This window comes from Pelophylax lessonae (genome assembly GCF_965119305.1).
Source record: "Pelophylax lessonae genome assembly, chromosome: 6".
NCBI lineage: Eukaryota > Metazoa > Chordata > Amphibia > Anura > Ranidae > Pelophylax > Pelophylax lessonae.
In genome coordinates this window covers 3,977,070-4,049,158 of record NC_138773.1, presented here as the reverse complement: position 1 = coordinate 4,049,158, position 72,089 = coordinate 3,977,070, and the positions used below count along the sequence as shown (strand labels likewise).

Here is a 72,089-nt window from a genome sequence, read left to right as displayed (position 1 = left end):
AAGAGGGGGGGGAAGCAAACACACGTATGCATTTCCGGATCATCACTGCATTTACAATTTGTTTTAAACATTACAATTCATAGAGCTTTTTATTATACATAAAAAGAAAGCGGACAAGGGGAAGACAAGACAATGTACTACAGGATGCTTTCTCAATCATTGTCAAAACCTCCTCCATTGTCATTATTTGTAACATTTTTACAATACCCAGCAAAAAATCTTAATTAATTATAAACTTGGTAAACCAGAAGGATCTCTCAGGGGAAAGGATAACAAAAGAAAAAGGAGAGAAGGGGAAGGGAACTTATGTAACAAACAGGTGGTATTGTTGTGATCAAACTATTTTCTGCCTGAGAAGCTGGGTTTCCCCTTGCGTTTGTTGCCTAAATGTTGTGTAATCTGTTTTTCCCAAGGAGAAAATGGTGTGGCCCCCTCCCCCCCCACCCCCCACCAAGACTATACAAGGCCCTTATAAAGGAACCCCACGCCAAAGTTGAAAAAAAAATTGGCGTGAGGTCCCCCCCCCAAAATCCATTCCAGACCCTTATCCGAGAATTTAGCTTGGCAGGTCATAAAAGGGAGGGGGGGCCCTCCTCCTTAATAATACCAGGCCACATGCCCTCAACATCCCCAAAGCACCCCAAAGCACATTGTCCCCATGTTCATAAAGACAAGGGTCTCTTCCCAACAACCCTGGGCTGTGGTTGCCAGGGTCTACAGGTAGGGGGAGGCTTATTGGAATTTGGAAGCCCCTTTAAAAAAGGAGCTCCCAAATCCCACCCAACCATGTGATAAGTATGGGGTAAATAGTACCCCTACCCATTCACCAAAAAAGTGTACAAAAAAATAAAAACAACCCGCATCCTCCACCAAAAAAATAAAAACAGGAAACAAGTTTTTGACAAATCCTTTATTAAAAAACTGAAAAAAAACCCAGTGTCCCTTGATGTAAATCCATCCCCAATCACGCTGCCAGCAGCACCTAAAAAATAAAAAAAAAACACTCCTCTTTCTAGGACGGTCACCTGCCAAAAGCCTCCTCTTTGCTTTGACAGTTCTTACCTTACACCTGGCACCGTGACCTGGTGTACGCACCCCCTTGTTATGTCATTGGCCCAGCATGCCCCAGTCCGTGACATTAAAAGGGGGGCAGGGCCACCAGGTGACATTGACAGGTGGCCCCGCCCTTACCTAAATAAGAACTGTCAAAGCGCAGAGGAGGCATTCGGCGGGCGGCCATCCTAGAAGGTGGAACGTTTTATTTTTTTTTATTTTTCAGGTCGGCGGGTGGCGTGATTAATGATGGATTTTCATCGAGGGACACTATTTTTTTATTTTTGAATAAAGGATTTGTCAAAACCTTGTCCTGTTTTTTTATTTTATATTACACTTTTTTGATGAATGGGTAGGGGTACGATGTACCTGATACTTATTCACATGGGGGGGGGTGTGATCTGGGGCCCCGCTTGTTAAAAAAAATAGGTACACGGTGCTTTGGGGTGGGGGGGCAGAGCTCCCCTTCCTCTAAAGCACCCTCCCTATGTTGCGGGCATGTGGCTTGGTATGGTTCAGGAGGGAGGGCGCTTGCCCCCCCCCCCATTTCCTGACCTGCCAGGCTGCATGCCCAGATAATGGTCTGGTATGGATTTTGGGGGGAACCCAAAGCTGTTTTTTTAAAAGATTTTGGTGTGGGGATTTCCCTTAAAATCCATTCCAGACCTGAAGACCCTGGTATTGACTGAGGGAGGGACCCACGCAGGTTTTTATTTATTTATTTTTTTACCGTCACTTTTTTAAATTGTATTCAGCTGTCAGCAGGGAAACCCATTGATAAACCCACGGCCTGTAACTATGTAACTATGCTACAAAAGTTCCTTTCATTTTAAGGACCTTTTGAAACATTCAATGGTTAAAAACATCAGATAGATCCTTCTTCAGGGCTTGAGCAGTAGATGTTAACCACTTTAGGACCGGAGGATTTTCCTTCTTTACATCCAGGCCACTTTTTGCAACTTGGCACTGTGTGACTTTAACTGACAATTTTGCGGTCATGCAACGCCGTACCCAAACTAAATTAACCACTTAAGCCCCGGAAGATTTTACCCCCATTCCGACCAGGGGGTATTTTGCGATTCGGCACTGCGTGAATTTAACGGACAATTGCACGGTCGTGCGACGCTGTACCTAAACGAATTTGACGTCCTTTTTTTCCCACAAACAGAGCTTTCTTTTGGTGGTATTTGATCACCTGTGCGATTTTTTGATCACGCGCTATAAACAAAAAAAGAGCGTAAATTTTGCAAAAATAACAATATTTTTCACATTTTTTTATATGAAATTCCCCCCCCCAAAAAAAAGTAAAAATCAAAATTTTTTAAAATTTTCGGCCAATTTGTTTTATGTTACATATGTTTGGTAAAAAAAATCGCAAAAAGCTTATTTTGATTGGTTTGCGCAAAAGTTATCGCGTTTACTAACAAAGGGAAAGATTTTTGTCATTTTTGTTGTTTTTTTTTTTAACGCGGAATGGCGGCGATCTGCGATTTTTTTTGCGGTACTGCGACATTGGGGCGGACAGATCGGACCCTTGACTGACATTTGTGACACTTTTGGGGTTACCAGTGACATTTCTACAGTAATCAGTGCTATACATATGCACTGTTACTGTAAAAATACACTGGTTGTGAAGGGGTTAACTTTATTTGGGAGGGAGGGGCTGTGTGTATCCCTAGGGGCGTGCTTTCTACTGTGATTGGCTGTGGCTTGAGCTGTAAGGACACTGATCAACGGATCTACATACTAGATCCATGTGATCAGTGTCTTTACAGCGAGGAGAATGACAGGTGGCTTGTTTACACAAGCTGCCTGACATTCTCCCTCTCCCCCGCCGATCGCCGAGTGACCGGCGGACATCGGGTCCGCTGGTCACACGCGCGGGGGGGTCCGTGACCACGCGGGAGCGCGCCTCCGGGGGCGCGCGCTCGCTCCCTAGACCCTCACAAGCTAGTGACGTAGCCCTACGTCACCTTGCCTGTGAGGGGCTGACTGCCGACGTAGATCGGCGTTAGGCAGTCGGCAAGTGGTTAACGTCCTTTTTTTCCCACAAACAGAGCTTTCTTTTGGTGGTATTTGATCACCTGTGCGATTTTCATTTTTTGTGATATTAATAAAAAAAGAGCGACAATTTTGAAAAAATAGCAATATTTTTCACATTTTTGTTATATGAAATTCCCCCCCAAAAAATGTACAAATCAAAAATTTTTAACATTTTCTGCCACATATGATTGGTAAAAAAAAAAAATCGCAATAAACGTATTTTGATTGGTTTGAGCAAAGGTTATCGCAGCTACTAACTACAGGAAAGATTTATGTCATTTTTATTTTTTTAATGAGTAATGGCGGCGATCTGCAATTTTGTTTTGCGGGACTGTGACATTGCAGCAGAAAGATTGGACCCTTGACTGACATTTTTGACACTTTTGGGGGTACCAGTGACATTACTACAGTAATCAGTGCTATATATATGCACTGTTACTGTAAAATGACCCTGGCAGGAAAGGGGTTAACTTTATTGGTGATCAAGGGGTTAAATGTATGCCTGGTGCTTACTGACGTGTGTGGGGGGAGGGGATTGTGTGACACAGGCACAGATCGCAGGTTTATACATGTGCTCATGTATAGTCACTCCAAAGTGTACCACATCCCAAAAATGAAGACTACAATGGAAATTCCCCTTAGGGTGGGACTTTATAGGCACGGATAAATGAACTATAAATTCATCAGAGTTAACAAAATAGTAATAAATTTACTGAAAGAAATTCATGTACAAAAAAGTTTAAAAAATGATGGCAAGCTATATACAATACATTTGGTCATATGGCAGAAGAACACCGCTGTATTGAAGGTAAGTGCCCAACGCTTTTCAAAGACATAAGTCAAAGCTCCTTCTTCAGGGACAACCTTTGGATAGCGGTCTGTAAGTGATCAATCACAAAAGTAATTAATCATTAATACTCGCATCAAAATGAATACAATTATACAAAAATGCAACTGAATAACATTATTGGTGGCAGAGAGAACAAAACAAAATATCATATAGTAAAAAGACATCAGAACACTTACAAGATCTGTCGTGTGACTCTTAAAGTGTATGCCTGCCAGTAATATTAAAAGCATATGGCTGGTAGTGATGTCGCAAACATAAAATTCGCCGTTCGCGAACGGCGAACGCGAACATTCGCGAACCGGCGAACATTGCGAACCGCCATAGACTTCAATAGGCAGGCGAATTTTAAAACCCACAGGGACTCTTTCTGGCCACAATAGTGATGGAAAAGTTGTTTCAAGGGGACAAACACCTGGACTGTGGCATGCCGGAGGGGGATCCATGGCAAAACTCCCATGGTCGGGTTTTAATCCATAAAGGGCATAAATCACCTAACATTCCTAAATTGTTTGGAATAACGTGCTTTAACCACTTTACCGCTGAGTACCGTAGTACTACTGCGGCAAAGTGGCACGATCCCGTCTGACGACGTAGACCTACGTCGCCAGACCCCTCCCCCTGTAGGCGCGCTCCCGCTGTTTTCATTCACAGCGGGAGTCGGGCCAGGGGAGGAGCAGAAGCGATCGCCGCTGCTCTGCCCCGAACGTCGGGGAATCCAGTTTGGAGATCCGCCCGCCTGTGTAAACAGAGCGGGCGGATCTCCTCAGTGACAAGGAGTGACAGATTGCAGGGTTCAGCATAGCTGAACATGCGATCTGTCCCTGTCTCACACAGTCCCCTCCCCCCACACACGTCAGTAAGCACCAGGCATACATTAACCCCTCCCTCTCCAATAAAATTAACCCCTTCCCTGCCAGTGTCATTTTTACAATAACAGTGCATATTTATAGCACTGATTACTGCAGTAATGTCACTGGTACCCCCAAAAGTGTCAAAAATGTCAGTCAAGGGTCCGATCTGTCCGCCGCAATGTCGCAGTCGCGCAAAAAAAATCGCAGATCGCCGCCATTACTCGTTAAAAAAAAAAAACACCAAAAATGACAGAAATCTTTCCCTTAGTTAGTAAACGCAATAACTTTTGCGCAAACCAATCAAAATACGCTTGCTGTGATTTTTTTTACCAAACATATGTAGCAGAAAACAAATTGGCCAAAATTTTTTAAAAAAATTGGTTTTTACTTCTTTTTTTGGGGGGAATTTCATATAAAAAAAATGTGAAAAATATTGTTATTTTTTCAAAATAAACGCTCTTTTTCTGTTTATAGCGCAAAAAGTAAAAATTGCACAGGTGATCAAATACCACCAAAAGAAAGCTCTGCTTGTGGGAAAAAAAGGACGTAAATTTCGTTTGGGTACGGCGTCGCATGACCGCGCAATTGTCAGTTAAATTCGCACAGCGCCGAATCGCAAAAAGTGGCCCAGACGTAAGACAGCAAAATGCTCCGGTGGTAAAGTGGTTAAAACATCCAGTGTGTGTATACGATCAGGTATGATGTTGTATCGATCAGGTAGTGTAAGGGTTACGCCCGCTTCACAGTGACAGACCAAACTCCCCGTTTAACGCACCGCAAACAACCGCAAACAGACCAGAACCAACCAAAATGGGACAGGAACTGGGCTTTAAGGGTTAGGGTTAGGTTTAGTGTTAGGGGCTAGGGTTAGGGTTACGGTGAGATACTTAGGGTTAGAGTTAGTAACCCTACCCCTACGCCTCTAACCCTAACCGTCTAACCCTAAGCACTAAAAATAACCCTAACCCTAATTCTAATTGTTTTTCTGGTTCTGTACATGCTAGAGAGCTGAAACTTCACAGGTACACTTTTTAGACCCCCAGACACTGAATCACACAAAAAAAGTTCTTAAAAATTGTAATTTTTTGTTAGAGAGCCAATTATTGGAAAAATTAAAAAAAAATAAAATCTTTGGATTTAGCATCTGGGGGGTCTAAAAGGTGTACCTGTGAAGTTTCAGCTCTGTAGCATGTCCAGAACCAGAAAAAATTACGAATTAGGGTTAGGGTTAGGCTTAGGGCTAGGGCTAGGGCTAGGGTTATTTTTATGGCTAGGCTTAGAGGGTTAGGGTTAAGGTTAGAGGGTTAGGGTTATGGTTAGAGGGTTAGGGTTAGGTTTAGTGTTAGGGGCTAGGGTTAGGGTTACGGTGAGATACTTAGGGTTAGAGTTAGTAGCCCTACCCCTACCCCTCTAACTCTAACCCTAAGTACTAAAAATAACCCTAACCTTAGCCCTGACCCTAACCCTAGCCCTAACCCTAACCCTAACCCGAACCCTAGCCCTAACCCTAATTCTATTTTTTTTTTCTGGTTCTGGACATGCTACAGAGCTGAAACTTCACAGGTACACTTTTTAGACCCCCCCAGACACTAAATCACACAAAAAAGTTATTAAAAATTGTCCTTTTTGATAGAGAGTCAATTATTGGAAAAATTAAAAAAATAAATAAAAAATGTCTTTGGATTTAGCATCTGGGGGGTCTAAAAAGTGTACCTGTGAAGTTTCAGCTCTGTAGCATGTCCAGAACCAGAACAAATTACGAATTAGGGTTAGGGCTAGGGTTAGGGTTAGGGCTAGGGTTAGGGTTAGGGTTATTTTTATGGGTAGGCTTAGAGGGTTAGAGTTAAGGTTAGAGGGTTAGGGTTATGGTTAGAGGGTTAGGGTTAGGTTTAGTGTTAGGGGCTAGGGTTAGGGTTACGGTGAGATACTTAGGGTTAGAGTTAGTAGCCCTACCCCTACCCCTCTAACCCTCTAACCCTAAGCACTAAAAATAACCCTAACCTTAGCCCTAGCCCTAACCCTAACCCTAGCCCTAATTATCTTTGTTTTCTGGTTCTGGGCATGCTACAGAGCTGAAACTTCACAGGTACACTTTTTAGACCCCCCCAGACAATAAATACAAAGATTTTTTTTTTTTTTTGTTAAGCTTTTTTTTTTAATTTTTCCAATAATTGGCTCTCTATCAAAAATGACAATTTTTAAGAACTTTTTTTGTGTGATTTAGTGTCTGGGGGGTCTAAAAAGTGTACCTGTGAAGTTTCAGCTCTGTAGCATGTCCAGAACCAGAAAAAAAGATCATTTTTCAGTAGAGCAGGGATGGTGGGAACCCCTACTACACCTATATGATCTTTTTTTCTGGTTCTGGACATGCTACAGAGCTGAAACTTCACAGGTAAACTTTTTAGACCCCCCAGACACTAATCCAAAAAAAGTCATGCCTGCCACCGTATATATCAGTGGTGGGTGGGCAGTGGCACTGCAGTGGGCACAGTGCACTCTGTGGACCTGACAGTCACTGGCAGCCCAGACAACTGCAATAATAAAAAATATTTTTATTTTTTTCAATTTGCAACAAGTTGCTGTGCCACCGTATATATATCAGTGGTGGGCAGTGCGCTGCAGTGGGTACAGTGCACTCTGTGGACCTGACACAGCACTCACTGCAAAAAAAATATTTTTTAAAATGCAAGGTACTGTGCCTGTGCCACCCGAAATGAGTGTGGTGTGCACACAGTACAGTCTGTGGTGGGTCTGTGGCCCCTCACACACAGCGGGCAGGCAACTGCAGTGTACAATAGATATATATATATATATAAAAGAAAAAACTCAATTACCAGCCCTTAAAAGGGCTTTTGGGGACACTAGATATATATATATATATATATATATATATATATATATATATATATATATATATAAATACACAAATACCAGCCCTTAGAAGGGCTTTTTGGGGTGCTGTCAGGATGCTGTCCTTACAGCAGTAGTGGACCAAGAACACTGACTAGCAAGACCAGGAACACTGACTAACAACTGCCCCTAGCTATTAACAGCAGCAGCAGCTCTCCCTACTCTCACTAACACACTGCTTCAGAATGATCTAAGATGGATGCTGCCCTTGCTTATTTATAGGAGGTGGGAGGGTGTGGGAGGGTGTGGGAGGGAGGTATGCTGATTGGCTGGAAATGTGCCTGCTGACTGTGAAGTTCAGGGTCAAAGTTTGCCTCAATGATGTATTATGGGGGGGGCGGACCGAACATCGCATATGTTCGCCCGCAGCGGCAAACGCGAACATGCTAAGTTCGCCGGGAACTGTCCGCTGGCGAACAGTTCGGTACATCTCTAATGGCTGGATTGCTCTCATCGCTGCATCAGGATATCTCATTAGGGAAGTAATAGATTACTTTTGAATGAAAACAGTTCATGCGGACACACTCCAATTGTATATGCCCATCAGCTGAAACCCAAGAAAAATGGGAGATCTGCCGAGTGAAGAAAAGAGAGAGAGGAGAAATTGCTAAGAAGGCTGTGCCTTATGATTGATACAGTAGCAGGAAATAAATTCCTGCATTGTTTCTTGTGAAGCAAATCTATCAACAATGCTGCAGAAGCTTGTAAAAATTAATTTAAAGGGTTAGGCTATTAAACAGGAGGAGGAAAAAGTATGGACTCAGTCCTAATTATATTATTTGATAGTCTTCATAAGCAGTTTTGACACGAGGGGTCCTATAGTGTATAATAAATAGGACTCCAATCACAAAATATAAATATATTGAAATAAGTAAACGATCCAAACGCTGATTAGAAATTAAAACAGCGTATGGCAACACAAAAACAAAATTGGTTGAGCTGGTGCAGCGCTGATGACAGATATATCACATCTATTAGAGCATCAATATGATAGTAAGTACAATTTAGTTACCTTATCAGTATTAAGGGCAAGTATAGAACCGTGCAGCAAACATCCACCTTCCAGCAAGTGAGCAATACAACTCACTGCCTGAAGGGGAGCTGTTTATATTGTCTAAATAATTAAATTTAAGTGGAGTTCCACCCTAATTTTATACTTACCTCCATCTTCTCGCTCCGGGTCACCTGAAAAAGAAATGGATAATCGCATATTTTTTTTTTTTTTACTTACCTCGTAGCGAAGAAAATATACTTACCTTACTTCCTTCTTCCTCCTTCCTCGGCCGCGGCCCGTCGTCACTTCCTGGCTCTGCAATGATTCCTGGGAGCTGAACATCATAGCTCCCAGGAATCATTGCGCCTGCACCGGCCCTGACGTCAGTTCCGGGTCGCGCGCGTCATCCCCTTCTAAACAGCTTCTGGGCATGCCCAGAAGCTGTGGAGGGATGACGCACGCGACCCGGAAGTGACGTCGGGGGCCGGCACAGAGCATCGTGGGACCAAAGAAGGCGGAAGAAGACGCCGAAGAGGACGCGCTGGCTTCAAGCTGCCCACATCTGAGATGGCAGCGCTGGACAAGACGTTTGCAAGGTAAGTATTTGTCCTAACAGGTAAGTGCAACCCGGGACAGATCAGAGGCTAGCCATTGTGGAATGCACTAGCCCTGACTGTCCCGGGGGTATTAAAAAAAAAAAAAAAAATCCAGGGTGGAACTCCGCTTTAATTGAAGTCAGCTTGATCTGCTCTCTCTCGTCTTTCACAGTGGGCAGTCCCCTAATGGGTTCCCTGGTGCGCAGCCGCCGAACACATTCCCAACCACGCATGCGTTACAGCATAGCGAGGCGGAAGCATGCACGGCCGATGCGCTCCACCGGCACGGCCACATCCGCTGGCGTGAGCCGCAAGCGGAAGTGAATGAACACGACCAAAGGATCTCAAAGAGAGCCAATAGCGATTGCTCAAAAAGCGGACGCCCAGAATATGGTGTCCGCCTACCGTGCCGGGCATGTCCCCATGGGCAGAATGTACAACTTGGAGGGGTGTTATTGCTTGACTATGCAAGCAAACAAGGTTTTCTGTGATTGATAAAAAATGACTGTATCTTAAATGTATTTAATATAAAAGAAATAGGAAAACGATAAAATGAAAATGTGATTTTGTAAGAAATAATTAAGCGGTGTTCTTCTGCCATATGACCAAATGTATTGTATATAGCTTGCCATCATTTTTTAAACTTTTTTGTACATGAATTTCTTTCAATAAATTTATTACTATTTTGTTAACTCTGATGAATTTATAGTTCATTTATCCGTGCCTATAAAGTCCCACCCTAAGGGGAACTTCCATTGTAGTCTGCCTGTTTACACAAGCGGGTGGATTTTCTCACTCGATCCCCGGCGATCGGGGAAGAGCGGCGGTGATCACCGGCACTCCTCCCCTGGCCCGACTCCCGCTGTGTCTGAATACAGTGGGAGTGAGCCTCCGGCGGCGCGCGCGCCACCCACAAGGGGAGGAGTCCAGCGACGTAGGTCTACGTCGCTGGACGGAATCGAGCCACTTTGCCGCTGTACACTCAATGTGAGCGGTCGGCAAGTGGTTAATCCAATCACAACAGAATGTACCAGGGGATCTGTGTTAAGGCTTGATGAAGACTAAGGCTGGTCATAGCTGGTTTGAATCTCGGCCTGTTCAGCGCGGTCTGGCCGAGATTCGAACCATGAACACTGAGGGGAAAAAAAGCATTTGATCCCCTGCTGATTTTGTACATTTTGCCCACTGACAAAGAAATGATCAGTCTATAATTTTATTGGTTGGTTTATTTTACCAGTGAGAGACAGAATAACAACAAAAATATACAAAAAAGTTATAAATTGATTTGCATTTTAATGAGTGAAATAAGTATTTGACCCCTTCACAAACCATGACTTAGTAGTTGGTGGGGAAACCCTTGTTGGCCAATCACAGAGGTCAGACGTTTCTTGTAGTTGGCCACCAGGTTTGCACACATCTCAGGCCTTCTGGGACATTACACAGGTCCTAGAAGATTGCAGTCCATTCACAAAGTGCAGATTGCTTCGCAAATGCCCAATAGGAGAACTGGCTGTGCAGCCGCAAGGCTTCGCTGCAGGTTTCCCTTAGCCAAGATGGCGGTCACCTGAGAGCTGATCTAAGAATCAGCTCAGGTGAGGACACCGCTAGATGCCTGGACAGGTAAGTGCCCCAATAAAAAAAGGCAGCAGTTACAGTATTTTTAGCTATTGACTTTTAATTTTTTATTTCTTGTTAGAGCATTTAGAGATTCATCTTAACAATTTTAAAATATCACCTTAACATCGTCATTTGACTATAGGCCAGGCACGTCATATGAACCCAGAACGCACGCAGAATGCACCTGGGCCTCGTTGCAGCATGATCTGTCACCCATTGTGTACTGCTGCCAGTACCATGTGATCGCTGTGACAATGGACCTTTATGGGCCTTGCTTTGTGCACTGGTGAGCAGTCAGGTTGGAACAGGGAGGGGCCATCCCCAAACTCCTCCCACAAAGTTGGGAGCATGAAATTGTCCAAAATGTCTTGATATGCTGACGTCTTAAGGGTTCCCTTCACTGGAACTAAGGGGCCAAGCCCAACCCCTGAAAAACAACCCCACTCCATAATCCCCCCTCCCCCACACCATAATCCTCCCTCCACCACACCATAATCCCCCCCTCCACCACACCATAATCCCCCCTCCACACCATAATCCCCCCCCCCACACCATAATCCTCCCTCCACCACACCATAATCCCCCCCCTCCACCACACCATAATCCCCCCTCCACACCATAATTCCCCCTCCCCCACACCATAATCCTCCCTCCACCACACCATAATCCCCCCCCCTCCACCACACCATAATCCCCCCTCCACACCATAATCCCCCCCCACACCATAATCCTCCCTCCACCACACCATAATCCCCCCCCTCCACCACACCATAATCCCCCCTCCACACCATAATTCCCCCTCCCCCACACCATAATCCTCCCTCCACCACACCATAATCCCCCCCCTCCACCACACCATAATCCCCCCTCCACACCATAATTCCCCCTCCCCCACACCATAATCCTCCCTCCACCACACCATAATCCCCCCCTCCACCACACCATAATCCTCCCTCCACCACACCATGATCCCCCCCTCCACCACACCATAATCCTCTCTTCACCACACCATAATCCCCCCTCCCCCACACCATAATCCTCTCTTCACCACACCATAATCCCCCCCTCCACCACACCATAATCCTCCCTCCACCACACCATAATTCCCCCCTCCACCACACCATAATCCTCTCTTCACCACACCATAATCCCCCCTCCCCCACACCATAATCCTCTCTTCACCACACCATAATCCCCCCCCCCCTCCACCACACCATAATCCCCCCTCCACACCATAATTCCCCCTCCCCCACACCATAATCCTCCCTCCCCCACACCATAATCCTCCCTCCACCACACCATAATCCCCCCCTCCACCACACCATAATCCCCCCTCCACACCATAACCCCCCCTCCCCCACACCATAATCCCCCACACCATAATCCCTCCTCCACCAAATGATTTGGACTTGCGCACAAAGCAAGGTCCATAAAGGCATGGATGAGCGAGTTTGGGGTGGAGGAACTTGACTGGCCTACACAGAGTCCTGACCTCAACCCCATAGAACACCTTGGGATGAATTAGAGGACAGACTGTGAGCCAGGCCTTCTCGTCCAACATCAGTGCCTGACCTCATCAATGAGCTTCTGGAAGAATGGTGAAACATTCCCATAGACACTCCTAAACTTTGTGGACAGCCTTCCCAGAAGAGTTGAAGCTGTTATAACTGCAAATGAAACAAGTTTGGTGCGCTACAAAAATGATGTGATGTGCAAATATATCAACATAAATATATGCAAATAATATAAATAATACAAAGGTGCAAAAATCAATTATGGTGACATATATAATCAGTTGCCCAGAATCAGGAGCACAGTGAAAGAAAAAAAAAATTCCAATCAAATTTTCCACAATCAAGTGTATGGTGACAAAAAATTGCGAAATTCCGATTCAAATTTCTAATGGGTGAGTGTCCAAGAAGTGTGAACTGGTGACAATAATGATGAAGTGATATTGGCAGGGATGTGACAATTCCCACCACCTTTCCAGATCTACTTCTTACCAAAATTAAATGTATTAACCACTTTACCACCGGAGGAATTTGCTGTCTTACGTCTGGGCCACTTTTTGCGATTCGGCACCTTGCGAATTTAACTGACAATTGCGCGGTTGTGCGACGCTGTACCCAAACAAAACTTACGTCATTTTTTCCCCACAAACAGAGCTTTCTTTTGGTGGTATTTGATCACCTGTGCGATTTTTACTTTTTGCGCTATAAACAAAAAAAGAGCGTCAATTTTGAAAAAATAACAATATTTTTAACATTTTTTTTATATGAAATTTCCCCCCCAAAAAATGTAAAAATCTAAATTTTTTACAATTTTTGGCCAATTTGTTTTCTGTTACCTTTGTTTGGTAAAAAAAAAATCGCAATAAGCGTATTTTGATTGGTTTGCGCAAAAGTTATTGCGTTTACTAACAAAGGGAAAGATTTCTGTCATTTTTGATGTTTTTTTTTTAACGAGTAATGGCGGCGATCTGCGATTTTTTTTGCGGTACTGCGACATTGCGGCGGACAGATCGGACCCTTGACTTGAATTTTTGACACTTTTGGGGTTACCAGTGACATTACTGCAGTAATCAGTGCTATAAATATGCACTGTCACTGTACTAATGACACTGGCAGGGAAGGGGTTAATTTTATTGGAGAGGGAGGGGTTAATGTATGCCTGGTGCTTACTGACGTGTGGGGAGGGGACTGAGTGAGCCAGGGACAGATCGCATGTTCAGCTATGCTGAACCCTGCAATCTGTCACTCCTTGTCACTGAGGAGATCCGCCCGCTTTGTTTACACAAGCGGGCGGATCTCCAAACTAGATTCCCCAACGATCGGGGAAGAGCAGCGGCGATCGCCGCCACTCCTCCCCTGGCCCGACTCCCGCTGTGACTGAAAACAGCGGGAGCGAGCCTCCGGCGGCGCGCCCGCGCCGCCCACAAGGGGCGGAGTCCAGATACGTAGGTCTACATCGCTGGACGGGAACGAGCCACATTGCTGCAGTAGCACCAATGTGAGCAGTGGTAAAGAGGTTAAAGCGGTAGTATTCCGCTTTTTGACACTTTTACCTACAGGTAAGCCTATAATGCGGCCTATAATAAGGCTTACCTGTAGGTACAAATAATATCTCCTAAATTGGCATGGTTTAGGAGATATTTACAGTGCATGCAGCCGCTCGCGCGAGTGGCGCATGCGCTCTGAAGGTCCAGGGGGACCTTCAATCTATTTGCCGGGAGCTTGCCGGGAGTGACGTCATCGCGCCGGAGCCGTCTCTTCCAGCCAATCACCGCTCCGGAGCCGCCGAACCCGGAAGAGACGGCGAGGGATCATGGCAGCGCCCTCAGCGATGTCCGGGGGTCCGTGTCGGGGCTTCGTTCTAAGGTAAGTTACACATAATGAGCTAGTATGCGATGCATACTAGCTCATTATGCCTTTGTCTTGCAGTTTTTTATTTTTTTTTGTTCTTTGAGTTTACAACCGCTTTAAGGCCATGAAAAAACGCGGTGTAGTGTATGACGGCGCGGCTTGCAAGACATCTAGAGGCTATTGTGTTCTCTACTAACTGTAAGCGCATTTACCTATAATAAAATCTTGTTTTTTGGGATAATGCGCTATGTTTGTCTTCCTTTCTTGTTCCCCATGTGGATACACCTTGGATGCTGAATTGAGTCTCTCCTCACCACTGTCAGCACAGGATAATCAGAGAATATACATTCCAAAGCTCTATCGTCTGGTGAGAGGCTTGTGTGATATATATCAGGTGAAGGTGGCTCACATAAACCCTCACCTGTGCTGAGTTAAGAGGCTGCATTTGGATTGATCGTTTTTCATGCCCTTAATACATTTAATTTTGGTAAGAAGTAGATCTGGAAAGGTGGTGGGAATTGTCACATCCCTGCCAATATCACTTCATCATTATTGTCACCAGTTCACACTTCTTGGACACTCACCCATTAGAAATTTGAATCGGAATTTCGCAATTTTTTGTCACCATACACTTGATTGTGGAAAATTTGATTGGAATTTTTTTTTTCTTTCACTGTGCACCTGATTGTGGGCAACTGATTATATATGTCACCATAATTGATTTTTGCACCTTTGTATTATTTATATTATTTGCATATATTTATGTTGATATATTTGCACATCACATCATTTTTGTAGCGCACCAAACTTGTTTCATTATCACTTTCATTTCCATTATTGGATCTTTGGTTGCAGCACAAAATTTTTCTTACTAGCACACTCTCTCACTCTTTTTCAATTGTTAAGCCCCGTACACACGTACCGATCGTCGGCTGAACGATCGGCCGTCTTTTGTCCAGGGCTGTCGGTGTCTGTTGAAAACTGCAAAAGACTGCACATGAATTTTGTCGGCCAACAACAGCCGACTGCAGAAGTGATGTCATGTGATGGTTAACTTTCCCTGTCTTTTTTCTTTTCTGAGCATGCCCAGTCTTGCTAATCTGCTGTAAAGGCCACAACCTTTCCTGTTTATGCCCCGCCCTGTAATCTGTAAACCACAGACCACAACCACAGTCTCTCAGTGCCCATCAGTGCAGCCTCATCAGTTCCCATAAGTTCAGCTTCCTCAGTGCCCATCAGTGCTCATCAGTGCAACCTCATTACTGCCCATCAGTGCATCATATCAGTGCGGCCTCATCAGTGGCCACCAGTGCAGCCTCTCAGTGCCCATTAGTGCAGCCTATGAGTGCATCATATCATTGCCCATCAGTGCTGCGTTATCAGTGCAGCTTATCAGTCCTGCCTCGTCAGTGGCCATCAGTGCAGTCTATTAGTGCCCATCAGTGCAACATATCAGTGCCCATCAGGGCAGCATATCAGTGCAGCCCCATCAGCTTTTTTGCTGCCCCCTGCAAAGTGCTGCCCTAGGCCTGGGCCTTGTTGGCCTAGGCCAAGATACATCACTGCATACCAGTATAGCTCCTAACATATTACCCACTCCATACCAGTATAGATCCTAACATATTACCCACTCCATACCAGTATAGATCCTAACATATTACCCAGTCCATACCAGTTTAGATCCTAACACATTACCCAGTCCATACCAGTATAGATACCCAGCATGATATTTTTTCCCATTGAGATCTGAGGGGGTTTTCAAAGTTTTCCGTTCATTTTTTTTAGCAGTGTGTATACAGTGCCTTGCAAAAGTATTTGGCCCCCTTGAACTTTGCGACCTTTTGCCACATTTCAGGCTTCAAACATAAAGATATAAAACTGTAATTTTTTTGTGAAGAATCAACAACAAGTGGGACACAATCATGAAGTGGAACGAAATTTATTGGATATTTCAAACGTTTTTAACAAATAAAAAACTAAAAAATTGGGCGTGCAAAATTATTCAGCCCCTTTACTTTCAGTGCAGCAAACTCTCTCCAGAAGTTCAGTGAGGATCTCTGAATGATCCAATGTTGACCTAAATGACTAATGATGATAAATAGAATCCACCTGTGTGTAATCAAGTCTCCGTATAAATGCACCTGCACTGTGATAGTCTCAGAGGTCCATTTAAAGCGCAGAGAGCATCATGAAGAACAAGGAACACACCAGGCAGGTCCGAGATACTGTTGTGGAGAAGTTTAAAGCCGGATTTGCATACAAAAAGATTTCCCAAGCTTTAAACATCCCAAGGAGCACTGTGCAAGCGATAATATTGAAATGGAAGGAGTATCAGACCACTGCAAATCTACGAAGACCTGGCCGTCCCTCTAAACTTTCAGCTCATACAAGGAGAAGACTGATCAGAGATGCAGCCAAGAGGCCCATGATCACTCTGGATGAACTGCAGAGATCTACAGCTGAGGTGGGAGACTCTGTCCATAGGACAACAATCAGTCGTATACTGCACAAATCTGCCCTTTTATGGAAGAGTGGCAAGAAGAAAGCCATTTCTTAAAGATATCCATAAAAAGTGACGTTTAAAGTTTGTCACAAGCCACCTGGGAGACACCAAACATGTGGAAGAAGGGGCTCTGCTCAGATGAAACCAAAATCAAACTTTTTGGCAACAATGCAAAACGTTATGTTTGGCGTAAAAGCAACACAGCTCATCACCCTGAACACACCATCCCCACTGTCAAACATGGTGGTGGCAGCATCATGGTTTGGGCCTGCTTTTCTTCAGCAGCGACAGGGAAGATGGTTAAAATTGATGGGAAGATGGATGGAGCCAAATACAGGACCATTCTGGAAGAAAACCTGATGGAGTCTGCAAAAGACCTGAGACTGGGACGGAGATTTGTCTTCCAACAAGACAATGATCCAAAACATAAAGCAAAATCTACAATGGAATGGTTCACAAATAAACATATCCAGGTGTTAGAATGGCCAAGTCAAAGTCCAGACCTGAATCCAATCGAGAATCTGTGGAAAGAACTGAAAACTGCTGTTCACAAACGCTCTCCATCCAATCTCACTGAGCTCGAGCTGTTTTGCAAGGAGGAATGGGCAAAAATGTCAGTCTCTCAATGTGCAAAACTGATAGAGACATACCCCAAGCGACTTACAGCTGTAATCACAGCAAAAGGTGGCGCTACAAAGTATTAACTTAAGGGGGCTGAATAAATTTGCACGCCCAATTTTTCAGTTTTTTATTTGTTAAAAATTTTGAAATATCCAATAAATTTCGTTCCACTTCATAATTGTGTCCCACTTGTTGTTGATTCTTCACAAAAAATTACAGTTTTATATCTTTATGTTTGAAGCCTGAAATGTGGCAAAAGGTTGAAAAGTTCAAGGGGGCCGAATACTTTCGCAAGGCACTGTAAGTAAGTCATTTTCTAGTAAAAAAAAAAAAAAAATGCAGATTGTAACATGTTAGATTTGGCTTGGGGGGGGGGGGGTATAAGTGGGTAAATAACTGAGGTCTCACTCATTTTTACAGTATCCATTAAACTATTATACATCAGCAAAGGCAGAGAGATAGAAGGACAGAAATAAACAAAATAAAGCCTCGAAAAATTTCCCATTTGCAAAGCAAAGTTGTCAGCAAAATCCTGGCGGCGGTGAGCGGATCGCTGTGTAACCGGAAACCGCAGAGATTTGAATAGCAGAGAAGCTCTTTCCATGGAAAGGAACGTCGGGTGATTAATGATCAGGCAACAAAAAAGTACAACTTCACAATATTTTTTAAAAACGTTCCTATTTAACCACTTCAACCCCAGAAGATTTACCCCCCTTCATGACCAGGCCATTTTTTGTGATAAGACACATGCGTTATTTTAACTGACAATTGCGCAGTCGTGTGACGCTGTACCCAAATACAGAGATTTCTTTTGGTGGTATTTGATCACCTGTGCGGTTTTTATTTTTTTGCACTATAAACAAAAATGCCGACAATTAAAAAAAATATATAATTTTTTTTTTACTTTTTGCTATAAAACATCCAATAAAAAAAATTAAAAATTGAATTTCTTCATTAATTTAGGCCAATATTTATTCTGCTACATATTTTTGGGTAACAAAAAATCCCAATAAGTGTATATTGATTGGTTTGCACAAAAGTTATCGCATCTACAAACTATGGGAAACATTTATGGATTTTTTATTTATTTTTGTATTAATTTTTTATGAGTAATGGCGGTGATGAGCGATTTTTAGCGGCACTGCGACATTGCAATCTGACACTAAGTGACACTTTTTGGGGACCAGTGACAGCGATACAGTGATCAGTGCTAAATAATATGCGCTGTTCCTGTATAAATGAAACTGGCAGGGAAGGGGTTAGCACTGGGGGTGATCAAGGAGTTAAATGTCTTCCCTAGATGTGCTTACTGACTGTGTGGGGGATGGATTGAACAGAAGCAGAGAGAGATTGGTGCTGAATCACATGATCTTTCCCCGCCTCTTTGACAGGAGAGCCGTCTTACATTGTTTAAATACCAGACAGCTCTCCTGTTAGTTTTGCCACTGTACTAATGACACTGGCTGGGAAGAGGTTAACATCAGGTGTGACCAAAGTGTTAAATGTGTTCCTAGGGAGTGCTTGCTAACTGTGTGGGGGAGGGGTTTAACTGAAGGAAGGCAGAGATTTCTGCTTAGCAGAAACACAAGATCTCTGTTTTCATTACTAGCAGGAGAGGGATCTGCCATATTTCTGCCTTTCTCGTAACGATTGGCGGTGTTTTTTTTTTCCTTGTGCTCTGGGGTGTATGCACGTGTGCCGCTGATGCCCCGTTCCCGCTGTGATTGGACACAGCAGGAGCCCCTGATTGTCTCCCACTGTGATTGGACACAGCAGGAGCCCCTGATTGTCTCCCACTGTGATTGGACCCAGCAGGAGCCCCTGATTGTCTCCCACTGTGATTGGACCCAGCAGGAGCCCCTGATTGTCTCCCTCTGTGATTGGACCCAGGGGGAGCCCCTGATTGTCTCCCACTGTGATTGGACACAGCGGGAGCCCCTGATTGTCTCCCGCTTTGATTGGACACAGTGGGAGCCCCTGATTGTCTTCCACTGTGATTGGACCCAGGGGGAGCCCCTGATTGTCTCCTGCTATGATTGGACACAGTGGGAGCCCCTGATTGTCTCCCGCTTTTATTGGACACAGTGGGAGCCCCTGATTGTCTTCCACTGTGATTGGACCCAGGGGGAGCCCCTGATTGTCTCCCACTGTGATTGGACACGGTGGGAGCCCTGATTGTCTCCTGCTATGATTGGACACAGCGGGAGCCCCTAATTGTCAGCGGGACCCCTCTGATTGTCTCCTGCTATGATTGGACACAGTGGGAGCCCCTGATTGTCTCCCGCTGTGATTGGACACAGCAGGAGACAATCAGGGGCTCCCGCTGTGTCCAATCACAGCGGGAGCGGGGCATCAACGGCACGCGTGCGCGTGCCCCAGAGCCCAAGAAAAAAAATCACAATCAGGTACATAATCTTGAACTTAAGGGCCGCCCTACCGCAGTGATCTGCCTTGTTTACATAGACAGACCGCTGTTCTTCCTCTCTCGGAGCAATTGCCAGGTTTTTTTTTTTCTTAGCTTCGGGGGCGCGCACACTCGTGCTGCTGGAGCCCCGCTCCCACTGTGATTGGACACAGCAGGATCTGCTGATTTGAGCCCAGAACCAAAGAATCAAATCTCGTACAGGTATGTGATTTTGCACTTAAGGGCCGCCCTGCCCCGCTCTATTTGTACGTGGATCCGTCCTTTAGAGGTTAAACCCAAAGTCCAGAAATTGCTGCTTATTGCTGAGTCTGTTCACAGGGGAGTGAATGGGGGTCACAACGAGCGAGAGCGTGGTGAAGGTGTCCATGCGTCACACATCACCATTCATATATTCGGGCAGAAAATCTACAAAACAAAGGTTGTAAGGTTTACCTAAAACAAAAACATACTAAATCAGCACAAGGGACAGCGTCCTGGTTTTGCAGAAGTTTACCTTCTTCAATGACTACCCCCTCCCCCACCATGGTCTTCCAGTACAGTGAGAGTTGGTAGTAACTAGGCGGCTTTCAGAGGCATCAGAGGTGCTCACTAAGCACGCGCCTCTGATGACAAAAATCTTTCCCTTAGTTAGTAAACGCAATAACTTTTGCGCAAAACAATCAAAATACGCTTTTTGCAATTTTTTTTTAACAAAAATATGTAGCAGAAAACAAATTGGCCTAAAATGTTAAAAAAATTTGATTTTTACATTTTTTGAGGGGAATTTCATATAAAAAAATTTGAAAAATATTGTTATTTTTTCAAAATGTACGCAATTTTTTTGTTTATAGCACAAAAAGTAAAAATCACTCAGGTGATCAAATACCACCAAAAGAAAGCTCTGTTTGTGGGAAAAAAAAAAGAAGTCAATTTCAATTGCGTCGCACGACCGCGCAATTGGCCGTTAAATTCACGCAGTGCCGAATCGCAAAATAGGCCCTGGTCAGGAAGGGGGTAAAATCTTCCAGGGCTTAAGTGGTTAAGCAGCAAAATCTTCCGGTCTTGCAGTGGTAAACCAGTAGCCGAATGGTAAGCCAGAACTGGGACTGAACGCTGATGACATATTATTTGGAATGAGGTCACCTACCCAGACTCCTCCCTTCTGTGGGAACCTCATCACAGTATCTAGAGATACAAACCCAATTCCAAAAAAGTTGGGACATTGTACAAATTGTGAGTAAAAAAGGAATGGACTAATTTACAAATCTCATAAATTTATATTTTATTCACAATATAGTATATCAAATGTTGAAAGTGAGACATTTTGAAATGTCATGCCAAATATTGGCTCATTTTGGATTTCATGAGAGCTCCACATTCCAAAAAATTTGGGACAGGTAGCAATAAGAGGCCGGAAAAGTTAAATTTACATATAAGGAACAGCTGGAGGACCAAGGTGCAACTTATTAGGTCAATTGGCAACATGATTGGGTATAAAAAGAGCCTCTCAGAGTGGCAGTGTCCCTCAGAAGTCAGGATGGGCCGAGGATCACCAATTCCCCCAATTCTGTGGAGAAAAATAGTGGAGCAATATCAGAAAGGAGTTTCTCAGAGAAAAATTGCAAAGAGTTTGAAGTTCTCATCATCTACAGTGCATAATATCATCCAAAGATTCAGAGAATCTGGAACAATCTCTGTGTGTAAGGGTCAAGGCCGGAAAACCATACTGGATGGCGGTGATCTTTGGGCCCTTAGACGGCACTGCATCACATACAGGAATGTTACTGTAATGGAAATCACAACATGGGCTCAGGAATACTTCCAGAAAACATTGTCGGTGAACACACATAAGGGGGATATGATCTCCATGTATAAATACATAAGGGGGGATATGATCACCATGTATAAATACATAAGGGGGGATATGATCTCCATGTATAAATACATAAGGGAGGATATGATATCCATGTATAAATACATAAGGGGGGATATGATCTCCATGTATAAATACATAAGGGGGGATATGATCACCATGTATAAATACATAAGGGGGGATATGATCTCCATGTATAAATACATAAGGGGGGATATGATCTCCATGTATAAATACATAAGGGGGATAAGATCTCCATGTATAAATACATAAGGGAGGATATGATATCCATGTATAAATACATAAGGGGGGATATGATCTCCATGTATAAATACATAAGGGGGGATATGATCTCCATGTATAAATACATAAGGGGGATATGATCACCATGTATAAATACATAAGGGGGGATATGATCTCCATGTATAAATACATAAGGAGGATATGATCACCATGTATAAATACATAAGGGGGGATATGATCTCCATGTATAAATACATAAGGGAGGATATGATATCCATGTATAAATACATAAGGGGGATATGATCACCATGTATAAATACATAAATACTCATATTTTCAGAGAAGCCTATCCTGCATTTACCTAACAACTGTAATTTAATTTTCTCCATCATCTCCTCCCTTACAGCTATTGCCTTTTGTATGACTTGACCCTCCCTCCTAGATTGTAAGCTCTAAGGATCAGGGCCCTCTGATTCCACCTGTATTGATTAGTATTGTCTGCCCTCGTGTTGTAAAGTGCTACACAAACTATTGCCACTGTATACATACTGTATAATAAGGCAATAAGGTTCAAAAAATGGAATCCACATTCCACTTCACATATGAGTGTCCCCACACTCCCAATTTTCTGTGCATCCATATAGATGAGCCTCTTACCGGATCCAGTGGACCTTCACATACATGGTCAAATGGGCTTGTTAAATGACTTTGATCAAAATAATTCCATGCATCAGGCACTTGTCCCATCAGGATTATTCCATCAGCACAGATGAAAAATTAACTCTGAAAGCTCCCGCTGTCTTATCAGCAATGCTGTGTGTCTCTCCTGTGTTCTCATTCACCTTAATGCTCCCTGCTCCACTCTGCTCTGTCTCCCTCTCTGCATAGGGAAAGGTAGGAAAGGGCAGAGCTGCAGGGGGGGCTGTGTAATATGCAGGGGGGTGTAGAGGGGCTGTGTAATATGCAGGAGGGGCTGTGTAATATGCAGGGGGGCTCTGTAATATGCAGGAGGGGCTGTGCAATATGCAGGGGGGCTGTGTAATATGCAGGGGCGGTGTGTAGGGGGGCTGTGTAATATGCAGGAGGGGCTGTGTAATATGCAGGGGGGCTGTGTAATGTAAAGAGGTCCAGAGGAGACATGCTGGAGCTGCATGAGAGCAATGGAGAGGGTAAGTGTAAGTTGAACAAACAAATTGCTGCAGAGAAGGGCAGTGATGCCAGAGCCTCAAGGGAGTAAACCTGCCTGCTCCCTCAGGGTGAATTGGCTTTGTATTAGTGAAGCACCTTAAAGTGAGGTAAACCTTTACTGTTTATATTACTATGTTGGGATTATTATTATCTTCATTTATTAGCAGGTGAATGCGGCCATCCATGCATTCACATAAATTGAACCTGGCCCTTAAGTGGAAAAAGGTTGCTGACCGCTGAGAATATGGTGAAAGATAAAAAATATATGCATAAAAAACACAGAATATGCTGCAAGTGCTGAAGACTGTGAACACACACACACAATGTATGGAAGCACTAAAAGTGATGCTGCTGTCGGAATAGATGGAAAGACCAACTAGAAACCAAAAACAACAAGATGGACAGCGCTCCATGTATGTGACCCAATAAGCCACGGGAATGTGTCCTCAAATGTATGCAATGTAAGCAGGGTATTGAGGTATCACAGTTTATTATCCACAATTGAAAGGATTAAAATCAACATTCAGATAATGATACCATGCTAGAAGCTGTAGGCATTGGGGGACTAATCTCCACGAGATGAAGTGTATGGTGATCCGGGGAAAGGTGCCTCTATGGGGGCCCTGGGAAGTAAACTTGGGCTGCACGAGAGGCCAAGTTGGGAACCGCCAGGGGTGCCCGGATGACATCACTGCAAGCCAGTGGCACACCACACAATATACGCTTAGTGGGATTTTTTTTGCCAAAAATATGTAACAAAATACATATTGGACTAAACTGATCAATGATTTAGATTTTTTTTTAATTGGATATGTTTTATAGTAGAAAATATAAATGTTTTTTTTTTTTTTTTTCAAAATTGACAGACTTTTTTTTTTTTTTTTTGGTGTACAGCGTGAACATTGTGTACAGCGTGGCATGACCGCACAATTTCCAGATAAAGTAACGTAGTGCCGTATCTCAAAAAATGGCCTGGTCATATTAGGGGATAAATCTTCTGGAGGGCAAATGGATATAGTGAAAAAAACATTTAAGTGGTGATAATTAGAGTTGAGCGGACACCTGGATGTCCGTGTTCGGCGGGTTCAGCCGAACTTGAAAAAAAAGCCCGGGTTCGTGTCCCGGACTTTTTCCGAACTTTACCCGGACACCGAACCCCATTGAAGTCAATGGGGACCCGAACTTTCAGGCACTAAAATGGCTCTAAAACACCAATGGAAAAGGGCTAGAGTGCTGCAAATGGCAGCAAAACGTAGTTAAGAGCATGGTGAGTGCTCTTAAAAAAATCCCCTTTAAATTTGTAATTTTTAAATAGCAGATTAGAACAGCAATCTGTATTCAAATATAGCTGAACGCTGCACACAACAGACTGATAAAAATAGATTTTTTTTCTCCCTCCTCCTCCTCCTCAGTGGGCTCAAGTAAGGGCAAAAAGATCGTTCACTGCACCACCCCCCACACTGCAAAATCGATGTAGACTGTCCCTGCCTAATCTCTCCAGCCTGTCCCTAAAATGCTCAAATAACTGTCCCTGCCTACACTCCGACCTGTCCCTGCATTCTTTTCGGGCACAATTTTTCACTGTCTGTCCCTAATCAGCAGCCAGGACGTATGATGTGTGCTCTCTCCCTACACCACAGCAGAATGACGCACCGCGCTGTGGCTCTCGAACTTATAAAGACATGGTCACATGCTTCAGATGGCCAATCACAGCTACTAATACATTAGTAGGCATGGCTGTGATGGCGCACACCAGTTAAACGCTTGTTGATTGGCTGTTGAAAGCCCGCCATTAAAAGCGCGCCATTACATACAAAACAGGAAATACAATTACCGAACAAAAATCCAATTATTCGGTATGAACCCGAATAATACAGTCCGTGTTTGCTCAACACTAGTGATAATATAAAAAGGGGGAGGGGGAAAGACACCGGAAGATAGGGGATCATATAACAAACAAGGATTGATTAGTTCATAATTATATGAACAAAAAAAAAAAAAATAATAGTTCAATTAAGAAAAAAAATATATATATACAGTATATATAAAATAAAAATAAAAATAAGAGAAAAATAATCATGATGTTATAATGTGATGAAAATAATAAAGCGATAACATGGATAAAACTTGATTAGAAAATGTTTATCAGAAATGACTCAGAGACCCAAAATGAATGATAAAGGAGAGCCCAATGGACTCCAATGGACCAAATAGGGGACTTCAACATGCAAATTTACCAATTAAATAATACTATGGATTTCTAGGTCCTCATTAAGGCCATTAGGGGACAAGGATCCAAAGGTATAAATCCAAAAAGTCTCCCTCCTGCATAGAAGGGACAATCTTTCGTTATCGGTTAGTGAGCCCCTAGGGATGGCCTCGATTGCCAATACTTCCAAGCAACTAATGTCCTTGTTGTGTACTTAGAGGAAAAGAAGTGGAACGATGGAGATTAGTCCACCAATACCTACAGCTTCCAGCATGGTATCATTATCTGATTGTTGACTTTAACCCTTTCATTTGTGGACACTTACCTGGGATGCTTCAATACCCAGCTTACATTTTAGGACATATTCCCATGGCTTAATGCATCTTATATAACCAATTGAAGAGCACGGTCCATCTTGTTGTTTTTGGTGTACAGTTGGTCTTTCCATCCATTCTGACAGCAGCATCACTTTTTGTTCTTCCGTAAAGTGTGCCTATTTACAGTTTACAGTGCTTGGGACCTAGTGTGTGTTTTTATTTTTTTGTGCATGTATTTTTTATCTTCCACCATATCCTCTTATGCTGATGGAGTAATCCCAATGGGACATGTGCCTGATGCCTGGAATCATCTTGATCAAAGTCATTTAACAAGAGCATTTGACCAGTTATGTGATGGGCCACTGGATCCAGTAAGAGGCTTGTAATGGATCAACAAGCACCCTGGCCGGGTACCTCCATTGACGGAAGCTCCTAGTGCTTTCCGAGAGCTCCAAGCACTCCACCAGACACCACAAACCTCGCAGCTTGGTTTGGATCTCACCGTCTCTTACCCACCCTGGACCTACGACAAGGCTCCAGGTTCCCGTGGGTGAACCTCTCTTTCCCCAGAGAGTGCAGTAGGACAAGCTCTTACACAAGCTCTTACAAGAGCTTAGTGATTATCCAAGGGAGTATGGAGGACATAGCAATCCCTTGTAGCCGATTCCCCCAATGAGAGACAGGACTCTAGATTAAGGGTGAAGTATAACTCTTTTCCGAACAAGAAACAGACTTTACAGTTTTCCCCAACAAGGTTACCGCCCAGGTGGACCTTGTGGAGAACTGGACATGACATTTACAATCCAATGAAAACAGAATTTTACACTCTCATACAGTGTACACAATCCCTCCCCTCTGCCTGATTACAGAAGCATATGCAGATGAAAGTGTATACAGAAACTAAACCAATTATCTAGCCATCTGGACAGAACCATGTGAGGTCATTAACATTTAACAATGAGACAGGTAAACTTTAACACAATACACATTCCATTTCAATGCACAAACAATAGGGAAGCCTGTCTTGCATGCAGAGCCATGGAATACACACATTATCTAGGAGTCAGACTTCATGGCAATTGTCTATAACAGTCTAAGTCTCCCAGTGTAAAATAGGATTAAATCTTCATATTTCTATATGAAGATATTGCTGACAAATATTGCTGTCCCATCTGAAGCAATTCAAGCCATTAAGTATCTGCTCCTCACCCCCAGTGATGGTGAATACCATTACAAGGCTCATCTATATGGTGTCACTTAGTAGTGGATACACAAGAAACTGGGAGTGTGGGGACTCTCATATCGTGGCCAGCCTACGGCACACCTGTGCAATAATCATTCTGTCCAATCAGCATCTTGATATGCCACACCTGTGAGGTGGAAGGATTATCTCAGCAAAGGAGAAGTGATCACTAACACAGATTTACACAGATTTGTGAAGAATATTTGAGATAAATCGGCCTTTTGTGTACATAGAAGAAGTCTTGGATCTTTGAGTTCAGCTCATGAAAAATGGGGGCAAAAACAAAAGTGTTGCATTTATAATTTTGTTCAGTGTACATCCCTTCAAAATCTCTCAGTACACAGAATGTAGGCTTTAAATAATGAACTGGTTAAAAAGTAGTGAGCTATCACACATCCAAAAAAAGAAATCAACCTGCATCTCATGCAAAAGAGATTTTCTTTGCCCAGACATCATGTAAAGCACCTCGTCATGTGATCATATCCCATAATGTCGGATAATGAAGATTCAGTGAGTATTGGTGTTTCCAGGTGACAACCTCAGGTCACCTCACACTGACAGAGCCAGGATCCCGGGCAGGACAGGACATGTCTCCTCTCCGGTGGATTTGGTTTGCATTTTGCCTCTTGCAAGGTTTGGTGGTCATTTATTTAAATTCCTTCATTGTCTTCTTCAATGGGAGAAGCCTGGCAGAGGGTGGTAAGAGAAATCCAGTGAACCTCATCCACATCGTCATGGGAATAAATAAAATTGCCATGCGCTGTTCATGGATTGTAAATGATGTGAAATTGTGGTTACCAGGAGTTAGTGATTTACCATTTTACTACATCTCATCTGTATTTATTGGCTACCAGATATATTTCAGCTACTGGCTGACAGCCTGGCTCTGCATCTATTACTCCATCTTCATCTCCAACTTCAGTCATCGAATGTTTCTCTGGATTAAAAGAAAATTGTTGGCTTTCCTGCCTCAGGTGCTTTTCGTGACGGGAGTCGGGTCACTGGCCCTACCTGTTTTTGTGCACATGTGGAGACGCAAGGTACGTTCCCTTATACATAATTCTACGAATAGAACAACCATTGAAGATGATTCCCTTTCTTATTTTTATATGGCGAGTGCCATTATCTTTGGCTCTTGCCTTCCATTTACTGGCATTGCCATCTCCCTCCTGGTCTCCCTGTCGTCTCTTCTGAAGCACGTCAACAACATCAGCCAGACTGGTTTCAATGTTCAGGTCCATGTCACCCTCATAAAATCAATGGCCATGTTTCTCATTCTCTCAGTCGTGTCCTTCTCCTGTTACTTAATTAATCTCACAAAGGTGTATAGGAATACCGATCATATGTATTTCATCATCCAGTCAATAATGCTGATCATCCCAACAATGGAATCCATAGTCATCATCAAGGCAAGTCCCAGACTGAGGAAGAACCTTCTGAGCTGGTTCTGTTTCAGGGGAGCTGGTGACAATTAAGCTGAAGCAACTTAAGACAATCCAAAAATATTCAAAATCGAGGAGGAGGGGGGAGGGGGGTTGAGTGAACTGACCTAGCTAGGAATTTTTATGGTTTTATATATGTGTGTAATGAAGAATTTATGCTGTTTATCAGCTAGCTAGACCTAAATTCTCCATGTCCGGACATGCCAGCTTGTCTCCTTGGATACACATAGCTTATCACCACTTGAGAGCCATGGGGTATGTACAAAGCGTGCCTATTTTTTGGTCCCCATATATCGCACTTTTTCTAAAATGACCAACAAGGCTATGCTATATCACCCAAATAGATATGAGAGCACAGAGACCGCTCTGGTGTTGAAATGTCCTCACAATCAGAAGGGTGCAGGTTAGGTCCATAGTCCCGACAGCTGTACAATTGTATGCTATATCACCAATGTGCAGAAAAAATATTGGTCAGACTCTTAAGTCCAATGTGTAAAATGCTCTTATCACTCTTTGGGGCTGCTGAGCTTAGCTGACCTTCTGGAGCTAGTTTTGCAGAAGTCCTAACCCTTTAAATTCTGAACGAAAAAGTTGTGTCTAGATTTTGGGCTTTCATTTTTAGGACAATGGGAGGGACAATGAGAGTAAACATTTCCGATATTATAAGTCCATCAATAAGAGAATAATGAGGTGTTGGCCTCATGCACACGGGGCGTTTGAAAAAAACGAGCTGCAAAGCCAGTTCTGTAGCCCGGAAAAAGCAGCTGCAAAAACGTGCTTTTAGAAGCGTTTTCTATTGGCGTTAATGCACGTTTAGCAGCGTTAGCGTTTAGCAGCCTTTCTCTGCCCTCTTCTATATTCCAACCTCAAATCCAACTACTACAGCTTAAAAATGTCTGACGTGGCCCAACGCTGTTTGCAGCCTATAGCAGCCTTTAGCAGTGTCAGGCGTTTTTACAGCCAGGGGAGGACTGACTCAGGGAACAGGGGGGCAATTGCCCCCCGGTTGCTCTGATGCCCCGTAAAAAGGCTGCACTGCTTCTGCCACAGACATGTCTGGGGCTTATTCAGGGTCTGGTGTATTGGAACACCAATAACACTTGATACCTTTTCTTCTCACATGTCCTTAGGGATGTGGCAGGATTTGTCTTGGCTTACTGGCCTTTAGTGTCGGCACCCAATACTTTCTATTAGACATGTCTAAAGGATTACTGGTAAAGAGAAGTAAAAAATCCCGCCACTGACCTACTGAGTGCGGGATGAAGACAAGGACAAAGTGCAGTCCCCCCCCCTCAGCATGGATGGTGTAAACTGTCTGAGCAGAGGCCAGTTCAATGCCCCACTGGAGATTCTTCTCCCCCCCCAGCCAGCCCTGATTGAGCTTTCCCAGCTCCCCCCAACTGCCCCCTGCTGGCCAGGTGGGGAACCTGGATCAGTAGAGAGTACCTGGAGTGGAGCTCCAGCTGGGAATGGGTAAGGAGGAGGCCAGGAAGAGGGAGAGTAGGAGGGGGGCCGAGTCGCTGCACCATGAGCATCTGGTTTGTACTTGACCCCTGGGCCAAAAGCGGCCAGTCAGCCCCTGTTTACAGCTTAACGCTGCTGCCCCAGAACGCACTGGCCCTGGGGTTTTTTTTTTACAGCTTAAAAACGCCTATGCCACTTACAGCTCCTAAAAGCCTGTGTGTGCATGAGGCCATAGAATAACATGGAGGGGCCATTTTAAGATGAAAAAAAAACGCCCTGTGTGCATGAGGCCTTAAGCTCTAAATATTAACCTTGGTTAATCCAAAGACCCATTGACTGCCACAAACAGAAGGTGACCCTTAGGTTTGCCTTTTGTCTTTTTTTAGGTTTAATCTTTCAGGACAAGGTGAGAAAAGCTAAGTGTAAACATTTCAGACTTATTTCCAAGTCCTTCAAGAAGAGAATAATGAGGTTCAAGCTCTGAACATCAACCTTGATCTTCCAAAATCCCATTTTCAGCACCAACTACCACAAACAGAGGACCCTGACATTTGTCAGTTGTCTTGACCACAGTCCATCTTCTGGAAATGATGGCAATTTCTTCTAAACACTGGTACCATGGACCTGATATATATAGCTTGGACACAAAGCCGTCTGACCTCACCAATCTCATGATGGAAATGACTGATTCCATCCTGCAGTGCTGTAGATGGCATTGACTTTAGAGTCACAGCTGAAAAGATCTCTGCCTAAAACATGACATAAATGTAATTACCCCTATACAAAGAAAAGATTGAACCAATGGTGCGTCCCCAAATTTCATTCATCCTTCATAGTTGTAAATGAAAAAGAAAAAAAATGATACATTAGTGAGATGAAAACAGCTGACCTTGTCCATCTCATGGGGGAAGCGGTGAACAGTGCTATTGGGTGTTTAATAGATGTAGATGGCATTATAATGTTTTGTATATTTTACTTTAGAAATGTATCAATATTTGTCTAAATGTATCAATATTTGTCTAAATGTATCAATATTTGTCTAAGAGTCGGTTCACACTAAGGCGACACGACTCTGCACGACTTCGGGGGCGACTTGTATCTCTGATAACAAACATCCATCCGTTCTCCATGGCCCACACTGCGCCGACCGGACACTGTGCAGAGCCGACACTGCAGCGACCCCACAATCCGATCTCCATGCCCCACACTGCGCCGACCCGATAATGAGACAGTGGGCATGTGCGTGTGAGTAGGGAATAGGATTGTCCCATTGTCGGCTCAGCGCAGTGTATGCCATGGAGATCGGATGGATGTTTGTTATAAGAGATGCCGTTACCTGATCCGTTGGTGCGCATGCGCCCGCTCATGCGCAGTAGGACTTTGCCTCACCCCCTTACAATGTTATCAAAATTCCCTACCTATTCCACGCATGGGCAGTAGAACGTGTGACGCGGCTACAGCTGGTGCATGACGAACCTGCACCCGAAATTACGTAGGTAGGGAAATCTGATGGGGTAGGGAAATCTGATAGAACACCGGCAATGTCTAGTGAACTTGTATCCAATGTGTGGTCGGGTCATCTTAGTTTTAAGCCTGTGTGCATGTAAAATAAAAAGTAAAACATTGTTTTAATATCTTATGCAGCAATCGTTTCCTCCCTTTAGTGTGTCCATTGTTTTACACTATTGCTCTGCCACCAGTGCATCATGGGGATATGGTCCCATTCCTAATACATTCTTGGATGTGTGCAGAGGGGCACCGGGCATTAAAAAAAGGCCAGGATTCTTCCCTAAATGTACATAATATAACAGAATACTAACATATACAGTGCCTTGCGAAAGTATTCGGCCCCCTTGAACTTTGCGACCTTTTGCCACATTTCAGGCTTCAAACATAAAGATATAAAACTGTAATTTTTTGTGAAGAATCAACAACAAGTGGGACACAATCATGAAGAACAAGGAACACACCAGGCATGTCCGAGATACTGTTGTGGAGAAGTTTAAAGCCGGATTTGGATACAAAAAGATTTACCAAGCTTTAAACATCCCAAGGAGCACTGTGCAAGCGATAATATTGAAATGGAAGGAGTATCAGACCACTGCAAATCTATCGAAGACCTGGCCGTCCCTCTAAACTTTCAGCTCATACAAGGAGAAGACTGATCAGAGATGCAGCCAAGAGGCCCATGATCACTCTGGATGAACTGCAGAGATCTACAGCTGAGGTGGGAGACTCTGTCCATAGGACAACAATCAGTCGTATACTGCACAAATCTGCCCTTTATGGAAGAGTGGCAAGAAGAAAGCCATTTCTTAAAGATATCCATAAAAAGTGTCATTTAAAGTTTGCCACAAGCCACCTGGGAGACACCAAACATGTGGAAGAAGGAGCTCTGCTCAGATGAAACCAAAATCAAACTTTTTGGCAACAATGCAAAACGTTATGTTTGGCGTAAAAGCAACACAGCTCATCACCCTGAACACACCATCCCCACTGTCACACATGGTGGTGGCAGAATCATGGTTTGGGCCTGCTTTTCTTCAGCAGGGACAGGGAAGATGGTTAAAATTGATGGGAAGATGGATGGAGCCAAATACAGGACCATTCTGGAAGAAAACCTGATGGAGTCTGCAAAAGACCTGAGACTGGGACGGAGATTTGTCTTCCAACAAGACAATGATCCAAAACATAAAGCAAAATCTACAATGGAATGGTTCACAAATAAACATATCCAGGTGTTAGAATGGCCAAGTCAAAGTCCAGACCTGAATCCAATCGAGAATCTGTGGAAAGAACTGAAAACTGCTGTTCACAAACGCTCTCCATCCAACCTCACTGAGCTCGAGCTGTTTTGCAAGGAGGAATGGGCAAAAATGTCAGTCTCTCGAAGTGCAAAACTGATAGAGACATACCCCAAGCGACTTACAGCTGTAATCGCAGCAAAAGGTGGCTCTACAAAGTATTAACTTAAGGGGGCTGAATACTTTTGCAGGCACAATTTTTCAGTTTTTTATTTGTTAAAAAAGTTTGAAATATCCAATAAATGTCGTTCCACTTCAAGATTGTGTCTCACTTGTTGTTGATTCTTCACAAAAAATTACAGTTTTATATCTTTATGTTTGAAGCCTGAAATGTGGCAAAAGGTCGCAAAGTTCAAGGGGGCCGAATACTTTCGCAAAGCACTGTAGGTAGAGTTGATCCAGGGGGTTTCTGATTGCCTATTGGGGGATTAGGTATCATGCTTTACTTGTTTTTTTTTGCCTTCCTCTCAAACAACTGTAGGTATAGGATTGTGTATAGAGATGGGCCGAACACTCCCCTGTTCAGCTCGCAGCAGAACTTCTGAACAGTGGAAAAGTTCTAACCTGAACAGTGAACCCCATTAAAGTCTATGGGAGCTGAACAGGACAAATCAAAAGTGTCCATTTTGAAAACTTATATGCAGATAATTGGCCATAAAAGGGATATAGGGGTCTGGGTACTGCCCTGAGGGACATGTATCAATATATATATTTTTTTTAAAAGATAGTTTTTTTCAGGAGCAGTGCTTTTAATGATGCTTAAAGTGCAACAATAAAAATGAAAAATTCCTTTAAATATAGTGCCTGGAGGTTTCCCTTAGTATGCCTGTAAAGTGACCTATCTGTACAGTGTATAGAACCTGCTGCAGCAAAAAATTATATTTCTAAAGAAAATAAAATGAGTCAAATTACATTTAAATTGACTCACGGTTGCATTGGCCGCCACACGGCTATTGAAAAATTAAAGAAAAAAATGGTGTGAGGTCCCCCCCCCCCTGTTCATACCAGGCCCTTAGTGGGGAACCCCACGCCAAAGTAAAAAATAAAATTGGTGTGAGGTCCCCCCCCCCCTAAAAATCCATTCCAGACCCTTATCTGAGCATTCAGCCTGGCAGGTCAGAAAATGGGGGTGGGAGGGAGTGCCCCTCCTCCTGAATCATACCAGGCCACATGCCCTCAACATCCCCAAACACCCCAAAGCATATTGTCCCCATGTTGGTGAAGACAAGGGTCACTTCCCAACAACCCTGGGCTGTGGTTGTCAGGGTCTGCAGGTGGGGGGCTTATTGGAATCTGGAAGCCCCTTTAACAAGGGGGCCCCCAGATTTCCCCCACCCATGTGAATAGGTATGGGGGACATACTACATAGTACCCCTACCCACTCACCAAAAAAGTGTATAAAAAAATAAAAACAGGAAACAAGTTTTTTGACAAATCCTCTATTAAAAAAAAAAAAAAAAAAACGGTGTCCCTTGATGTACATCTATCGTCAATCGCGCGGCCCGACTCACCCAAAAGATAAAGAAAAACACTCCTCCTTCTAGGATGGCAGCCCCCCGAAAGCCTCCTCTTTGCTTTGACAGTTCTTATATAGGTAAGGGTGGGGCCACCTGGCACAGTCACCTGGTGTCCGCGCCCCCTTGTGACGTCATTGGCCCAGCATGCACCAGTCCGTGACGTAACAAAGGTTACCCTTACCTAAATAAGAACTGTCGAAGCGCGGAGGAGGCATTCGGTGGGCGGCCATCCTAGAAGGTGGAGCATTTTCTTTTTTTTTTTCTTTTTTGGGTCGGCGGGTGGCGTGATTGATGATGGATTTTCATCGAGGGGCACTATTTTATTTTTTAATAAAGGATTTGTCAAAACCTTGTCCTGTTTTTTTTATTGTGTACACTTTTTTGATGAATGGGTAGGGGTACGATTTACCTGATACTCATTCACATGGGGGGGGGGGGGCGTGATCTGGGGACAAGGTGCTTTGGGGTGGGGGCAGAGCTCCCCTTCCTCTAAAGCACCTCCCATGTTGAGGGCATGTGGCTTGCTATGGTTCAGGAGGGAGGCGCTTGCTCACCCCCCTCCATTTCCTGACCTGCCAGGCTGCATGCCCGGATAAGGGTCTGGTATGGATTTGGGGGGGGGGGGGTGCAACACGTTTTTTTCAATTTAAGTGTGGAGATTTACCTTAAAATCTATTCCAGACCTGAAGACCCTGGTATGGACTGGGGGAGGGACCCACGCAGGTTTTTATTTATTTATTTATTTTTACCGCCACTTTTTTCAATTTTATTCAGCTGTCAGCAGGGAAACCCATTGATAAACCCGTGGCCTGTAACTATGTAACTATGCTACAAAAGATCCACTCATTTTAAGGACCTTTTGAAACATTTAATGGTTAAAAGCATCAGATAGATCCTTCTTCAGGGCTTGAACAGTAGATGTTAATCAAATCACAACCGAATGCACAGGGGATCTGTGTTAAGGCTTGATGAAGACTAAGGCTGGTCATAGCTGGTTTGAATCTCAGCTTGTTCAGCAGGGTCCATCCGAGATTCGAACCATGTACTTAAAGAAGGCTGAATGTACCCAGGTTGATCGATTTTACTGCTACAGGGTGGCTGACCTGCTCAGAATCACATATAAATACAGTATCTCACAAAAGTAAGTACAACCCTAACATTTGTGTAAATATTTTATTCTAACTTTTCATGTGACAACACTGAAGAAATGAGACTTTGCTACAATGTAAAGTAGTGAGTGTACAGCTTGTATAACAGTGTAAATTTGCTGTCCCTTCAAAATAACTCAACACACAGCCATTAATGTCTAAATAAAAAGTGAGTACACCCCTAAGTGTCAATGTCCAAATTAGGCCCAAAATGTCGATATTTTGTGTGGCCACCATTTTTTTCCAGCACTGCCTTAACCCTCTTGGGCATGGAGTTCACCAGAGCTTCACAGGTTTCCCCTGGAGTTCTCTTCCTCTCCTTCATGATGACATCACAGAGCTGGTGGATGTTAGAGACCTTCCCCTCCTCCACCTTCCGTTTGAGAATGTCCCAAAGATGCTCAATAGTGTTTAGTTCTGGAGACATGCTTGGCCAGTCCATCACCTTTACCCTCAGCTTCTTTAGCAAGGCAGTGGTCGTTTTGGAGGTTGTTATCATGTTGGAATACTGCCCTGCGGCCCAGTCTCTGAAGGGAGGGGATCATGCTCTGCTTCAGTATGTCACAGTACATGTTGGCATTCATGGTTCCCTCAATGATCTGTAGCTCCCCAGTGCCGGCAGCACTCATGCAGCCCCAGACCATGACACCCCCACCACCATGCTTGACTGTAGGAAGACACACTTGTCTTTGTACTCCTCACCTGGTTGCCCCCACACACGCTTGACACCATCTGAACCAAATAATTGTATCTTGGTCTCATCAGAGCACAGGAGATGGTTCCAGTAATCCATGTCCTTAGTCTGCTTGTCTTCAGCAAACTGTTTGTGGGCTTTCTTGTGCATCATCTTTAGAAGAGGCTTCCTTCTGGGATGACAGCCATGAAGACCAATTTGATGCAGTATGCGGCGTATGGTCTGAGCACTGACAGGCTGACCCCTCCCCCCCCACCCCTTCAACCTCTGCAGCAATGTTGCCAGCACTTATATGTCTATTTCTCAAAGACACCCTCTGGATATGACGCTGAGCTTGGCACTCAACTTCTTTGGTCGACCATGGTGAGGCCTGTTCTGAGCGGAACCTGTCCTGGTAAACCGCTGTATGGTCTTGGCCACCGTGCTGCAGCTCAGTTTCAGGGTCTTGGCAATCTTCTTATAGCCTAGGCCATCTTTATGTATGTAGAGCAACAATTCTTTTTTTCAGATCCTCAGAGAGTTCTTTGCCATGAGGAGCCATGTTGAACCTCCAGTGACCAGTATGAGAGAGTGAGAGCGATAACACCAAATTTAACACACCTGCTCTCCATTCACACCTGAGACCTTGTAACACTAACGAGTCACATGACACCGGGGAGGGAAAATGGCTAATTGGAGATTGTCACTTAGGGGTGTACTCACTTTTGTTGCCAGCGGTTTAGACATTAATGGCTGTGTGTTGAGTTATTTTGAGGGGACAGTAAATTTACACTGTTATACAAGCTGTACACTCACTACTTTACATTGTAGCAAAGTCTCATTTCTTCAGTGTTGTCACATGAAAAGATAGAATAAAATATTTACAAAAATGTGAGGGGTGTACTTACTTTTGTGAGATACTGTATATCTGAGAAGTGTCAGACATAGCCTGGGGGTCAAGTGGGTCTCACTCATTTCATATCCCTAAAACTATTGTAAGTCAGCAAAGGCAGAGAGAGAGAAATTTAAAAAATGACAAAAGACAAAAAAAAAAAAAAAAGAGCGCACATCTCATTGTGCTATACTGTGAAAAATATGTAATAATGAAAACCAATAAAATATTACACTCACAGACAATGAGAGAGGGGGTGCGGTGGGAAGCAGGAGGATGCTGGAGCTAATGTGAAGTGCGCGCAAGGGACGTCTGACTCCCCGCCTTGGCCACAAGCTGGGGAGAAGCGTTGGCTGCTGCTGGAGATACCGACATTGCCGGAAAAGATGGCAGGAGCCGCCGGGGTCCAGGAACAGTCTAGAAATCCACCGGTAGTACAACGCAATGCTCCCCTGGTAACAGGAACGCGTTTCAAAGCAATACAGCTTCTTTATCAACAGGTGACAATGAATGTCAATTGGTGCTTCCACCATTGAGTGCATTGTTATCCATTATCATGTGTATGTGAAAAAATGATAAATAAAAGGTACTGTAAACACATATAATACAAACATAAAATAAAATAAAATAAAAGTGACTTTGTGCTGTTAAGGCTCTGGGCACTTTGTTAGACTGGCACCTCTTCAATGGACTTTACACATATTCAATAATAAGGTTGAATACATTTATACATATGTTTGCACTTTGCACTAATATCATCACTTGTAGTTTACTGATTCTTATAGAGAACTGTATATTATTAGCAGGGCCGGTTCTACTGCTAGGCGAACTAGGCAGCCTCCTAGGGCGCACTGCCACCTAGGTAACAGTCATGGCCAGTGTCAAATTCCTCTCCTGTCACCCCCTTATCCCCAGTTGATGTCACCTCTAGAGCCGCCTTCCCTCCCCCGCACACACTGGTGCACCTGCACACAGCAGAAGTGAGCTGAGATCCTGGCACCGGAAAAGGTAATTCACTGGAAGATGCGGATCGCCGCTCGCTTCAGCTGAAGTCAGCGCTAAGCCTCCAACCGCTACCTATCATCACCAACCAGCATTGAGCTTGGGTTGGAGATGTCAGTGTTCCCGATCTGCAGGAGTGTACTGGAGGAGGAGAGGGAATGAGATGAAGGAGTTCAGGCGCAGGTTGAAGAGGCAGCTGGAGGATGTGCTGCACCTGGCGGGGCCCCTCTCCCGTCACTGACCTGCAGTGTGAGAACCGGAGGCTGCAGGAGCAGGTGGATGAACTCTGCTGACAGGTGGAACCGTGGAAGCACTGAGCTGGGTGGCGGGACTGACAGACCAGGTACTCCAAACATGCACTGCTCACTGTGTCAAGCAAGGCTGCTCAGGTCAGTTCAATGAGGGGGGCAACACACATCACAGGGGGGCTATAGTCTATACAGGTAAGTCTGTGCAGGAAGGGGGGCTTTTTGTGCGGGAAGGGGGTGTAGCGTTAAAGGCGGAGGAGTGTATAAAGGAAGCAAGGTGTAGAGGTAAAGGAGGGAAGTGTATAAAGGAAGAAGGGTGTAGGGTTAAAGGGGGGCAGAATGTGCAGGACGGGGAGCAGTGTGTGCAGGAAGGGGGTGTTCGGTTAAAGGGAGACAGTGTGTATAGGAAGGGGGTGTAGAGTTAAAGGAAGGCAGTGTGTATATAAAGGGGGGTGTAGGGTTAAAGGGGGGCAGTGTGTATAGGAAAGAGGGTTGTAGGGTTAAAGGAGGGCAGTGTGTGCAGGAAGGGGGTGTAGCATTAAAGGGGAGCGGTGGGTGCAGGAGGGGGGCAGTGTGTACAGGAAGGGGGGTGTAGGGTTAAAGGGGGGGGGAAGTGTATACAGGAAGTCTGTGTAGGGTAAAGGGGAGCAGTATGTTCAGGAAGGGGGGCAATGGGTGCAGGAAGGAGGGTGAAGGGTTAAAGGGAGGCAGTGTGTACAGGAAGCATGGTGTAGGGTTAAAAGGGGGAAGTGCATACAGGAAGAGGGTGTAGGGTTAAAGGGGGACAGTGTGTATAGAAAGGGGGGTATAGGTTAAAGAGGGCAGTATGTGCAGGAAGGGGGGCAGTGTATGCAGGAAGGGGGTGTATGGTTAAAGGGGGGCAGTATGTGAAGGAAGGGGGGTATAAGGTTAAAGGGGGCAGTGTGTGCAGGAAGGGGGTGTAGTGGTAAAGGGGGGCAGCGTGTGCAGGAAGGGGGTGTAGTGGTAAAGGGGGGCAGCGTGTGCAGGAGGGGGCAGTGTGTACAGGAAGTTTGGTGTAGGGTTAAACAGGGGCAGTGTATGCAGGAAGGGGGTGTAGGGTTAAAGGAGCGCAGTATGTGCAGGAAAGGGGGTGTAGGGTTAAAGGGGGCTGTGTGTGCAGGAAGGGGGTGTAGGATTAAAGGGGGGCAGTATGTGCAGGAAAGGGGGTGTAGGGTTAAAGGGGGCAGTGTGTGCAGGAAGGGGGTGTAGGGTTAAAAAGGGCTGTGTGTACAGGAAGGGGGGTGCAGGGTTAAAGGGGGCAGTGTGTACAGGAAGGGGGATGTAGGGTTAAAGGGGGCAGTGTGTACAGGAAGGGGGATGTAGGGTTAAAGGGGGGCAGTGTGTGCAGGAAGGGGGTGTAGGTTTAAAGGGGGCAGTGTGTGCAGGAAGGGGGTGTAGTGGTAAAGGGGGGCAGTTTGTTCAGGAGAGGGGTCAGTGTGTACATAAAGGGCGGGTGTAGGATTAAAGGGGGGCAGTGTGTGCAGGAAGGGGGTGTAGGGTTAAAGGGGGCAGTGTGTGCAGGAAGGGGGTGTAGGGTTAAAGGGGACAGTGTGTGCAGGAAGGGGGTGTAGTGGTAAAGGGGGGCAGTGTGTTCAGGAGAGGGGTCAGTGTGTACATAAAGGGCGGGTGTAGGATTAAAGGGGGCAGTGTATACAGGAAGGGGAGTGTAGGGTTAAAAGGGGGGCATATGGTGCAGGAAGGCAATGTGTACAGTTTTTTTTTTTTTTTTATGGGGGGGGGGGGATGCAAGTAGCTGGTCTTGCCTAAGGTGCAAAATAGTCTAGCACCGGCCCTGATTAGTGGATCAATTTTGTATCTTTCAAATTTAAGGGAACAGTACACCTTTTTTTATTAGCACTTTTTTGCTTTTCATATGACATTTGTTTTTTGGGTAGTTAACCCTTTCAGGTTATATATCACATCATTTGAGAACAGCGCACCAATTTTGTTGTTAACTAAAAAAATAAGTAAATCAGAAAATCACAACGTCATAATGAGAGAAATTACCCTCCATCTGAATGAAGTGACGCTTTTAAGGTTAGTTTAAATATCAAGCCAGAGAAATTGCAAATCCACAATAAGAATGTAGAATAAAAAAATAAACAGAGAAGAGCTGGAAGCTCAATTACGTTATAAAGCCATGATTTAAAAGCCAAATAGGTTTACACGAAAATTCAAGAATTACAAATCTAAAGAAAGAGAAAAGCTGGTGAGCCGGAAAGAAGAGGAAGATTCCAGGAAGGGTAGAGAAGAAGAGACAGAGATAAAAAGGTCTTCTCAGGGAACTGTGGATTAAAGTACTCACACTGACACAAGGAGGTTGTCAAAGCACGATGGCTGAACATGGGATATCCAGGGCTGCCAAACTCGGAGGAATTTATCATGGGTCTTTTTTTTGTTGACCACAATGTCAGTCATGTGAAAATGAGAATTGGGGTTTTCCAGGCTCTGGCAATGGTGAGTTTGGTTGCTGCAAAAAGATGCAACGCTAGTTGCCACTCCTGTCAGAGTAGGTAAAAGGGAATTCCGCGCAAATGGATCTCTATTATATGGTTGGCTGCAGCCTACCCAAAAATATAGTAAAACTATATCTAAAAATAGAAAAAGTATTAGGGTACTTGGCGCTGCCAAATAATGGACAAATAAAAAAGATGAACGAATAAAAAAGTATATAGAGTTGTGTCTCCTAGGTGTATATAGATGTTCAATGTAAAATAGTAATGCTGTAAATAATGGTCCTTAAAGTATAGCCAGTAGCACAAATAATACACTAAAGTAGTTAATAAAATACAATCTAAATGCAAACCAATGTAAATATATATAGTGAACAATATCCAAAGACAATAAATAAATAAATAGTGATACTTAAAATAATTAGTGTAAACACTAGGTGGCAGTGTTGATTTAAATTAATATATGTGGATATCCAAGTGAACCAGATATTGGGTGATACAAAGTGCCAAGTGCTGTATTTACATCCAATGTGAATGACAATATCTGCAAGGGAAGAGATCTCCAAATAAGTGCAAAAGTGGATATCCAAGTGAAAATTAAATATATATACAATTTAAAATATTAACTAAAAGTACATGTGTTGTGCCAAGTGAAATATATAAAAAATGTGGCAAAGCTTAGGAATTGATAAAAGAAATCCCAAAGATAAATAAATAAATAAATAACTGGTGATTAAATATATATGAATAAAAATAAAAATGAAAAAATTAAATAGTCCGTAATATAAGTGGCAGAACAATCCACAAAAAGTATATGTTCAATATAATAGTCCAACAACGTGCAATATAGTGCAAAAAGGTGCCAAAGGGAATTGCATTCGATGGGGGGTGCTTCCCGGTGTGGATCAGGATGTGGGTGCTGGGTGAGGGAATTCCGTGCTCCCCCTCCTATGTAGCCCGCACTCACCAGAGAGCGGCACCCCTACAGGGGTAACCAGCATTGGGTATTTGGGGTATGTCCCGATAACCAGCGATGAGCCTCTCCTCTCCTCTTTAAGACCAGTTGCACTTCCTCCCTCAAATGGTAAGGTTATTAGAGTAAGCGATGTATACTAGGAGTGATAGGCAGCGCTCCAGAATGGTAAAGGAGATGTCCGGGATTATATGGATAAGAAAACACTCATATAGTGAAGTCCCGTAATGTATGTTCATTTATTAAACAAATAAAATCAGGTACTCACATTTAAAAACAGGATAAAGCATCTAAAGGCAAGTAGGGACCGCGAACCCCTCGTATGGCGGTATTTCCGGACGCCGTGCGCCTCAGCGGCCGGACATGCGTCTCAAGGTGCGGAACTGACGTGCCTACGCTCTACGCGTTTCGTCATCAAAACATCAGCGTAAGGCTACGTGAGTCCCGCTGATATAAATGCTAGTAGGTTGCCCGGCAACCGGAACAAGCGTCAATCAAAAAATACATACTGGCGCGTCATCAGTTGTTGGGCAGATGTTGTTGTTACAAATCTAAAGGGAAGGTGAAGCTCCACCCAAGCAATTTATTCGGCCAATGAAATTTTTTCATAGAGTCAGACTCAGCAGTTGCTAAGCTGATATATTCAAGATGGAATATTGTGTTTAGTGATCACGGATAAAGCCAGTTTCGGTTAGTGATGCAGGAATATGTCAAGAACGTCTGAATTAGTGGTTCTGCAATATGAATGCTAAGTAACATTACATATTAGAGATTAGATTAGAAGAATATTATAAATTTAATGTTTTTAAAGAAGTGGATAAAAGGTGTTTGGATCAAAATGTGCTCTAATTGACAATGTCAGAAAAATTAAGTAAAAAAAAATATATATAGCTATATTGTAAAACCATATGTAAGGACATATATATTAAAAATAATGACAAATCTAACAGCATAGCTTTAAAAAGGTGTGTTATACATATTTAAAATAGGGTTCCAGTGGGACTACTTAATACTTGAGGGCTAGTATGTTTATAAGTGCATTGAAGGAAATACAAAAGGAGAAAAATATATAAAATGTCACGGTAAGTATAAATATTTGTGATGTAGTGCAAAATTAATCTTATTAGTGAAAAAGACGTAATAAATAATATAAAGGAGAAATAGTCTAAAATATAATTTATAAAGGTCATTGTTAAACATTGTAAGATTATGTAAACAAATATGTTGTGAGACATATTAAAAATACCAGTGATCAAGAAAAATGTATATATGTTAAGGGACTAGGGAGTGTATATGGAAATATTAATAATATATGTGTCATGGTGTAATAGTGTTCCAATTACTGGAATTTTGAAACCAATTGATTTCCTGTGGACAGGCAACCCACTTGATGATATGTATCTATACAAAGCAACTAACAATCCAAATCATCCAATAGATATAACTTAAAAAAATAATAAATAAAAGCATAAATAATTTTAATAAATATGTCATGTATAAGTCAAGATGTGACATCTGGTATACCATAAGGACCAGGCCTTAACGAATAAATGTTCAATGGATAGCTTTAAAGGATGTATCAAGATGAGAGTTAATCACTCATAAAGTGCACAGATATTTGAGTCGAGTAATCACCCATAAATAATTTTGGTGTGATCATAGGTGAAAAAGATGACATACCTATTAATGAATGTATTCATTCACAATGAACGTGTTGGGTTCACATAATTATGTCTAGAAGGAGCCAAATAAGGAATTATCATAATATAAAACAAGAATCGCGCTAAATGTGCAGAACTGTGAACTCGTATAGAGAACTAAAGTCCATAAACCATGCGTAACACCAAAGGCTAAGACAGAGGGATAAGACCATCAATACAGTTCCAAAGAGATAACAAGTGGATGAAATGAAGTTCATATGGTCGTCCACCCAGGTGTATGTATATAAACACAAACAATCAGTGAAACCTCCACCACATGAAGCCTCTTACCAGAGGAAGGAAGGGTTAAAGCAGTAAGTAGTTATGGGACTACTACCACCCATATCCTGCAAGGCAGCTCCTAGAAAGTCCACCCGAACTTGTTCAAAAGAAGCGAACCATCTGGGATGAATTCCAAATCCACTGGAATGGGCTGGATCCACTTTTAGCAAAGTATGCATATAATACAAAACGGAAACAAGCCCATAGCGTGATAACGTTTAAAACATTTAATGAAAGATAAAAGACGTGCACTCACCCTGAGGTGAACGTAATACAGCAAAAGTGTAAATAGATGACACCAAGGCACAGGGCGGGCAACTCCGGTATTCGGGCGTGATAAGGAGTGTAGACTCAGCACCTCCCGAAGCTTTTCGTCCACCGACGTTGTCAAGGGGGTATGGAAAACACTCATCACGCCAATCAATATAAAGTAAATCTAGGAGGAAATGATATGGAACAGCTGGTACTTCCTGTCGTGACCACTCGGCAGGAAGTGATGTCAGCGTCACATGCCCAGGATTCGGCCAATGCAAAAGGCCAAGGAGCTGGGTCACTTCCTGTCGTGACCACTCGGCAGGAAGTGATGTCAGCGTCACATGCCCAGGATTCGGCCAATGCAAAAGGCCAAGGAGCTGGGTCACTTCCTGTCGTGACCACTCGGCAGGAAGTGATGTCAGCGTCACATGCCCAGGATTCGGCCAATGCAAAAGGCCAAGGAGCTGGGTCACTTCCTGTCGTGACCACTCGGCAGGAAGTGATGTCAGCGTCACATGCCCAGGCTTCACATGCCCTGAATAACTAAAAGAGACCAAACGGCCTAATTCAGCAAATATAAAACAAAGATTAATAATAACACACCCGATAAACAGAATTGCCGCTGTGATTTGGTGTCCTCTGCACAATAATAAAAGAAATAAAATGTACAGGATCACATAAAACTTATATAAAACATTCACAATGACACAGTAATATAAAATTAGAAAAATATGTAACCCCAACAGGGTCACTCCTAAAAGGAAAAAGGAAAAGGGAGAAACTAGCACAGGCAAGTCAGCAGAAAGAAATGAATTTTTAAATATAAACTTTGAATTGAAGGGCTCATGAGACCGAGAATATAGTAAACAAATAGGGGACAATATGAACATTGACCCAATCAGCTATTGTTGATAAAGGCGTTCACGTCCCACTCTATATTGAGACCAAAGGGCCGATAGGCCTTAAGTAAATAAATCCACTTGGTCTCAAGTCTCGAGACCTCTCTTTTAACGTGGCAGCCTCTCCAGTGGGGTTGTAACACATCTATGACCATAAATGAGGTTCCTCCAGGGTCCCTGGCATGTTTATGGTCAAAATGCTTGGACAAAGAATGTTTAGGAAAACCTCTTCTAATGTTCCCTACGTGTTCATTCATGCGCACCTGAAAAGGGCGAATGGTGCGGCCCACATAATGGAAACCACAAGAACATGTGATAAGGTACACCACGTTTTTTGTGCTACAAGTGGCAAAATGTTCGATGTCATAAGATTTGCCCGTAACATTTGAAGAAAAGCTGGTATATTTTCTACCCTTTAGGCTATTCAGTTTACAGACTGCACAGCGTCTGCAAGGGTAGTATCCCTTCATTTGAAAAAAGGGGATAGGTTTACGGGGAGGGTCCACAATATTAGGAGCAATAGAAAGCCTCAATGGGGGCAAGCCCTTGTATGTGATGGCAGGGATTTCAGGCAAATGCGGACCCAAAACCCTATCACTCCTAAGGACATCCCAATGTTTTCTCAGGAGTTTCTTCACCAAAAAATGCTGAGACGAAAAGTTGGTGAAAAAGGTAAACTTAGGAGGAGCCCTAGGCTTTCTAGAGGGGTCTTCAGGGATCACAGGTTTGGAGGAAGGATTCAAAATATGTTCACGATCCAAAGAACCTACTTCAGCGGCAATGGTATCCAATTCCTCCAAACTGTAACCTCTAGAAGAAAATCGTGATTTCAATAATTCCACCTCACTCCAGTAATCATCCAATTTGGTACAATTTCTCCTGATGCGCCTAAATTGGCTCTTAGGCACCCCCTTGAGCCAAGGGCGATGATGACAGCTGTCCAAATCAATATAGCCGTTACGATCGGTCTCCTTGAAGTGGGTGGAAGTGATCAGATTACTTCCCTCCACTCTAATGCGTAAGTCCAAAAAACTGATCTCCATCTCGCTGGACTCATATTTTAGTTCTATACCCTTATTGTTGGAATTAAGGGTACACATGAAGGAATCCAAAGAGGAAAGGTCGCCCTTCCATAGGAGTAGGACGTCGTCTATATAACGCCTCCATAGGAGGAGCTCGGGAACACTTCCCGAATAGACGACGTCATCCTCCCATTTGGCCATGAAAAGGTTGGCCATGGAGGGCGCAAATTTGGCCCCCATGGCCACACCCCTCTGTTGGAGGTAATACTGGCCCCCATACCAGCAATAATTGTGTTTCATGGCAAAATTTAACAAACATAAAATGAAATCCTGCTGTATGCCTGGTAAAAAAGAATCCCTAGATAAATAGTGGCTAACGGCTTCCATACCGTCCGAGTGGGAAATGATAGTATACAGGGATGTCACATCGGCAGTGACCAAAAGACATCCCTGTTCCCATACCACCTCCTTCAGAATGTTAATTACTTGTGTTGTGTCCTTCAGATATGAGGGCATATTGGACACAAGTGGTTGAAGGAAAAAATCCACATATTTCCCCACACGGGAAGTCACCGAGTCCAGGCCACTGATTATAGGCCTACCAGGAGGCTGGACTGGATTCTTATGAATCTTGGGTAAAATGTACATGATTGGTACCCTGGGAGCCACAGGGACCAAAAATGCCTTCTCCTTTTTATTTAAAATACCCCTCTTAAAGCCGTCCTCCACCAATGTTACCAAGGTGGATTTAAACTTCCGTGTGGGATTTCCTCGTAAGGGAGTGTAGGTGGCGGTATCAGAGAGGATGTTCACCATTTCACTGTGGTAAGCATCCTTACCCATAACCACTATCCCACCTCCCTTATCGGCGGGATGTACAACTATATCACGCCTGTTTTTCAGAGAATCAAGACCTGTATTGAAATCCTTATCCAACTGGGGTCTGGGAATAAGCATCCGATCTAAATCGGCACTTACTACCTCTTTAAACACTCCCAAAGAAGGGGCGAGAGCCCCAGGGGGGTTAAAGAGAGAGGCGTTCCTAAGTGATGTATGCTGGTAATCACTAGAACTAGAGGCTCCTGATTGCATAGGATTGGAAATGAGATGACGCTGGACATTCAGCTTACGGACAAATTTCTGCACATCAACAAATAAATCAAACTTGTTGAGAGAGCGAGGAGGGACGAACTTGAGTCCCTTACTAAGTACCAGCTTCTCTTCACTAGAAAGAGGAGCCCCACTCAAGTTGAAAATTCCAGCGTCATCTACACTTTTCGCCTTTTTGGGTCGAAGTTTCCTCCCCCCTCTGCACCCTCGTTTGGCTCTATGGCCCTTTTTGGTCTGGGCTGGTCCCTGGGAAAAAAATTTCGATTCTCGCTACTGTACCCACTAGTGGAGTAGTGGAGGGACCTTCAAAGGTATCAGGACCCCTATCCCTCCAATTGGGTGAGTCACGGTATTCAGAACCCCTCCCCCCTCGGGGATAGTTGTTATAGCCCCTTTGAGAAGGTTCATTCGGATAGTGGGTAATATATCTATTATCCACCTGGTCCTCATAACCATACAAAGGTTCAAATTGGTTATGATTGTAAGTTTGAGAGACATACGGAGGACGGCCACCACCACGTCTACCACGGCCCGATTTTCCACGGCCAGGTTTCCCCTTTCCCCGAGGTCTACTTCCCTCAAAGGCCCCTCCACGAGCCACGGAGTCATAGGGTCTCGGGGTAAGAGGGAGACGGGAATTAGATGCAGTGGCCGGAGTCTGACTCAAAAGGGGCAGAGGCTCAACTCTGTTAGACTCCAATCTGGACTGCCACTTAAAAACTTTTTTGGTTTTATAGTCCTCCAGATCTCTCAAATACTTTTTACGCTTTTTGTTTCTTTGGTCAGACTCCTCCTTTTCCTTTTGCATTGGCCGAATCCTGGGCATGTGACGCTGACATCACTTCCTGCCGAGTGGTCACGACAGGAAGTACCAGCTGTTCCATATCATTTCCTCCTAGATTTACTTTATATTGATTGGCGTGATGAGTGTTTTCCATACCCCCTTGACAACGTCGGTGGACGAAAAGCTTCGGGAGGTGCTGAGTCTACACTCCTTATCACGCCCGAATACCGGAGTTGCCCGCCCTGTGCCTTGGTGTCATCTATTTACACTTTTGCTGTATTACGTTCACCTCAGGGTGAGTGCACGTCTTTTATCTTTCATTAAATGTTTTAAACGTTATCACGCTATGGGCTTGTTTCCGTTTTGTATTATATGCATACTTTGCTAAAAGTGGATCCAGCCCATTCCAGTGGATTTGGAATTCATCCCAGATGGTTCGCTTCTTTTGAACAAGTTCGGGTGGACTTTCTAGGAGCTGCCTTGCAGGATATGGGTGGTAGTAGTCCCATAACTACTTACTGCTTTAACCCTTCCTTCCTCTGGTAAGAGGCTTCATGTGGTGGAGGTTTCACTGATTGTTTGTGTTTATATACATACACCTGGGTGGACGACCATATGAACTTCATTTCATCCACTTGTTATCTCTTTGGAACTGTATTGATGGTCTTATCCCTCTGTCTTAGCCTTTGGTGTTACGCATGGTTTATGGACTTTAGTTCTCTATACGAGTTCACAGTTCTGCACATTTAGCGCGATTCTTGTTTTATATTATGATAATTCCTTATTTGGCTCCTTCTAGACATAATTATGTGAACCCAACACGTTCATTGTGAATGAATACATTCATTAATAGGTATGTCATCTTTTTCACCTATGATCACACCAAAATTATTTATGGGTGATTACTCGACTCAAATATCTGTGCACTTTATGAGTGATTAACTCTCATCTTGATACATCCTTTAAAGCTATCCATTGAACATTTATTCGTTAAGGCCTGGTCCTTATGGTATACCAGATGTCACATCTTGACTTATACATGACATATTTATTAAAATTATTTATGCTTTTATTTATTATTTTTTTAAGTTATATCTATTGGATGATTTGGATTGTTAGTTGCTTTGTATAGATACATATCATCAAGTGGGTTGCCTGTCCACAGGAAATCAATTGGTTTCAAAATTCCAGTAATTGGAACACTATTACACCATGACACATATATTATTAATATTTTCATATACACTCCCTAGTCCCTTAACATATATACATTTTTCTTGATCACTGGTATTTTTAATATGTCTCACAACATATTTGTTTACATAATCTTACAATGTTTAACAATGACCTTTATAAATTATATTTTAGACTATTTCTCCTTTATATTATTTATTACGTCTTTTTCACTAATAAGATTAATTTTGCACTACATCACAAATATTTATACTTACCGTGACATTTTATATATTTTTCTCCTTTTGTATTTCCTTCAATGCACTTATAAACATACTAGCCCTCAAGTATTAAGTAGTCCCACTGGAACCCTATTTTAAATATGTATAACACACCTTTTTAAAGCTATGCTGTTAGATTTGTCATTATTTTTAATATATATGTCCTTACATATGGTTTTACAATATAGCTATATATATTTTTTTTTACTTAATTTTTCTGACATTGTCAATTAGAGCACATTTTGATCCAAACACCTTTTATCCACTTCTTTAAAAACATTAAATTTATAATATTCTTCTAATCTAATCTCTAATATGTAATGTTACTTAGCATTCATATTGCAGAACCACTAATTCAGACGTTCTTGACATATTCCTGCATCACTAACCGAAACTGGCTTTATCCGTGATCACTAAACACAATATTCCATCTTGAATATATCAGCTTAGCAACTGCTGAGTCTGACTCTATGAAAAAATTTCATTGGCCGAATAAATTGCTTGGGTGGAGCTTCACCTTCCCTTTAGATTTGTAACAACAACATCTGCCCAACAACTGATGACGCGCCAGTATGTATTTTTTGATTGACGCTTGTTCCGGTTGCCGGGCAACCTACTAGCATTTATATCAGCGGGACTCACGTAGCCTTACGCTGATGTTTTGATGACGAAACGCGTAGAGCGTAGGCACGTCAGTTCCGCACCTTGAGACGCATGTCCGGCCGCTGAGGCGCACGGCGTCCGGAAATACCGCCATACGAGGGGTTCGCGGTCCCTACTTGCCTTTAGATGCTTTATCCTGTTTTTAAATGTGAGTACCTGATTTTATTTGTTTAATAAATGAACATACATTACGGGACTTCACTATATGAGTGTTTTCTTATCCATATAATCCCGGACATCTCCTTTACCATTCTGGAGCGCTGCCTATCACTCCTAGTATACATCGCTTACTCTAATAACCTTACCATTTGAGGGAGGAAGTGCAACTGGTCTTAAAGAGGAGAGGAGAGGCTCATCGCTGGTTATCGGGACATACCCCAAATACCCAATGCTGGTTACCCCTGTAGGGGTGCCGCTCTCTGGTGAGTGCGGGCTACATAGGAGGGGGAGCACGGAATTCCCTCACCCAGCACCCACATCCTGATCCACACCGGGAAGCACCCCCCATCGAATGCAATTCCCTTTGGCACCTTTTTGCACTATATTGCACGTTGTTGGACTATTATATTGAACATATACTTTTTGTGGATTGTTCTGCCACTTATATTACGGACTATTTAATTTTTTCATTTTTATTTTTATTCATATATATTTAATCACCAGTTATTTATTTATTTATTTATCTTTGGGATTTCTTTTATCAATTCCTAAGCTTTGCCACATTTTTTATATATTTCACTTGGCACAACACATGTACTTTTAGTTAATATTTTAAATTGTATATATATTTAATTTTCACTTGGATATCCACTTTTGCACTTATTTGGAGATCTCTTCCCTTGCAGATATTGTCATTCACATTGGATGTAAATACAGCACTTGGCACTTTGTATCACCCAATATCTGGTTCACTTGGATATCCACATATATTAATTTAAATCAACACTGCCACCTAGTGTTTACACTAATTATTTTAAGTATCACTATTTATTTATTTATTGTCTTTGGATATTGTTCACTATATATATTTACATTGGTTTGCATTTAGATTGTATTTTATTAACTACTTTAGTGTATTATTTGTGCTACTGGCTATACTTTAAGGACCATTATTTACAGCATTACTATTTTACATTGAACATCTATATACACCTAGGAGACACAACTCTATATACTTTTTTATTCGTTCATCTTTTTTATTTGTCCATTATTTGGCAGCGCCAAGTACCCTAATACTTTTTCTACTCCTGTCAGAGTAACTCCTCAATTGGCTTACAAAGGAGAGCTTCATAGGAATTTCTCATGATGTTTGAATGGAGGAGGGTACGTAGGATGAGCCCAACTCCATATTCTGCACACCCTTCGACATGACCACCATATTTGTTCAATTGTCCCCAAGCAGATCGATGGATAAGATGGGATAAAACGAGTCAGATGAGCCGGCGTATGAAACCATCTGTACAGAATTTTATATGCATTATCTTGAATGAGTAAATTCATGGAACACTTGGATATCACCAAGGTCATAATCTGCCAATCTGCTGGATTCAACTCCAAACCCAACTCACTGTCCCATTGATGTTGGAAGGACCGCACTGTTTATTTTTTTTGGAAGATACAATAGAGGAGTATATGATGGAGATAAGGCCTGTGGAATGTGGGCGGGCTCTACAGATACTCTCAAACGGTGTAATCGCATAAGGGGAGGCTGCTTTTTGTTTTTTTTAACATGTAACCAGCAGCAGAGGACTAGAAGCTCCTCCTGCTTATGTTTCCCTGCAAACAGGCTGGTAGAGAGCCGAGTCATGTGACAGCTGGATGTCCATTAGGAAAAGGGTACTTCGATTTTTTTTTTTTTAACCACTTAAGCCCTGGATGATTTTTCTGCTCAAAGACCAGGGCCTATTTTGCGATTCGGCACTGCGTGACTTTAACGGACAATTGCGCGGTCGTGCGACACTGTACCCAAATTAAATTGACGTCCTTTTTTTCCCACAAACAAAAAAAGAGCGTCAATTTTGAAAAAATAACAATATTTTCCAAAAAATTTTTATATGAAATCCCCCCCCCCCCCCCAAAAAAAATGTAAAAATCTAATTTTTTTTACATTTTAGGCCAATTTGTTTTCTGCTACATATTTTTGGTAAAAAAAAAATCGCAATAAGCGTATTTTGATTGGTTTGCGCAAAAGTTATTGCGTTTACTAACTAAGGGAAAGATTTCTGTCATTTTTATTGTTTTTTTTTAACTAGTAATGGCGGCGATCTGCATTTTTTTTGCAGGACTGCGACATTGTGGCGGACAGATCGGACCCCTGACTGACATTTGACACTTTTGGGGGTACCAGTGACATTACTACAGTAAACAGTGCTAAAAATATGCACTGTTACTGTAATAATGACACTGGCAGGGAAGGGGTTAACTTTATTAGTGATCAAGGGGTTAAGTGTGTCCCTAGGGGCGTGATTATAATTGTGGGGGGCGTGGCTTGTGATGTAACCACATAGACATACAATCCTACATAGCAGGATCGTATGATCTCTGCAGTTACACCAGGGAGAATGACAGACGGCTTTGTTTACATCAGCCGCCTGCCTTTCTCCCTCTCCAGTGGACATCAGAGCCACCGGTCACTCATGCGGGGACCTCAGTGAACGAGCGGGGGTGGGAGCGCACCTCCGGCAGCGCACGCTCGCCCCCTGCAGGCTCCTGGGCGAGCAACGTAGTACTACGTCGCTTTGCCCAGGAGGGGCTGACTGCCGCAGTAAATATACTATGAGCGGTCGGCAAGCAGTTAACCACTTGCCTATTGGCCACTTAAACTCCCTTCCTGGCCAGGCCAATTCTTTTGGTGGCATTTAATTACTACTGAAAAAAGATAAAATAATCCACGCTAGGATGTGTAAAATCACAAGTAATGGCTGCAGCCTACCTCCTAAATATAATCCAAGAGGATATATGAAAGAAAAAGATTTAAGTGGAGGTAAATGGCGCTGCCAAATAAGATCAAAGAAATATGGACCCAATCAAAAGTGCAACACGGTTGTGTATAAATACAATCTATAGATCATAGAAAAGCAAATAAAACTCACCAAATTCTAAAAAAAATTTACTCCAGGTGTTGTGCCTCTCCAGGTGTTGTGCCTCTCCAGGTAAAGGTTACTCAGTGCAAATGTACAATGCTCTTATCGCATATAAAGTGACTCTGTGCTATAAAGGAATCCACAAGATGCTTGTGTCCAAAAATCTAGTGATGATCCAAGTGTGGCCTGTGTAATGGATCAAACCTGCTCCCCTCACTCCCAGGACCAAACTCACCAGAAGTACTCACCCCCACAAGGTTTGTAAGCCTTGGATATATGGAGAAGTGTAGCTCCTATGGACCTCTAATGGCTCCTATGGACCACTAATGGCTCCTATGGACCACTAATGGCTCCTATGGACCACTAATGGCTCCTATGGACCATTAATGGCTCCTATGGACCTCTAATGGCTCCTATGGACCACTAATGGCTCCTATGGACCTCTAATGGCTCCTGAGGACCTCTATTGGTATCCCATGGTTCCGAATGGTATCCTGGGATCTCCTTGGAAGGTATATCCTATGCAACCAAGAGCGCTCCGGGTATATGTATAGGGAAAAGAAGGGGCTCGTATAGTGTAGTACCGTTAAAAAGCATATAAATCTTTTATTAGTTGTGTACTCACATACAGAGATGAATAACAGGCAGTAGAAAAAAGCACATACTGTGCGGTAGATGTGGTGGAGCTCTTCTGGAATGCAATGCGTTCCAAGCGGCCGGAAGTGCGTTGAATCTACATATATCCAGATTTATTTATTTAATTTATTTTGCTGCATCTAGTCACTTTGATTTGCTATATTGATTACTATTACTATACCAAAGCCATCTATATTTATATTTATTTCTTTATTGATATTTATTTGCACACCATTAACTAAATTTTTTTTAGAATTTGGTGAATTTTATTTGCCTTTCTATGATCTATAGATTGTATTTATACACAACCGTGTTGCACGTTTGATTGGGTCCATATTTCTTTGATCTTATTGGGCAGCGCCATTTACCTCCCCTTAAATCAATTTAATCACTATTCCTTTGGTCTGTAGACTAGCTATGGCCATTCAGAGAGGTGATCCTGGTGGTGAGATCCATTTTCTTGAAACACCATTGCTGTCCTTGTAATGCAGAAGACCTGAAACTTGAGACATTTTGGGAAAAGTTCAGCTCTCTGTGAATTGTGTAGTGGATGATAATGACATATTATTTGGAATTCGATCACTTCCCCAAACTCCTCCTGTCTGTTGGAGTGTGGAGGCTGGAACCTCATCTTATTATCTCAAAAAAGATGAATTGAATATCATTATGATCACTGTGACAGTCTGTACAGAACCCTGTCTTCAACCCTAGTGTCAGGACCAGGATCTGAACCCACAACCTCTGCTGCATCCCGCAGTAACTCTTTTGAATGTGCCACCAGGAGTATTGGACAGATCCCTGCCTGATTCCTTACACAACTTTGTCTTGTGTTTTGTTTCTCCTGAACCTAGAACCCTTTGCTCCTCCCATGAACTTCCCATTTTAGCCATTTATCTGCACTTATTGTTTGCCAGATTGTTGTGCTCTCTACAGCTGATATCTTGCTCCTTTACATTTGTGCAGCTGTCTTTAACTCCATTACCACTCACTTCCAACCTTTGGCTTGCTCCTCAACTACTCTTCTGCAACCACTTGTTACCGACCCTTGGTGTGTTCCTCGACTGCGCATCTACTTGATCCCAATCTACAACAGCTGGTTAACCATATTTTGTCTTGTTTACTGACAACAATTCTGTTGATTCCTACGTGCTAAATCTGCTTGTCAGGTCACCTGCGGGACCAAGTGACGGGGAGCGCACCGCAGAGGTTGTGGACTGTGACTACTGAGGGTTGATAGCTCAGAGTAGCAGCTACACAGGGTCGCAGCCACGGTCCTAGACAGGAAGCTAGAGAATAAGATTTCCCAGGGCATGGAGTCTAAGAGCCAGCAGGTTTTGCCCAAGGCCTCTGATGGTGAGGATGGACTTGGCTGCAGCTGACTCCAGGTCGCTGCCCCCATGGTCTCCCAGCTCACGCTTACGGCTGGCTCAGGTGGATTGAGAGGAAGCAACAGTCCAGGGCAAAAAGGAATAGTTGGGAGAACAAGCCAAAGGTCAGGGAAACAAGCAGACAGGGATGGTCAGGCGAACAAGTCAAAGTCGGCACATGGGAATCAGACATAGAGCACACAGCAAGAATCACCCAGGGAAACTTTCACACAATTGTTGCTCGGGCATGCTGGCTTGCAATGTGCAGGTTAAAATAGTGTTTCCTGTTAGAGGCTGGGGTCGAGCCATGCTGAGAGAAGATTACTTAACCACTTTACTACAGCCCGCCACGGTTAAACTGTGGCAGGCAGCCGCTCCTGCTCAAACTGCCGTAGGTATACCTCGGTCGCACGCAGGGAGCTAGGGGGCAAGCGTGCCTGCCCCTGCTCATCAGCGGGAAAGACGATGCACAGGGCAGGCGGCTCCGATTGCCGCCTGACACCCTTGATCGCTCCCGGCTGAGAGAGAAGAACGGTCAGATGTTGTAAACAAAGCTAACCGTTCTTCTCCCTGGAATGATCAAAGAGTGCCTGTTATCCTTCTATATAGGATCACAGGTCTCTATGATCATTTCACAAGCCACGCCTCCATACAGTTAGAATCACTCCCCTAGGCTCACATTTAACCCCTTTATCACCCACAATGCTAACCCCTTCCCTGCCAGTGTCATTATTACAGTGACAGTGCATATTTTTAGCACTGATTACTGTAGTAATGTCACTGGTACCCCCAAAAGTGTCAAAAATGTCAGTCAAGGGTCCGATCTGTCCGCCGCAATGTCGCAGTCCAGCAAAAAAAATCACAGATCTCCGCCATTACTAGTAGAAAAAAAAAACAATAAAAATTACATAAATCTTTCCCGTAGTTAGTAGAAGCAAAAAAACTTTTGCGCAAACCAATCAAAATACGCTTAGTGCGATTTTTTTTTTCCTACCAAAAATATGTAGCAGAAAACAAATTGCCCTAAAATGTTAAAAAAATTTGATTATTTTTTTTTTCGGGGGGGGGGGATGTCACATAGAAGAATGTGAAAAATATTGTTTTTTTTTTTCAGAATTGTTGCTCTTTTTTTGTTTATAGCGCAAAAAATAAAAATCGCACAGGTGATCAAATACCACCAAAAGAAAGCTCTGTTTGTGGGAAAAAAAGGACTTCAATTTTATTTAGGTACAGCGTCGCACAACCGCGCAAATGTCCGTTAAGTTATTGCAGTGCCGAATCGCAACATATGGCCTGGTCATTAGGGGGCAAATGCTTCGGGTCCAGAAGTGGTTAAACACACAGGTGTGAGAGCACGGTCCCTAAAGCTGATACACCGACCAGAGAGGTAAGCAGTCAGAGAATGAAACATTACTGCAGATTCATGACACTGCTACTGGACACCGGCTTGCTCACCTCCTGGAGGGGCCATCCTGGGGAGTGTGACCTGGTACTAACATGCAGCAAAACCCATCTCCACCATCAGAAGCTCTGCTAAATACCAGTTAGTGCTTAGGCCCCACATCTTGGGTGAGCCAGTGTCATCTACAAAGGTGACCTGGTTGTATAAGTTATCCTACTAATCTGTGGGAGTCTCTTTACTGCTATAGATACTGGTCTCTGTGTCAGACCCCTGACCATGACCTAGTGCAGTGATGGTGAACCTTGGCACCCCAGATGTTTTGGAACTACATTTCCCATGATGCTCATGCACTCTGCGGTGTAGTTGAGCATCATGTGAAATGTAGTTCCAAAACATCTTGGGTGCCAAGGTTCGCCATCCCTGACCTAGTGTATACCTTTTGGATAAATGGGAACATTTAATTATGAGCCAGATCTTCTTGCCCAGCATCATCAACTGACCTCACAAAGGCTCTTAGTTGAACTGGCTTCAGTGGAGGCTGTTATGGTCACAAAGGATGGTGTCAGGAAGGCTCTGGCAGAGGATGAGTTAAAACTCACAGGCTAATCCCTTCTCCACCCTTCTCATCTAGAAAGAGCATTATTTAAGCTGGATCAGCACACAGGTTCAGTGCTGTCTCGTCTTCAGCTTCCCCTGTTGTTCCTGCTTCTGCTACCTGTCTCCACCTGTGAAATACCAATCCGGCTTGCTCTTGACCACCCCTGCCTCCTGCCTGCCTCGACCTCGGCTTGACTTTGACCATCCTTCTGCACCACCGATTTCATCTGATCTGCTCTTCCTGTGTATGACCCGGCTTGTTTAACTCTGCTTACTTTCAGTTTCTGGAAGCTCCCAGTCACACCTGCTGCCTTCTCTCCACTGGAGTTCTGTGGCCACCTGACGTCCTACTCTGCCATTAACCAGCACCAGCACGCCATCAGGCACTCGTGCGACTCTGTACTCCCGCGCCTTCTGTTTACACTACCAGGGGCCCTGAGTCAGAGGTGTAAGAGAGGCCTTCCTCAGCATATTCAGGCTCCACCCACCAGGTACGTGACAGATGGGGCCACTCCATTTTACTGGCCATGGTTTTGGAATGGTGTGTCCAATAAGCTTACACAGGAGTGAAAGTCATATATACAAATACCTTCATCATATATTGTATGATTATACCATACTGATGGTGTTTTTTGCATTGCATAAGGTAACAGGGCCTACAGGAGAGGTACGAATAACTTGTTACATTTAAAACCAGTAGGAATCAGCTCCAATCACAGTTATAAACTTCAGTTTAGTCTAAATGTACGATCACTGGGCAGGTTTTACATTTAATGTTAAACTGTAGTACATGTGGTTACCAGTAAACCCCCTTTGAATGTGATCAGTTGGTAGCACACACCTTAAAAGGTGCCTTATATAAATCCCTTAAAAGCTATCAGTACATAGAACTTATGTTATAAGTAATGAACTGGTTAAAAGGGTAGTGAGATATCACATATCCAAAAAAATGAGTCAACATGCAAAAGAGATTTTCCTCTCCCAAACACCATGTAAAGCACCTCGTCATGTGATCATATCCCATAATGTCAGTTACAGAAGATTCAGTGATTATTGGTGGTCATCGGATTCCAGCTGATCACTTCACACTGGCAGAGCCAGGATCCCGGGCAGGACAGGACATGTCTTCTCTCCGGTGGATTTGGTCGGCATTTACCCTTTTCCAAGGTTTGGTGGTCATTTTTTTAAATTCCTACATTGTCTTCTTCCATGGGAGAAACCTGACAGAAGGTGGAAAGAGAAATCAAGTTGACCTAATCCACATCGTCATGGGAATAAATAAAATTGCCATGCGCTGTTCATGGATTGTAAATGAAGTGAAATTTTGGTTACCAGATATTACTGATTTACCTTATTACTATATCTCATTTTTATTTAATGCTTTCCACATATATTTTAGCTACTGGCTGACAGCCTGGCTCTGCATCTATTACTCCATCTTTATCACCAACTTCAGTCATCGAATGTTTCTCTGGATTAAGAGGAATTTGTTGGCATTTCTGCCTCAGGTGCTTTTCCTGACGGGAGTCGTGTCATTGGTCACAGGTCTTCTTGCATACATGTGGAGATACAATGTATTTTCTCTCATCCATAATTCTACAAATGGAGCAACCAATGAAGATGTTTCCCTTACTTATTTATGTAAGAGCAGTGCTATCATCCTTGGCTCCTGCCTTCCATTTACTGGCATTGCCATCTCCCTCCTGGTCTCCCTGTCGTCTCTTCTGAAGCACGTCAACAACATCAGCCAGACTGGTTTCAATGTTCAGGTCCATGTCACCCTCATAAAATCAATGGCCATGTTTCTCATTCTCTCAGTCTTGTCCTTCTCCTGTTACATGATTAATCTCACAAACGTGAATAATTCTAATAATTATTTATATTTTATCATCCAGTCACTAATGCTGACCATCCCAACACTGGAATCCATAGTCGTCATCAATGCAAGTCCCAAACTGAGGAAGACATTTCTGAGCTGGTTCTGTTTCAGGGGGACTGGTGACAGTTAATCTGAAGCATCTTTGGGCAAATCCAAAAATACTCAGAATCACAGAAGGGGCCTTTGAGTCAGCTGATCTAGCTAGGAACTTCCATGGTTGTAGAAGTGTGTGTAATGAAGAACCTATGCTGTCTATCAGCTAGCTAGACCTAAATTCTCCATGTCCGGACATGCCTGTTTGTCTCCTTGGATACACATATCTTATCACCACTTCAAAGCCATAGGGTATGTACAAAGCGTGCCTATTTTTTGATCCCCATATATGGACTTTTTCTACAATGATCAACAGGGATATGCTATATCACCAATGTTCAAAATAAACATTGGTCAGACTCTTACATCCAATGTGCACAATGCCGGTATCACTCTTTGGATCTCCGGAGCTTAGTCAACTTTCTAGATTTAGTTGGCAGAAGTCCTAACCCTATCAATTCTGAACAAAAAAGTTGTGTCTAGATTTTGAACTTTAATTTTTTAAGGCAATGCAAAGGACATTGAGAGTAAACATTTCATATATATTTCCAAGGCCTTCAAGAAGAGAATGATGAGGTTTAAGCTCTGAATATCAATCTTGGTCAGCCCAAAGACCCATTTTCATTACCGTGTGTCATAAACAGAAGGTGACCCTGAGGTTTGGCTGTTGTCATTTTTGAGCTTTAATCTTTTAGGACAAGGCGAGAAAGGTTAGGTGTATAAATTTCGGACTTATTTCCAAGTTCTTCAAGAAGAGAATAATGAAGTTCAAGCTCTGAACATCAACCCTGATCTGCCAAAGACCCATGGCAAAGACCCATTTTCAGCACTGACTGCCCAAACAGAAGGTGACCCTAACATTTGCCAGTTGTCTTGACCACAGACCATCTTCTGGACAGTATGATGGCAATTTCTTCTAAGCACTGGTACCATGACCTGATAAATAGCTTGGACACAAAGCCGTCTGACCTCACCAATCTCATGATGGAAATGACTGATTCCATTGTGCAGTGCTGTAGATGGCATTGACTTTAGAGTCACAGTGGAAAAGTTCTCTCTGCCTAAAACACGGCATAAATGTAATTAACCCTATACAAAGAAAAGATTGAACCAATGATGCGTCCCCAAATTGCATTCATCCTTCATAGTTGTAAATGAAAAAGAAAAACAATGATACATTAGTGAGATGAAAACAGCTGAAATTGTCCATCTCATGGGGGAAACGGTGAACAATGCTATTGGGTGTTTGATAAATGTAGATGGCATTATTATGTTATTATTATTATTATGTTATTATGTAGATGGCATTATTATGTTATTATTATTATTATTATGTTATTATGTAGATGGCATTATTATATTATAATGATTTTCTTCAGAAATGTATCAATATTTGTCTAAATGTATCAATTGTGACTCACTCCCCCACACAGATGTCAAAAAGCTAGAAACCAAAAACCAATGCAGCCATCACATCCAAGGAGTGATAAACTGAAACATATATGACATTTTTGCTTTTGGGTTTAGATACACCTTGAAGTCACCATGGGAAATAATGAGAATATGGTTGGAATACAGGAATCTGATCCGGCAATGTCTAGTGAACTTGTATCCAATGCGTGCATGTAAAATAAAAAGTAAAACATTGTTTTATTATTATATGGAGCAATCTTTTCCCCCGTCAGTGTGCCCGTTCTTTTACACTATTGCCACCAGTGCATCATGGGGGATATGATCCCATTCCTTTTTTTTTTAAATTTGACAATTTTTATTGATTTTAATACATATACCAAACAAACTGACATAAACAAGAAAAAACTTAGGACACAGAGATGCCAACATATGTAGGATCATTATGATATCGGCTCCCAGTTACCCAAAAAAAAAAAAAAAGTGGGGGGAAGGCCTGCCTCTAAGGCATTCTCCCATCTCGTTAAATAAACCACCAATAATCACACTCCAATCTAATAAGTGTATGTCTGTGTAAAAGAAAAAAAAAAGAAACACTGATGTGCATACGAGCCCCCCACTGAATATTTCTCTACTCCCATAACGGAGTAGAAAAATTAACCAATATACACTCACAAAAACAAAACCCCGTGAAGAAGAAGGGGCGTGTGCCCCTACTGACTCTTGAAAACATTGTTGACTGTGAATTGATATAGAAACGTTGTGAATCGTCTAATCCTCCACCATCCATTCCCCTGGAGGGGAGGCAGGGGAAAAAAAAAGTCCCCCTGTGAGGAAGAAGGGGCTTGTGCCCCTAGTGAACACTTATAAACAATACGAACTGTGAGTCAATATGAGAGAATTATGAAGAATCTAATCCTCCGCATTCCATTCCTAAAAAAAAATCTTGGATGTGTGTGGAGGGGCACCTGGCTTTAAAAAAGGCCTGAATTCTCCCCTAAATGTACATAATATAACAGAATACTATCATATAGGTAGAGTTGATCCAAGGAATATCCGATTGCCTCGAGGGGGATCAGGCAGGAATTTTTTCACTTCTGGTAGCAGATTTGATCATGCATGAAGTCCGTGCAAGTCGCGCCGAGGTCGCGGTGCACGCTGTGCACCGCAACTTCACAGGTCGCCCCATCAAGTCATGTCGCCCCTGTTTGGACGGGGTCCAAAGGATTTTTTAATTTAAAAAAAAATAACAAAGAAGTCATACTTACCTGCTCTGTAATGGTTTTGCCCAAAGCAGCCCGATCCCCATCTTCTCAGGTCCCTCGCCTGCGTTCCCCTTTGCTGAGTGCCCCCATAGTAAGCCGCTTGCTCTGCACTCGTGCATGCTCGCACCCTAGTCAGCTCTCTGCATCTGTAAGACAAAGAGAGCACAGCTTAGTCCCGCCTCACTGGCTGTGAATGACAGCAGCCGGCGCCAATGGCTCCTGCTGCTGCATGTCAGCCAGTCAGGAGGGAAAGACCCAGGAAAGCCTCGGGTCACAAGCACATCGCTGGATTGAGATCAGGCTTAGGTAAGTATTAGGGTGGCTGCACACTGAAGGTTTTTTACCTTCATGCATAGAATACACCTTCAGCCTTTACAACCACTTTAAGGCATGATGATGACTAAGGCTGGCCATAGACAGTTCAAATCTTGACCCGTTCAGCAGAGTTCAGCCGAGATTCGAACCATGTATTGAAAGGCTGAATGCAACCCAAGTTGATCAATTGATCATCTTGGGTACAACCAACCTGCTGGATGTAACATGTGATTATTGCTAGTGGCTGTAATAACTTCTAGCAATAATCACTGTGTTCTCCTGGCGGGGACAGCTCTACCCTAGCCCCCCCCCCCCCCGCCTCACCAGGAAAACACAATGGTTCAGTGGGAGGGATTCCCTTGTCAACACACAACCTGTGGTTGCAGGATTGAAATTTGCTCCGTCTATGGCCAACGTCTCCTAGGAGCACTAAATGTTTAAAAAAGTCCTTCTTGTTCAAATTGTTTATTGGTATAGAACAATGTTTCTCAACTCCAGTCCTCAAGTACCCCCAACAGGTCATGTTTTCAGGCTTTCCATTATTTTGCACAGGTGATTTTTTTCAGTTTCACTGCCTTACTAATTACCACAGCCGTTTCATATGAGGGAAATCCTGAAAACATGACCTGTTGGGGGTACTTGAGGACTGGAATTGAGAGACATTGGAATAGAAGAGTCAGAGAGGTAACATACAGATAATAGAACCAATGTGAGACATAAAAGAACTGGTAACACTACATGGTACAATGTACATCTGGTATGTGAACAGAACAAATCCCCGGGTGTAACAGATTACACAAATGGTGTGCACCCCATATTGTTAGAAGTAAACAGGCAAGAGCTAGGTAAACTGTTGCTCAAGCCCCCAAATATGCAACCGGGGGGGGTCTATATATCACTAAGTCATTAGGTTTCTAGGCTTCACAGAGACCGAGCGGAGAAAATATACTGAGGTGCCTCTTGGAAGTAGAGTGGACGAGTCTTACTCCAGGTGTTTCAAAAAGTCCTTCAAGAGAAATTAACTTTTGTACCAGGCGCTCCTCCGTACACATCCAAGATTTTACCACCTGTCAAGGGCTTCATCTGCTATCAGAGAGGTACCAGCTAAGGACCAGAACAGGGGCTACATAACTATATTTCAATGACAGATCTGCTTCTTTGGAGGAAAAATCATTTTTGCGGTAGATCCATCAGAAAAAACTTTCACTTCTATGGGTTCATTGCTATCACACACTCATCGGAAATTCCTATAGAATGGAAAGGTTCTATGCTACTATAGAGTCCGGCCCATTTGATTGATTTTTAGCTGCTGTGTAACTGAGTAGTTAACAATTTTGTAAATAACTAAATAAATGTTTAACTGTCCCAAGCATTCATCTTCGTCTCATTTCTCTTCCGCAAGGGTAGAGAAGGAGGAGCTCTATTTCTGAAACCATTGTGTTGTGAGTATTGGTGGGGCTAGATCTTGGGTTGTCACCCATTTGTACCAAATGTTTGAGGCAACTGGGGGGGGTATTACCTACTTATTCTCCAAAGGAAAGGTGAACTGAGCCAGAGGTTTGCCCCCCTCCTTCCTCAGGAGCCTTCTGGGACACTACACAGGTCCTAGTCAAACATGGTGGTGGCAGCATCATGGTTTGGGCCTGCTTTTCTTCAGCAGGGACAGGGAAGATGGTTAAAATTGATGGGAAGATGGATGGAGCCAAATACAGGACCATTCTGGAAGAAAACCTGATGGAGTCTGCAAAAGACCTGAGACTGGGACATACTGAAGCAGAGCATGATTCCCTCCCTTCAGAGACTTCGCCACAGGGCAGTTTTCTAACATGATAATGACCCCAAACACCTCCAAGTTGGCCACTGCCTTGCTAAAGAAGCTGAGGGTAAAGGTGATGGACTGGCCAAGCATTTCTCCAGACCTAAACCCTATTGAGCATCTGTGGGGCCTCCTCAAACAGAAGGTGGAGGAGCGCAAGGTCTCTAACATCCACCAGCTCTGTGATGTCATCATGGAGGAGGGGAAGAGGACTCCAGTGGCAACCTGTGAAGCTCTGGTGAACTCCATGCCCAAGAGGGTTAAGGCAGTGCTGGAAAATAATGGTGGCCACACAAAATATTGAGACTTTGGGCCCAATTTGGTGATTGTCACTTAGGGGTGTACTGACTTTTGTTGCCAGAGGTTTAGACATTAATGGCTGTGTGTTGAGTTATTTTGAGAGGACAGTAAATTTACACTGTTATACAAGCTGTACACTCACTACTTTACATTGTAGCAAAGTCTCATTTCTTCAGTGTTGTCACATGAAAAGATAGAATGTGAGGGGTGTACTTACTTTTGTGAGATACTGTATATACACTATATTACCAAAAGTATTGGGACACACATGAATTTTAATGGCATCCCAGTCTTAGTCGGTAGGGTTCAGTATTGAGTTGGCCCACCCTTTGCAGCTATAACAGCTTCAACTCTTCTGGGAAGGCTGTCCACAAGGTTTAGGAGTGTCTATGGGAATGTTTGACCATTCTTCCAGAAGTGCATTTGTGAGGTCAGGCACTGATGTTGGATGAGAAGACCTGGCTCACAGTCTCAGCACTAATTCATCCAGTCAAGTTCCTCCACCCCAAACTCGCTCATCCATGTCTTTATGGACCTTGCTTTGTGCACTGGTGTGCAGTCATGTTGGAGCAGGAAGGGGCCATCCCCAAACTCCTCCCACAAAGTTGGGAGCATGAAATTGCCCAAAATGTCTTGGTATTCTGACACCTTAAGAGTTCCCCTCACTGGAACTAAGGGGCCAAGCCCAACCCCTGAAAAACACCCCCACACCATAATCCCCCCTCCACCAAATTACTTGGACCAGTGTACAAAGCAAGGTCCATAAAGACATGGATGAGCGAGTTTGGGGTGGAGGAACGTGACTGGCCTGCACAGAGTCCTGACCTCAACCCGATAGAACACCTTTAGGATGAATTAGAGTGCAGACTGCAAGCCAGGCCTTCTCTCCAACATCAGTGCCTGACCTAACAAATGCGCTTCTGGAAGAATGGTCAAACATTCCCATAGACACTCCTAAACCTTGTGGACGGCCTTCCCAGAAGAGTTGAAGCTGTTATAGCTGCAAAGGGTGGAGCCAACCCAATATTGAACCCTACGGACTAAGACTGGGAGGCCATTAAAGTTCATGTGTGTGTAAAGGGCCGGCGTCCCAATACTTTTGACAATATAGCAAAATTCTAAAGAACATATGGCCTTCATCATCCAGTTCCTAATACTGATGGTCACAGCAATGGAGTCCATAGTCATTATTAACCACTTCTGGACCAAAAGGATTTGCCCCCTTAATGACCAGGCCATTTTTTCCAGATTCGGCACTGCGTTTCTTTAACTGAAAACTGCGTGATTGTGCAACGCTGTACCCAAAAAAAATGTACATCCTTTTTTTCCCACATACAGAGCTTTCTTTTGGTGGTATTTGATCACCTTTGCGGTTTTTTGATTATGCGCTATAAACAAAAAAACAATATTTTTCACATTCTGTTATATAACATTGCCAATAAAAAAAAATTAAAAATCAACATTTTTTATCATTTTAGGCCAATTTGTTTTCTGCTACATATTTTTGGTAAACAAAAAAAATCGCAATAAGCGTATTTTGATTGGTTTGCACAAAAGTTATTGCGTTTACTAACTACGGGAAAGATTTTTTTTTTACTAGTAATGGCAGCGATCTGCGATTTTTAGTGGCACTGCGACATTGCGGCGGACAGATTGGACCCCTAACTGACATTTTTGACACTTTTGGGGGGATCAGTGACATTACTACAGTAATCAGTGCTAAAAATATGCACTGTCACTGTAATAATGACCCTGGCAGGGAAGGGGTTAAATGTGTGCCTAGGGGTGTGTTTCTAACTGTGGGGGGACGTGGCTTGTGAAATGATCATAGAGACCTGTGATCCTATATAGAAGGAGCTCTGTGATCATTCCAGGGAGAAGAATGGTCAGCTGTGTTTACAACATCCGACCGTCCTTCTCTCTCAGTGGGGAACGATCGTGGGTGTCAGGTGGAAATCGGAGCCGCCTGCCCCGTGCATCGGCTTCCCTGCTGACGAGCGGGGGTGGGAGCATGCTGCCACTCACCCCCTAGCTGCCTGTGCGCGACTGACGTATACCTACAGTGGTTTGCGCAGGAGTGGCTGCCTGCCACAGTATAACTGCGGCCGGCGGTCGTAAAGTGGTTGTGACAGGAGTCCCTTTGGGCATGGGGGTTGTGGACCCCAAATTCCTTTAAAGAGGTTGGGAGGCACCATGTCCAGCCTTGTGTGCTTTCTTATGTTTAAGTCATCCTGCATCTTTTATGGATGCAGGGTGACCGGGAGGGTGGTGTACACTGAGAATATGGTTTGGACTACTTCAAATGGGACAGTAATATGCATTACCCATATCTCTCAGGAAATATGGAGATCTATCTTATTCCTATACACTGTAAGGCACAGGAAGTGCAACTCCTAATTTGGGCGTCCAGGAACTATGAGAGACACCATGTCTGCTAATCAATGTGTATTAGCTGCAGAGAGAGGGGGGGATTGTTTCCAGCAGCCCCTCCTAAAGAATGTCTACTGATTAAGTGCTTTTGTCTAATATAGGACAGTATGTTAATTGGGTCTGAGACTATTGATAAGTATGTTAATGAGCTCACCTGGCTGTCTACTAAGGGATGTAATTACACAGTCATTGTTCATGTGGTATTCTCAAAGTGTATATAAATGCTGTGTTTCTTTCAATAAACGAGAAGAAGAGAGTTATTCTCACTTGACCTCAATATGGAGCCTTGTCTCGTACTTGGGGGGGGGAGGAATTATTTGTATGGGCTCCATGTATGGCGGATTGGAGTGGTCGATAGCTGTCCTGGTGTTCGGGAGCGGATTATCCTAGACGACTGTAACCCCTTTAGGTACTTGGGGTGTTGTTACAGTGGTTAAAGGAGTTGTAAAGTCAGGAAGGTTTTTTGTCTTAACCACTTGCCGACTGCCGCAAGTACATTTACTGCGGCGGTCAGCCCCTCCTGGGCAAAGTGACGTAGTACTACGTTGCTCGCCCAGGAGCCTGTAGGGGGCGAGCGCGCGCCACCAGAGGCGCGCTCTGGCCCCGCCTGTTCCTCTGCATCCCCGCGTGTCTGACCGGCGGGTCCGATGTCCGCTGGCCACTTGGGCTCTCCCGATGGAGAAGGAGAAAGGCAGGCGGCTGATGTAAACAAAGCCGCCTGTCATTCTCCCTGGTGTAAGTGCAGAGATCATACGATCCTGCTTTGTAGAAACGTATGTCTCTGTGGTTACATCACAAGCCACGCCCCTTTACAGATAGAATCACACCCCTAGGGATACATTTAACCCCTGCATCTCTAATAAAGTTAACTCCTTCCCTGCCAGTGTCATTTTTACAGTAAAAGTGCATATTTATAGCACTGATTACTGTAGTAATGTCACTGGTACCCCCAAAAGTGTCAAAAATGTCAGTCAAGGTTCCGATCTGTCCGCCGCAATGTCGCAGATCTCCGCCATTACGCGTTAAAAAAAAAAAAGAAAACAATAAAAATGACATAAATTTTTCCCTTAGTTAATAAACGCAATAACTTTTGCGCAAACCAATCAAAATACGCTTATTGCGGTTTTTTTTTTACAAAAATATGTAGCAGAAAACAAATTGGCCTAAAATGTTAATTTTTACATTTTTTGGGGGGAATTTCATCAAAAAAATGTGAAAAATATTGTTATTTTTTCAAAATTTTCGCTCTTTTTTTTGTTTATAGCGCAAAAAGTAAAATTCGCATAGGTGATCAAATACCACCAAAAGAAAGCTCTTTTTATGGGAAAAAAAGGACGTCAATTTCATTTGGGTACAGCGTCGCACGACCGCGCAATTGTCTGTTAAATTCACGCAGTACCGAATCGCAAAATAGAGCCTGGTTAGGAAGGGGGTAAAATCTTCCGGGGCTGAAGTGGTTAATGCATTGCATGCATTAAGATAAAAAACCGTCTGTGTGTAGCAGCCTCCCCAGCCCCCTAATACTTACCTGAGCCCGATCTCTTTCCAGCGATGTCCACGAGTCTCTCGGCCGCCCGGGACTCTCCCTGCTGATTGGTTGAGACACAGCCGCGCCGCTATTGGCTCCCGCAGCTTTCAATCAAAGTCAGTTAGCACTCAATCAGGAGAGAGTGGGGTGGGCCGAGGGGCAGCTCCGTGTCTGAATTGACGCACGGAGCTGCAGCTCGGCTCGGGTGCCCCCATAGCAAGCTGCTTGCTTTGGGGGCACTCAATAGGAATAGGAAGGAGGGGCCAGGAGCAGCAACAGGGGACCCAAGAAGAGGAGGATCCGGGCTGCTCTGTGCAAAACCAACTGCACAGAAAAGGTCAGTATAACATGTTTGTTATTTAAAAAAAAAAAAAAAAATGAGACTTTACAATCACTAAGGAATTTACAACTAAGGAAGAACTTTCTAAGCAGATTCTTTTTCAGGGGAACTGGTGACAGTTAAGTTGAAGCATCTTGAGGCAATCCAAAAATAATCGCTATGTCAGAAGGAGGGGAGTCCTAGAGTTGGTTGCTCTAGCTAGGAACTTTCATGGTTGTAGAAGTGTGTGTACTGAAGAACCTATGCTGAAGAACTGGCCAGACTTAAATTCTCCACGTCTAGAAATGAAAGTTTGTTTATTATCACCACTTCTAAACAAGAGAGGTACAGTGCCTTGCGAAAGTATTCGGCCCCTTGTTCCTTGTTCTTCATGATGCTCTCTGTGCTTTAAACTGACCTCTGAGACTATCACAGTGCAGGTGCATTTATACGGAGACTTGATTACACACAGGTGGATTCTATTTATCATCATTAGTCATTTAGGTCAACATTGGATCATTCAGAGATCCTCACTGAACTTCTGGAGAGAGTTTGCTGCACTGAAAGTAAAGGGGCTGAATAATTTTGCAAGCACAATTTTTCAGTTTTTTTATTTGTTAACAAAGTTTGAAATATCCAATAAATTTCGTTCCATTCCATGATTGTGTCCCACTTGTTGTTGATTCTTCACAAAAAAATTACAGTTTTATATCTTTATGTTTGAAGCCTGAAATGTGGCAAAAGGTCGCAAAGTTCAAGGGGGCCGAATACTTTCGCAAGGCACTGTATGTACAACATGTTTCTATTTTTAATAACCATATATTGCAGTGCTTTATTTTTTAAATGACCAAGAAGGATGTTCAATCACCAATGTTCACGATAAATATTGGTCTCAAAGGTGTGATTTGTACAATGCTTTGGTTACTGAGAAAATTGAAAGAGACAGATGGGGCTTTGGGGGCCACTGGGAGGAGAAGGACAACCACAACATAGGTATGACTAAAAAAATATTGTATTTGTACATATTAAAATTGAGCATAGTTGCCCATATCTAGCATAAAAATAAACAATACGTGTCACATAATAGAAATACTTCCCAACAAGGGAGAGCTGATAGCCTGTATGAAGAGATGACGTAATGGTCTCAGATGTAGCACGGTCTAAGGGTCCCCTGCAAGCCGACGGGTTTCGCACGAGGCTTCCTCAGGGCCAAAGAGACCAACACACGGTATTTCCAAATGACTCAGGTGGTGGCAGGCAGGGTGCGCAAAAAGGGTGTCCAAAGATACAAAAATGGGTATGTGTATAAAAAATAACCGCGCCAAGCACAAACGTGAAAAGTGAATAAACCAATATAAATGGTAACAAAATAAATTATAAATGTGAAAAGCTGCAGCTGTAGTGGGAAACACCAAAGAATAAATGCAAAAGAAGAGCCGCGCTAAATTGACACAATGATACTAAAATCAAACTAAAAAATTGTGATGACAATAAACTGTGCTTCAAATTATACCATAATGTCCAATTGAATAAATCATGGCAGTGAAACAATCTAATGGTAAATAATGTCCATAAAGATAAAGAAAAAGAAAAATTAAAAGTCCAAAAATGGGTGCCGAGTGCAAGAAAGGAATCCTTCACCAAATATTGTCACTTCCTCCACAATCAGTGCTGCATGTTAATGGCACGCTAAACGCTTACCGGAGAAAAGATAAAGACAAGCATCCAATATATAATAGAAACGGGATCCTGTAGGTGGCGTGATGCCTCTTTCTGACACGTCCAGCAGGGAATCGTAATCATAGACCAGCCACCACACTAGAACAGTCCGGGCCCGACACTCCCAAACGGAATATGAAAGAAAGGGGCCACAGATAGTGTAGTATGTATGGGAACACTTTATTAAATTAAGGTAAAAAACTCACATGTAAAAGGAATAGTAGCGCTATTGTCGGCAGAATCCAACAGAACACGGCCGCCCGACTTCCAGGTATCACGTGGTGACGTCAGCACGCCTTCCCGACGCGTTTCGTCATAGATGACGTCTTCCTGGGGAGGTGTGATTTGTACAATGCTTTGGTTACTGAGAAAATTGAAAGAGACAGGTGGGGCTTTGTGGGCCACTGGGAGGAGAAGGATCACAACCACAACATAGGTATGACTAAAAAAATATTGTATTTGTACATATTAAAATTGAGCATAGTTGCCCATATCTAGCATAAAAATAAACAATACACGTATCACATAATAGAAATACTTCCCAACAAGGGAGAGCTGATAGCCTGTATGAAGAGATGACGTAATGGTCCCAGATGTAGCACGGTCTAAGGGTCCCCTGCAAGCCGACGCGTTTCGCACGAGGCTTCCTCAGGGCCAAAGAGACCAAGACAGACCAGGATTTCCAAATGACTCAGGTGGTGGCAGGCAGGGTGCGCAAAAAGGGTGTCCAAAAATGGGTATAATAGTTATAATATAGCCCCCGATGTCAGCAGTGGTATTGAAGATTCGTTAATACAGCATATGAGCTTATACGTCCATCTCCAAGGTCTAAGCTGTTACTTTCCAGATCCGTCCAAATGATATATAGCCAAAACATATAGGAGTATCCCAACAGAGAGATATCCTCAGAAGTCCCATATATTAAAGGCTCTATGTGACCTATAATTGATATGGGGAAGGTACCACTTCAATCTATCACATATATGAAGGGAGCAACAGAAGGAAGGAGTGGAGGTAGAGGTTAAAGCAAAGACCTATATACAGCATGTAATAGACATTGGGCAAGTGGTTATCCAAGAATCACAGTCAGATATCAGGTATCAAAGATAGGGGTTCCATAAGGACGCCAGGCAATCATAAGCCTTTCACACGTCCCGCACCAGTGTACCTGCCTGGGTTTGTGGAGCTAAGCCAATCTTCTAGAGCTAGTTGGCAGAAGTCAAAACCCTTTCTTTTCTGAACTAAAGAGTTGTGTCTGGATTTTGGGCTTTAATCTTTTAAGAAAAGGTGAGGGGAAATTGATTGTAAACATTTCAGATTTATTTTCAAGTCCTTGATTTGCCTGAGACCCATTTTCAGCATTAACTGCCGCAAACAGAAAGTGACCCGGAGTTCTGTCAGTTAGTCTTCAGAACAGGGTGATGACAATTTATTGTGGAGACTTCCACCATGACCTGATAAATGACTTGGACACAAGCCCATCTGACCTCATCGATCTCATGATTGAAATAACTCCATTCTGCAGTGCTGAAGCTTGGATTGACTTTACGCTCACAGGAGATCACTCTGTCTAAACAATAGCATGTATATAGTTCCCCCGATACAAAGAAGGGATTGAACCGAGTGTGCATCCCCATGTTTCATTCATCCTTCATGGTTGTAAACAAAAATAAAAACTGATACATTAGTGGAAAGAAAGCAGCTGACCTTTTCTATCTCATGAGGAAAATGGTGAACAGTAGGGATGATCGAACGGTTCGGGTCGACCATCGGTTCGACCCGAACATTGACTGTTCGAGGTTCGGCCGAATTGCACTAATACAAACAAACTTTTTGTTTCTGGTTCTGGACATGCTACAGAGCTGAAACTTCACAGGTACACTTTTTATACCCCCCAGACACTAAATCCAAAGAAATGTTTTTTTAATTTTTTCAATAATTGGCTCTCTATCAAAAATGACAATTTTAAGAACTTATTTTTGTGTGATTTCGTGTCTGGGGGGGTCTAAAAAGTGTACCTGTGAAGTTTCAGCTCTGTAGCATGTCCAGAACCAAAAAAAAAGTTAGTTTGTATTAGTGCAATTATAGAACAGGGATATGGCTCCGCTCTTTTCACACCTTGCCGGTTTTGTAGCAAGCGTTTTTTTGGGCATTTTTTGGGGGTTATTGGAGGCAGGCAAAACATCTGAACTTCTGTGTAGAGGCATATATACACACACACTTATATGTATATATACACATATATAG

General features: G+C 43.3%; 2 protein-coding genes across 2 annotated transcripts; both read left to right on the top strand.

The window, feature by feature from the left end:
• Positions 1–27,611: 27,611 nt before the first annotated feature.
• LOC309558346 (taste receptor type 2 member 143-like) lies at positions 27,612–28,352 on the top strand (the record flags this gene model as incomplete). Its single annotated transcript, XM_082261413.1, has 1 exon — positions 27,612–28,352. One exon carries the CDS (start codon positions 27,612–27,614, stop codon positions 28,350–28,352), a length of 741 nt encoding a protein of 246 aa, XP_082117539.1.
• Positions 28,353–57,793: 29,441 nt separating this feature from the next.
• On the top strand, positions 57,794–58,777 carry LOC309558345 (taste receptor type 2 member 41-like; the record flags this gene model as incomplete). The annotated part of the gene is made up of 1 exon (XM_082261412.1): positions 57,794–58,777. One exon carries the CDS (start codon positions 57,794–57,796, stop codon positions 58,775–58,777), a length of 984 nt encoding a protein of 327 aa, XP_082117538.1.
• Positions 58,778–72,089: the final 13,312 nt, after the last annotated feature.